This window comes from Panthera pardus, unplaced genomic scaffold (assembly GCF_024362965.1).
Source record: "Panthera pardus isolate Hobbes unplaced genomic scaffold, ASM2436296v1 HiC_scaffold_13, whole genome shotgun sequence".
Taxonomy (NCBI): Eukaryota; Metazoa; Chordata; class Mammalia; order Carnivora; family Felidae; genus Panthera; species Panthera pardus.
Genome location: NW_026526688.1, coordinates 7,033,794 through 7,104,058, shown reverse-complemented (window position 1 = coordinate 7,104,058; position 70,265 = coordinate 7,033,794). Strand labels below are relative to the sequence as shown.

The window sequence follows — 70,265 nt, the reverse complement described above, 5'->3', positions numbered from 1 at the left end:
TGGAAGAAAAAAGCCTCCACTTCTCCCAGAGACAGGCCAAAACACAGCTCCTCCAGCACGAGGCAGTCGCTCCAGCCCCTTCTTCCACCCCGTTTCCTCACTCGGAAAGTGGAGGGGCACCCGGGCGGCTCAGTCGGTTAAGACTCTTGGTTTCGGCTCAGGTCGTGATCTCGCGGTTCATGAGTTCGAGCCCCACGTCAGGGCAGATAGCACAGAACCTGCTTGGGATTCTCGATTCCCCTTCTCTCTCTGCCCCCTCCCCTGCTCACGCTATCTGTCAAAAATAAATAAACATTAAGGGGGCGCCTGGGGGGCTCAGTCGGTTAAGTGTCCGACTTCAACTCAGGTCATGATCTCACGATCCGTAAGTTCAAGCTCCACGTCAGGCTCTGTGCTGACAGCTCAGAGCCTGGAGCCTGCTTCAGCTTCTGTGTCTCCCTCTCTCTCTGCCCCTCCCCCACTCATGCTGTCTCTCTCTCTCTCTCTCTCTCTCTCTCAAATAAATAAACGTTAAAAAAATAAGAAAATGGAAATTTAACAGTATGTCTGTGCAGCATGGGAACGAAAACAGATTTGAAAGCCCTTTGAATGTTGCAGTGGGTTACACAAGGCAAGTCGACCCACCCAGCTTTCTAGTTGCTTGAAAACCCTCCCAGACCCAGCCACCTCCGGGAGACACGGGCCCTTCCTGTGCCCGCCATGGCTTGTTGCAGCGGTGGAGGCTGTGGAAGGTACTGGAAGGGCTCACAAGGCTCCTTCCTCAGGAGTCAGAGGGGAGGCTTGCAGGGTCACGGGAAAGGCTGTGCAAATGTATAGGTGAATCGTAAAGTGAGGACAGCCACGGAAACCCTCCATAATCATGTCAAGTAACAAAAGCAATTCACTGAATAAGGTGTAGCATGATCACACTGGTGTGAGGAAAAGAACAAAAAGGAAATCTGCGTGTGTGTGCACACATAAGTCAGTGTAGAGAAAAAAGCCAAGAGCCTAAAAAAGAAAATTACCGAATGTTCTTTATCTCTGGGAAAGAGAAGGAAGCTTGGAAGGGCAGGTAGTGAATAAATCTTGCCATTATGTATTCTGTACACTTTTATTGTTTGCTTATTTTATAAGCACAGCAGCATGGATTATTATAAAATTTTTAATGTTTAAAAAAAAACAAAAACCTTTTATGGGCTGGGTTCAGCTATGTTTAACCACGTATTAACATTAGCAAATCCTACGATCACACACAAACGAAAACAATGTAGACGTAGTATTTGCATTTGATATATCAGCACATTTGTTGTGCACTGAGGATAGATAACAACTACCCAAAGCCAAGAATGAGGGCAGACGGCTTCCTGAAAGTCACTCCAGTTCCAGTGCCCTGACCTTCTGAGCCCAGTGCTTGGAACCCCAAAATGGGGGCTCTCGATGGCCTGAGATACAATGAATCCAACCAACCTCAACTCGAGAGAGCCCGGTGGGGGCCACCCCCTGGGCAGATAATAGAAATCCAAACTCCATTCAGGTTAAGTCTCCACCTTCAAGGAAGGTGAGGGGGCAAGATACCTACACAAAGAATAGAAGCAGTAAGACCCACTGGCCCGGAGTGCCGGGCACTGTTCTAATTCTGTAAGATCATGTATTTCTTACCACAATCTGAGGCAGTAGGTGTTGTTATTGTCACCAGTTTACAAATGGGGAAACTGAGGCATAGAAGGTAAGTTGCCCGAAGGCCCCCCCTCCCCAGTTCCTTTGGGAGGGCAGTAGGAGTTTGGACTCCTGAGTCTACGGGCGCACTATGCCGTGCTGTACTGGTGGGTCCAGGATGGAGGCAGGAGGCATGACCAGAACATGAGTGTGATTCACAGACTCTCCAGAAGAAGGTGACCCATTCCGGATTACAGACTCCTAGCAGAGCAGAGGTAAAGGACTTTAGAAATCAAATGACCCAAACTCACCTTTGTTAAAGAACTTTTTATAGTATTTATTTCTAAGAGACAGGGGCGGCGGGGGGCGGGGGGGGGAGGGGGGGAGACACAGAATCTGAAGCAGGCTCCAATGCTCCAAGCTGTCAGCACAGAGCCGGATATGGGGCTCGAACTCACCAACCGCGAGATTGTGACCTGAGCTGAAGTTGGACGCCCAACCGACTGAGCCACCGAGGCGCCCCCAAACTCACCTCTTAATAAGCAGGACACCAAAGCCCAGGAAGAGACTCAGTGTGATCCTGGTTGGGCCCTGGCTGGGGAACCCAGCTTGGTTTTCTGGAAAGCAGTAAGGGCCCAGCAGCACCCGCCTGTGGAGACAACAGAGTTTGCCATGACTGGATGGCCTGGCTTGGAGCCGGGGGTCAATGCTGTACTGAGGCACAGGGACCCACATCCCACGTTCAGCACCGAGCCTGGCCTTTCACAGCCTACCGAACTGGGAAGCAGCTTTGTGTGGGGGCAGGCTGGGGTACTGGGGGGTAGTGCACCCCCAATTTGTCCTGCTAAGACAACTGCTCTGTCACCACTCTGAAACACTGCACTCTCGACACTGTTAGAACGTAAAACCTGCTTTGGTTCTGAACACTTAGCAAGGAAGGTGGATCGTGAAGTCCACAGATGCAGGTGGAACAGATGTGCAGAGACACGGTGCAAGGACACCTGCCTCCTGTGGGTGCTGGTGCCCAGCTCAGAGGGGCTCGCCCTGACGCCAGCCTGGGCGGCGTGAGGTCCGTGAGCAGAGGCCACACTCTGCCTCCACGTCGCCAACCTGGCGGGGACCCCAGGAGCCACGTATCCTGCACAAAGACCACTCCTTCTCGTCCTCGGATTCTTTCTTCTTGCCCCACTGTTCCTGGGCACCTCTTCCCCACTTGCCATGTCCTGATCTGCGTAGTTCTTGACCGTCTCTCCCTATCCTTGGGAATCATTGGACCAGAAGACTCAGCAGCCATTCGACCCAGGAACTGTGACGTCCCAGGGAAGTCAGCTTAACGTGGTTGAACCTGTTTGCTCATCTAGAAAATGGGGACTTGGGTATAATGCACCTACTGTACTCATTTCACGGGGCTGACGTGATCATCACACAAGTGTGGGGTCAGCCGAGCATTACAAGCTTTACACACTGTGCGAACGTACCGGGCCAGGATGACCGATGGCGGGTAGGAGGCATCCAGAACAAACAAGTGGTTACCTAATGGGATATTTTTCCCAAGCTAGAGTCGGTGGAACACCTCATTCACTGTGGTAACACTCCACCCCGCATGAGGTCTCACGCGAGGCCCTAACGATCAGTTGCCAGGTGGATGCGTGCAAGAGCAAACCCGGAACCAGTTAAGGATGGATGCATTTCCAACCGCCAAGTGGCCACTGAGCTTTTATTATGTGCCAACTGTTGTCACGGGCTTAGTTTCTGTGAAACTCATAGGCTAACTGTTCTAATACGAAGGGGATAAACAACTTTAATTCAAGGCAGAGAAAGAACAGTACTGTGGGGGAGGCCCCACGTGCAAAAAACAGCTTCAAAAGGAGGAAGGTGTTACAGCTATTGGGAGGTCGAGAAAGGTTCACAAGCCTCGAAGGATGCACAGAATTTTAGCCCATGTCATTAGGAAGGGTCTCCCAGACCCAAGGGAAGCAGGGTGGGGAGGGGAGCAGCGACACGACAGCGTAGACATGGATGGGAGTGCAGGGGAGAAATGAAAGATACTTCAGGGAAGCCTGCTTCAGTCCAAAGAATGGATGTCTCCAAATATCTGCTAAGGATTGTAGACTTTCTCTTAGGACAGGAAAGAGGATATGAGGTTCTTCCAGGCATTGACCTGCTCAACTGGCTCCTTTTGCAGGAGGAGCAGTTAATTATGGCTTAAATTCACGATTCCTTGGGGCCCCTGGGTGGCTCAGTTGGTTAAGTGTCCAACTCTTTGTTTCGGCTCAGGTCACGTTCTCACAGTTCATGGGTTCGAGTCCCATACTGGGCTCTGTGCTGACAGTGCAGAGCCTGGTTGGGATTCTCTCTCTCCCTCTCTCTCAGCCCCTCCCATGCTCATCCTCTCTCTCTCTTCCTCTCTCTCTCAAAATAAATAAACTTAAAATAAATTCATGATTCCTTGCCCAAACCTAACTTACTGCTGCCTGTTATAGATGCTGTGTCTTCCACTCAAACAGGTCGTTGGCCCCTGAAACCTATGCATCAGCATCTATTTGACGGGATTAACCAGGACCGTACATATGTTTTGGGAATTAACAGTGACAATAGCTATGTGAGTCCTTGGCTTGGAGACGCATCTTTTTTGTCCAAGGGATCACAGCAACCTTCCTTCTCTGGTAGCGACTTCTTCGCAATACAAACACACCTGCAGTGAGGAAATGCATTCCAGAATTATCTAACTGGAGAAGATGACATCTGACAGACCAGGAACTCCAGAGGTGGGAAGCAGTGGCTTGCCAAGCCACACGGCCAGTCTCCCACAGACCCGAGACCAGAGTCAGGGTCTCCTCCCTCCTGCCACTGGCTCCCAAAAACTGAACACCAGACGGGGACTAAAAGTACTTGAGGTATTTGTCTGCAGCAGAAGAGGCTGGCCCCCCATGTTAATCCTCAGTCTCCCATCCCCTAAAAGTCCAGAGCACAAGTGTTGAGGATATTGGCCAACTCCTCAAGATTCCTGTTGTTCCTGTTGTTGGCTTGCAGGGAGAGCAGGGAGTCAGGCACAAGGTCAAGGAACTTACCTTGTGCCAACAGGACTTTGCCTCAACTCTGTTGACAGCTATATCCCTTCAACCTACCACACCTGAATGCACAGCCGGGGTGAGTTGTCGCATGGCTTTTGAGCATTGTGCAGATTTGGAAATAAAGACTCAGAGAACTCGAACAATTAGACCAAGGACACGTAGCCGGTAACCGCCCCTTAGCTCAGTTTCCTGTTTCTCCATCAGCCCTTGCCTGACGTATGTACCACGCTCCTTGTACATCGTCTTTACCAGCGTTAACTAGTTACTCCTGGGTTGCTGGAATCAACGGACACTCTTTCCGTCTTACCAAACACCTTCTTCCTGAAGGCGCTTCTTCCCTTGGCTTTCATGATACCACACTCCTCTGGTTTTGTCCTCTCTGAATGTTCTCTCTCATTGTTTTTGGCTGGCTGATCCAACTCTACTAGACCATAAACATGGAAATCTCTCACGGATTTTTTTTTTTTTTTGACCCCTCTGCTTTCTCTCTGCACCCTTGCTCTGGGGAATTATGTGCACACCTTGGACCTCAATTATCAGTTCAGGGCTGATGACTTCTCCATCTGAGTGGCCAGCTTATACCTGAACTCTGGACTTAGAAATCCCTGCTTGGATGGCACCCATGCCTCTCAAACTCCACTTATTCAGAGCTTAAGTCTTCATCTGCATTTCATCCTTGCACATGGCAGCCCCATCCACCTGGGATAATATCTGCCTGACTCTCTCTCTCCCTTGGGCCCCACACCCAAACAAACTTTTTGATTTCTCCTCTTAAGTAGCTCTTAAGCCTTCCGTTTCTTACCATCCTCACCACCACCTAATCCTCTTATGCTGGATTCATACAACCAGTATGAGTAGGAGACCTCAGACCCAGCCTGGAGCCTCTCCTAGGGAAGATGCTTATTGTTAATATTGGTTAAATATGTAAATCAAATAATCTGTCTAGTCTACTCAAGCCCGCTTTTTCTATGAAAAGGGAACTGTTCATCCCCTCAAGGTCTACTTCGTAAGGTTCCCATAAAAATGGAAATGAGATTAGGGGTTCCTCAACTTAAAAAATGCCACTAAATGTAAGATTCACATTTCTTTACCTACTTTTGAGTGGAAGGCGGGAGACCACATTCATTGTTATCATTATTATTTAGTACCCTTTACTATTCCATAGAAATTTTATATCAACATAATTATTATTAACTCAAATAACTATATTAACTATAACTTCAAGATGCTAAAATGAAAAGGTGTACATCGACAAATCTAAGAAATCCATTAAGATGTGTGACAACACAGAGCAAATAGCATTGCATGATTGGTGGTTATTGGGGGGAGCAGATTAAAAAGACAGATTCTAGACTTACTGTTGGCAATTCTAATTCAGGGGCTGTTTTGTAAATAAAGATGCTCCAGTTATTCAGAAGGGTGTCCAGTTTGGAACTGGTCACTAAAAAACCCCATAAAATCCACCCTGTTCTTTTACTAGAGAGGAAACTAAGGATTGTAGATAGCCTATAATTTGTCCCAGGTCACACACGATCGGTCAGTCGTACCTAAGCTCTGACTCAGGATTGGCCTCCTACCTCTTTATCCCCCAGGGCTTCCTACCAGACCATACTGCCTCCTTCTGGCTCCAGCTCAGGCTTTCCCAGATCCTGATGACTGACAGTTCCAGACTCCTGCATCATTATCTATTCTCAAGAAGGAAAGTCTGTGTACAAATCACCCATGGGAAGAGCTGGCTACAGCCGGAGATGGTCTAGGGGATTTCTGTTGGGGACTGACAGTTGCACACACAAAACTGGTCTTACTTCCTTTAGGGTCTAGTAACTCTTTTGCTTCACACACCAAAACAAACTCCCCTTGAGTTTCCGGTATGCCTCCAATTGCCTCCATTTTCAAACAAGGCTAACGCTAAAAATCAGCCCGGCAGGCATTCAGCGACAGGTGGGTGTGGTTGGCTTTACTGTGAAACAGAGGCAAGTCCCCATAAACCGAGGATCTCTCCGTGTGCTCAGATTCGGAGATTCCGGAAACAAAGACCACCTGCAAAGGCGAACAGAGACTAGCTGGACCCTCTGGGCAGCACCAGCCACCCTAACCAGGCCAGAGGGGCCAGATCCCGGTGTCCAGACACAGACATACGAGCGAAACCACCAATGGTCCCCATTTCACCAAAGTCTTAGGGTTCTGAACACACGCCTCCACTCGGCACTTAGTTTCTGCATGTGTGAAACATCGGATTGTGTTGAGCTGGATTCATTCGGTCCCTCCTTTCCTCATTCCCCGAAACCCTGTTTCACACAGAAGCTCATTCCCCAGGCCTGACACAGAGAGTGGATATATCTGGGTTGTTCCGGCTGAAGTGGTCACAAGGTCCAGAGTGCAGGTCTTGGTTTCCGGGAGAGCCCTGAAGTCTCCATGGAACACGTGAACTCTGCGGAGGCGATGCTCTCGTTCCTTCCCCCTCAGCTGTCATGGGGCTGCGATCCTCGCTGGCAGTACGTGGCGGTTCTGGGCATAACTGTGAAAAGCTGGCATCCACGCAGGGCTCTGCCTTCAGTCCCATGCCCGAGCACAGGCTTACAGCAGCCTGAGGGGAAGCAACTGGCCGTGACCATAAATGTTACCTTCATGAAGTGTGTTTACATTCTAGTGAGGGGCACTGCCCAACCTTCAGTTCTGACAGACAAGGTAACCCGTTCGGGGAGGGTTACTGGCAGCTGGGGGGCAGGTCAAGGACATTCCTTCGGAGGCTTGCCCTACTAAGTATGGGAAGAGAGAGTGTGAGTGGAGAGAAGAGAGGAAGGTCCTTAGTTAGAGATTTTCCTAGACTGTAGCACTAGTATTGATTTTATTTCTTCAGAGAGCACTGAAACTTCACTCAGCCTTACAAAGGAGACTCTGACACCCGCCATGGCATGGGTGAACCCCGAGGAGTTATAAACACCGTGTGATTGCCCTCACATGTAGTACAGAGTGGTCTGACTCATAGAGACAGAACGTGGAATGGAGGTTTCCGGAGGCTGGGGTGGGGAGAAGGGGAAGTGAGTGTTTAACGGGCACAGAGTTCCACTTTGGAAAGATGGATAGTTCTGGGTACGGATGGTGGTGGTGGTTGCACAACAGTCCGAATACACTTAATGTGCTGTGCATTCAAAAATGGTTAATTATTTGTACCTTACCACAACTTTCAGAAGTAAGTATTTTTTCAAAAGTATTCCACTGTAGGGGCGCCTGGCGGGGCGGGGGGGGGGGGGGCTCACTTGGTTGGGCATCCGACTCTTGATCTCAGCGTAGGTCATGATCTCACGGTTGCTGGGTTTGAGCACTGCATCAGGCTCCGTGCTGACAGTGTGGAGCCTGCTTGGGATTCTCTCCCTCCCTCTTTCCCTGTCCTCCCCCTGCTCATGTTCTCTCTCTCTCTCTCAAAAATAAATTTTTTTAAAAAAAGTATTCCACTATCGATGGAACACAGATATATTATAAATGCATTATAAAAATGAAGTTGATCCAATGATATTGAAAAACGTCCCAGTGAAAATTGGAAATAAAGCAAGCCGCAAAGCAGTATCACAGCATGGGGCCTTTAAAAATACACGTGTGTCGGGGCGCCTGGGTGGCGCAGTCGGTTAAGCGTCCGACTTCAGCCAGGTCACGATCTCGCGGTCTGTGAGTTCGAGCCCCGCGTCAGGCTCTGGGCTGATGGCTCGGAGCCTGGAGCCTGTTTCCAATTCTGTGTGTCTCCCTCTCTCTCTGCCCCTCCCCCGTTCATGCTCTGTCTCTCTCTGTCCCAAAAATAAATAAAAAAAAAAACGTTGAAAAAAAAAAAAAATTAAATAAAAAAAAAAAAAATACACGTGTGTCTGACAACGTGCGTGAATAGATGGTGCAGAGGAAAATGTCACAGACTGAGAGAAACCACACTGATGGCGAGCCATTCCAACATCTGTGGGAAGTAGAATTCAAGGTGACTTTCATTTTCTGCTGATAAGCATCAGTATTGTTTTAGCTTTTCACAGCACGTATATTGTTTGTGGAAAGGAAGCCAACAGCAGGGAAGACGGCTGTGCAAGCACCCCCCACGCGGTCCACTCCGCCTGGGTTCAATCCTGGGCCCGTCCCTCATGAACTGTCGATTATTCTGTGCCAGTCTGGGTGTCTCATCCAGGGAAATGGGGACAGCCATGTGCTCGTAACACAAAGAGCAGAAGCCAGAGCTGTGCTTAGGGTACTGCAGAATCGGACATCCGGCCAGATTTCCCTCGAAATGCCATTCTGAATTCTAGAGCATCTATCAATGCTCCCCTTCAAATGAGAGAGTGGCTGCTTAAATTGCACGTATTTTAAATAAGATTCTTCATAACAAATTTCAGTTAGTACCATAGGTAGTATATTTATTCTAAAGAACTTAAGGAAAACTGCTAAATGGAAAAAAAAAAAAAAGAAAGAAAAAGCAAGAGCTGTCTGAAATATCACTTACCGAACATCGTCAGTTACTGAACACCCCCTCCCCCGCCCTAATCTGTCCATTACTTTCTCACCTTGACTGTAGGAAAGGCACAGGAGCCTCTGGTGTTTTGACTGCTTGTTCTTCCTACCTAACAGAGGGGCAGCTAAATGCCACATCCACATCCACCTAGAGGCTCAGAATTGACATCTGGTCTAACTCGGGGGCTGATTCAACTCCCTTCGTGGCCTCTCGTGGCTCTGCAGACTAGACACTTGCTCGGGTGTGAAAGACCCCACCTGTACGTGGCCTCGGGGGGTTGCTCAGTCAGGCTCTCTCCTTCTTCTTCCCCCACCCCGTACTCAGGAGCAGCCCCCACATACTCAGCCGAGACCCGACCTCGGAGGAGCGCTGAGCTGGGCCTGAATCAGTTCAACCCCACGATGAAAGGCCAAGTCTCATCTGATCTTGGCAGGTGAGCCCCAAGGCAGGTGCTACCCAGCACCGCCCCTCCCCACCTGCCTCCCTCACCTCTGCACCCCGGTCTCAGGCCCCCAAGGTGTGACCAGCACCTGACACAAAGAGTCCTGCCTCTGGACAGCGGCCAGCAAGGTGGCCTAGGAGACGTGTCCTAGAGATCAGCGGCCAAGGACGTGACCTCGGCAGACCACGGTCAAGGTCTGGTCCATGTGAGAGGGCCAGGGAAAGGGCTAGAAAGTGTGCCCGCTGCTTCTGGGACGCACACAGCCACAAAGCAGGATGTAGCATACATTATCTGAATAATCACAGAGAATAAATATGCACAGAATGAATACAGGCAGGGTTGGCTCACGGCCTGGCCCTTCAAGCCTCCTTCCCCTCCCCACAGGTAAATACCATTAACGCTGGAGCTTTTTTTTTTTAGGTCCTGGGCTTTTTGCTTTGCATTTACATATGTGAGTGTGTGTGTGCACGCATGCACGTGCACACACACGCACACACACACATAGATTTTTCTTTCTTCCCCACAGAAAGGTCCTTAAATCTGAGGCTCCTCCTTGAAAATAACCTGACTCATGCTTCTCTGTCCTAAAATGCGTTACGATTACCATTCTCTAGAAAGCAAGAGCAATGGAGAGGGTGCCCTCCAGAAGAGGCCTGAGGCTGTCAACCTGAGGCCTTGAGTTTGTTTTGGGGACAGAGTAGAATGGAAAGGGACTGCCATTAGGATGCAGAGAGGGAACCTGATACAGGTGCCAGGAGGAAGCAAGCTGGGGGTGGGGACGGAAGGAATGGGGCCCTGGAGGAAATGAAGGTTAACCAAACAGCCAAGGCTGGACGCTTAAAACAGCAAACATTCACCTGTCCTAGTTCTGGAGGCAGGACGTCCGAGATCAAGGTGCAGGCAGGTTTGGATGATCCCTTTCTTCTCTGTGCTCACCTGGCGCTGAGAGAAGAGAGAGGTCTCCCTCTTCCCCTTCTCATAAGACCACCGGTCCCAGGGGATCAGGCCCCACCCTCATGACTTTATTAACCCTCATCACCTCCTTAAAGGCCCCTCTCCAAATAAAGCCACATTGGAGTTAGGGCCTCGGCGTAGGAATTTGGCAAGGACACAATTCAGTCCTTAGCAACACTACTATGTTCATTCATTTCTTCCAAACAGTGACTGGGTATCTATGGCAGATAGCGGAGCCCCCCGGGAGGAGAGGTAATGGGGTTTCCACTCAGTCCCTCCCCCAGATTTCAGTGAGTTGGGTGGGGGTAGTGACAAGTCTGTAAAGTACATCACGGGGAAGGAGGTGTGAGGGAGCAGCTCAGAGGCCCCCAGCCATGTTTAGAGCCAAGAGCAGAAGTCAGGGAGGGCTTCTCGGAGGAGGTGACGGGGAACATGAACACAGCTCACTGACGGGAGCCCCCAGAGAGCTGGGCACGATCTTCGCCCCTCCAGTGCTCAGCGCATAGTTATGTAATAAATACTGTTGAAATGCAACCAAGTGTATCTTTGATGAGGAATGATCCAGACATCCACATAAAGTGTGTGGATCAGCCCGGTGCCTGTGAGCTGTCAGTAAATGTAGCTGTTCTTACACTCCTTGCACCCTGTATGCGGCAATGTGAGTTCACCACCATCCCTCTGCCAGTGGAAACACCACAAACACCAGTGCACCTGACCGCTAGGAGCCCTGTTCCAATCTCTCTAGCTCATGACTGGGGAAATGCAAGTCAAGACAGAGTGTCCCGGCTGGCAGGTGCCAGGCCCACCTGGCTCTAAACACAGAGAACAGATGGGAGAGACACACGAAGGGCCGGACCTCACCAGGAAAGGTGGCCTTGCCCCCGGCCTGGAGCTTCCTGACGGCCACGGGAAAAGGGAAACAGGAAGGCAGAGACTCACTGCAAACACAGACACCTGCATCTCACCTGCACACACTCCGACATACCCCCAGCCAAACAGAGCCAGGGAGCCAGGTTCTCTCCCCATTTTGTCCTCTGGGACCCCTCATCCTTTCAAATAGATGGACCGCTCCAATTTCCTGCCTCTTCTTTCTTCTTCTTCTTCCTCTTTTTCTCCTTCTTCTTCTTCTTCTTCTGCTGCTGCATCTTTTTAGCACGGGCCAGGGGCTGTGCGGCTGCTCTCCCATTTCCAACGCCCTCTCCCCTGACCTGAGGCTCTCTGGTGGTGGTGCCTTCTCATCGTGGCTACTTGGGACCCTGCTGCTGGGGGCTTCCCGCCGAACGGCGAACACCGTAAACACAAAAAAGGACCGAAAACATTGAAAGCCAGTGTTGACACAGGGCCAAGGGTAAAAGAACAGAGCTTCAACCCTCAGGTGCCAGAAATAAAGTAGAAACTGAGCCAGGGGTGAAGGAAAATTGCTTCCGTGGGAAGCAGACAGATAACGGATGCAGATTGGACCCCGGGGGCTGGAGGAATGTCAGTGCCCACATCAGGCAGGACGGACGTTGTAGATACCTACCTGGCTGCAGCCCCCTAGAACAAGTCTGGGTCTTGCTCTCATAGCCTCGCCAGATGGCAAACCCAGTGGATGCCCTGTGATGCTTTTTTCTCCTACGAAGTTTGCTGCATTAGGCGGCCCCCTCCCTCCTCTGAAAAGGATCCCTCCCCTGACCTCCACCCCCTCTCTCATGGTTTTCTTTCACACTCCCTTAAATGTCAGTCTTCTCCGGGATTTGCTAAAAGCCTTCTTTCCCTACAGGTTTCATTCACTACCACGGCCACCTTTACATTTCCATGCAAATCACCTGCCTTCCAAAACCCCATACCCGCCTCTTTGCCACAAGGCACCACAGCCTAGTCACCTCCGTGAATGCCTGGGAAATTGCTCCCTTGAACCCCTGGGTGAGGGAGCCGGGGTATGAACACCCCGGCTCCCACATCCCCTAGCCTGGGAACCCCGGGCCTTGTCCTCCCAAGACCGCCTACACAATCCAGCTCCGAGCATCCCCTGTGGCCTCAATATCACACATTTTAGAGGCTGTCCTGCCTCCTCCACATCATTTCTCCCCCACCTAATATTCTTGACATTTCCCAGTCACTACGTTTGCTCATGCCTCCTGGAAAACCTCACACTCCAACATTTATTCAACCACCCTTTCCCCGAAGCAGCTGCACCTCCTGCACCTCCTGCTTACTCCATCTCGGGATATGATGTCACCTGTTATCTAAGTTTCTGTCCGTTCCTCTTCACGACCTCAGCGAAGACCTCAATTCCGCCACCAGCCTCTCGTCTTCCCAAGTCCAGTCCTGCCCTCCTCCACCCATCTCCCACACTTCCCTCAGGCTGTTTCTAGAATGCCAGCTCCTCCACTCATTTCCAGAGATTCAAATCTTCCAAAGCCTCCCTCTCGCTAAGGAGAAACCCCAAACTGTTCAGTGTTACATTTAAAAACCGAAATACGCGTCCGCACACCTCGAGCGCTGTCCTGGCCCATCCCACGCCTGAAACGCATCCCCAGCGGAGTACCTCTCCGGGGTTGTCACACCATCTGTCTGCTCCCCTGCCTTCCCAGCTGGGCTTATGCAGCAAGCCTCCACAAAACCTGTTCCTCCCTGTGCCCCAACCCCCTGGACATCGCCTGGTGCATCATGGGAACTGGATTCGTGCACCTGACTCAGCCAATGAAAGAATCAATAAACTTGAGTGTAACGAACACTTACATATGTTTTTATTCACTCAACACCTTGGCCCGTCTGAGTGTTTAGGGAGCTCTAACTTCAGAGCTTAATAGGAGGCAAAAACGCCCCTCGGCAGGTGCTGAGTGTGTGACGATCTTGCTTTCCCAGACTCCCTTGCAGCTGGCCCCGTGAGCGAGGCTCTCCCACCCGGACCCGGGGCAGCTGGGACACTGGGACCAAGGGTGGGGCTCAGGATGAGAAGGGCAGGGAAGGGGGCTCCTGCTGCCAAACCCTCATCTGCCTGTCCTTCCATTTCTGTGTGCCTCTTTGTTTCTCTCTTCTCTTTTTGTCTCTGTCTCTTTCTTACCTTTGTATTTAGCTCTTTATGTTAACTCTCTGTCATGGTTTCTCCCTTCCTTTTCTCTCTCTTAATTTCTCTGTCTCCCTCAGTCTCTGTCTCTGACAGTCGGTGCGTGCATGTATCTCTCTGTCCTTCTCTCTGGCAGGGCTGCCGTGGAAGTATCTGGAAGGCGGTGCTTAGGTACAGACTGTGCTCTGCGGTGGCAGCCACAGTGAAGGCCAGTTCCTGGTGTCTCATGCACAGCGGCCACAGCACAGGGCCCTCATTGACCGGTTGTGCAGCACAGTCTGGACAGTGTTCTGGAAGCTGAGCTGTAGGCTCGTTCTCCAGGACCCCCCATCGACGATCCTGTGACATACCCAATATCCTCTTAAGAAACTCCTCTCTTATTTAGGGGTGCCTGGGTGGCTCAGTGGGTTGAGCATCTGACTTCGGCTCAGGTCATGATCTCACAGTTTGTGACTTCGAGCCCCGCTTTGGGTTCTGTCTCCCACTCTCTCTCTCTCTGCCCTTCCCCTCTCCCTCAAAAATAAACAAACATTAAAAAAAGAAGAAACTCGTCTCTTCCTTAAACAGCCAAAGCTGATTGTGTTGCCCAGATAAGAACATTGACCAAGAGGAAAAGCTTTGACCATTAGGAAAGCTGCTTATAGAATTATGAAAACTCCTAATAAATAAAACATGTAAAAAAATCTTTACAATTGATGAGAACTCGAGAGAGCCTTCGATATTTGCTGACACAACACCCCCAGTGTGACAGCTGAAAGACTGGGTTTCCAATCCTCGCAGCTCAGGAAGACTCGGCCCAGTCTGGAAACCAGGCCTTCTGACCCCAAGCTGCCACACCACTTCCTCGGAAGCCGTGGGCGAGGACTTCCGGGCAACATATGTCCAGTTGGAAAAAGGAAAGGCTGGACTTGATAAGACGCTCCACATCGTCTGTCATCAGGGAAATGCCAATCAAAACAAGGACACCCCACTGCACACCTGTGAGAACGGCCAGAATCTGGAAGCACTGAGAACACCAAATGCTGGGGGCGACGTGGAGAAACACGCACTCTCGCTCACTGCCGGTGGGGATGCAAACTCTGCAGCCCCTTTGGAAGACAGTTTGGCAATTTCTCACACATTAAACATGCTCTTACCATGTGACCCGGCAACTGCACTCCTTGATATGCGCACAAAGGATTTGAGGACTTATCCCCACACGAAAACCTGACCCAGATGTTTACAGCAGTTTTGTGCCGAACTGCCAAAGCTTGGAAGCCATCAAGGTGTCCTCCAGTAAGTGAACGGATAAGGAAACCGTGGTTCATCCAGACAATGGGATATTATTCAGCGCCGAAAAGACATGCTCTATGAAGCCATGAGAAGACACGGAGGAACCTTAAATGCCTATCACAAGTGAAAGAGGCCAATCGGAAAAGACTACAGACTGTTTCCACCTCCGTGACATTCTGGAAAAGGCAAAACTATGGAGACAGTAAAGAGATCAGTGGTTGCCAGTGGGGAGAGGGGGGAGGGAGGGATGCATAGATGGGGCACAGAGGACATTTAGGGCAGAGAGACTGCTCTGCATGACACTGTTGTGGTGAATACATGTGTCCAAGCCCACAGAATGTATGACACCCACAGTGAACGTTAATGCTATGGACCTGAGGCGATAATGATTTGTAGATTTAAGCTCATCAATTGTAACATATGTTCCCTCTGGTGGAGGATGCTGATGGGGGGAGGTTGTGGGGAGCGGTCAGAGGGTATACGGGAAATCTCTGTGCCTTCTCCTAAATTTGGCTGTATACCTACATCTGCTCTAAAAAAAAATAAAGTCTTGATAAAAATATACTGTTTCAGTGATAGAAGAGGCCCATAGATTACAAAAGATTTGAGAGACACAAGGGGAGGGGAGGGGAGGGGAGGGGAGGGGAGGGGAGGGGAGGGGAGGGGAGGGAGAAGGAAGGGAGACTGACATTGGTTACTTAAGGAGAACGCTCACAGCAGAAGCAGAGAATGGAGAAAGCAGCCTTGGCCTGTGGGAAAGTCCACCCCTGTAGGCTAAATGAAAAGCAACCAGCTCAGCTTTGATCAGGGAAGAGGGTGATGTCTGGGGCCGTCTGACAGGGAACACAGCTCAGCTACATACACTCGCCCCGGCTGGTGGCTTAGTGTCCCCTGAGGCCGCTTGTTCGGGCCCTGGGAGCCGCTCCAGCGGGGCCGCTAGCCTGAGCTGCCTTCTCCGGGAACCCCATCAGCATTGTCCAGCCTCAAAACCAAACAGAGCTGGCCGGAGGAGCCAACCCCAGGTTTCCAGGCTGAAGGCTGAATCCGGTCGCAGCCAGATGGAGAAAAGCGGGTCCACGTGACTCGCAGCCTACTCGGGGCAAGTGGCACCAGGGGTTATTTATTAGAATTTCACTCTGTGGATTGCGACATCACCCTTCAGATCGCCCATGTGATTGTGCAACCCTCTGCCCTATAAATACAGACACTCCCGCCTCTGTAAGCCTCTGTCAGCTCGGCCTCTGAGGAACCTCCTTGGCCAGGCATCCGGGCCCAACCCGCCGGCCGCCATGAAGGCTCTCTGCTTCCTGCTGCTGGCGCTGTGCCTCCTCTCCCGCCTGGCCCCAGGTGAGCTTTGGGACACCCTCGCCCTGGGCCAGGAAGCAGGGGCTGACTTCGGAGGACAGCTGCCCTTGTGTCCCAGGGGATGGAGGGACGGAAAAGCATCCCCAAGGTTGAGCGGCCAGCTTGGGCAGGTGGCAACGGGCAGGCCTGTTGAGCCTGGGGCTAGGGGCCACCCCTGGGAGTGACAGACTCAGGTCTCCCCCAGTGACTGTGGCTTGGGGGCGGGGGGCTCTTTGCTGTCGGTGCTTGGCAGGGATGTGGGGCTGGCCTCGGGGAGCTGCAGCATCTCCCAGCCCCGTGTTTGCCTTGGACATCTAGGAAGTCTGCCGTGTGGAAGGGGACCACCCACTCCACCAGCAACATGGCTCCCTGCACTGAGGGGCCAGCTCCCTATCCAGCTGAGGGAGGGGCAGGCTGCCACCCCGGCTCACCCCGGTCACTGGGTAGGGCCTCCCAGATGTCATGGCCAGAAGATACCAGTTCCTCCGGGTCAAAACAGCAGTGCACCTGCTGTAAGAGGAGGCAGTGCAGCCAACTGGGGGACATGTTTTATCCTGGCCCCCCCACTCCCTCACTGAGTGGCTTTGAGCAACCCATGCATGCTGGGCCTCAGTTTCCCCATCTGCAAAATGAGTGGGCCACTGCAGGTGGCCCTTAGAGCACCAGAGCTCCGGAATTCTCTCAAAGATCAGATTGTGCTTCTCTGCAGGGCATCACATAGACGTGGCTTCTCCAAACGTGACTCAGTCCCCCATCTGAAAACTGGGTCCAAGATATTCTAAGGCAGACTTTGAGTGTTTCCAGCCGGGATCTATCGGAGGGGTGGGGAAATCAACCGAATGAGTTGCCACCACATTTTTTCAAAAGAACAGAAAATACTAGTGCACGCCACACAGCGCACATCCGTGCCGTTTCGCCGTCCTCTTACTCCCGCGGGTGTGTGAGTGTGTGTGTTTGTTCTCGGTGGCCGTGCAAAATCGCTTACTGTGGTTCAGTGCCAACTCAGAAAAGTTGGAAAGCCACTAGGTTAACCCGAAGAGTTATCAATCAGTCCGTCACCTCTAAATACGATTTAAGCATGTCATTCAAAGCACAGAATATAAAAGTGTTTCCAAGGATGTGCAGGGACGACCGGACCTAGCAGTTAGACAAATGGTGGCGAACAGGATTGAACACTTGGCGTCTGCAGGATTCACTCAGACTCTCCCCGGGGGATCTACCCCGTGCTGCCCTCCCGACGGCACGTAAATCCCGTCTGCACAGCCCTGCCAGGAAATGGATTCTCAGTATGGGGACGGGACTAAGTTTACTGTCTGAAGGTTGCTCAGTGGAGCTCCTGGAACGTGCTGCTCGGGTCCCAGCCTCACACAGTGACTCACCCTGAGCCCTCACGTGGGATCGGTTCACTCCCATTTCTGGGAAAGCCGGTAGGTTCATCTAGTCACACAGGGGGAAACCGAGGCCCACGTGCCCCGAGGCGAATGACAGTTGTGGAGTCACTGCAGGAAACCATGACTTGACAGTCTCTTTTAGCAGTTTTTAATCTCTATCAGAAAAAAAAAAAAAATCATTTCTTCCTCTTATCTTCTACAAATCTTACGTCTTATTCCTGGGAACACAGAATGATGTCAAAATGTCAAGGCAACTCGGGTCCCTGATCAGCTGGACAAGAACCCAGCCAAGGGGTACAGAAATCAGGGGAGTCTGAGGCTGTCTGCTCACCGATTCAGTGACTATTTAGTTAACAGCTACTGTGTGCCAGCATTGTCCCGGAAAACACAGCCCTCGATGTCATGGCCTTACATCGTAGAAGCAGAGCATGACAAGAAACCCAATTTTATAATTAATTGTCTCATTACCATTGTGTTGTGAAATGCCATTAAGTACAGGGTGGTAACAGAACACGTCACAGTGGGAGCTGACCTGGTCTTGAGGGGCCAGGCAGGCTTTCTTGAGGAAGCAGAGATGGGAAGGAAAGATGGAGGTCACTTTGGTGTTCACGGTATTTAAAAAAAAAAAAAAAATATATATATATATATATATATTTTTTAATATATATATATATTTTAATATATATATATATTTTTTAATATATATATATATATATAAATTCCTTCTAGACATTAAAAACCCAGGATGTGTTGCATAAAATTCAGATTTTTATCTTCTCTTAAAAACACACAAAAAATGAGGGGCGCCTGAGTGGCTCAGTCAGTTAAGCATCCGACTTCGACTCGGGTCATGGTCTCATGGTTCGTGAGTTCAAGCCCCGAGTGGGGTTCTGAGCTGACAGTGCAGAGCCTGCTTGGGATTCTCTCTCTCTCTGCCCTTCCCCACTCATGCTTGCTCTCTCTCTCTCTCTATAAATATGTATATAAATAAACTTTAAAAACACACACACAGAATGAGGCCACATTCCCACATAGCACCAGGGAGCTGCAGCCGTGGTGGCTGCTGTCCCAGATGGACACTTGTGTCCACATCACCACAGACCCTACTACTCCCTATCGCCTCCCCTCAGACCACTGCACCGACATCTAGCATCTGCCTGGCTGCGGTGCGTGTCCGGGTCCGCAGTCCTGAGGGAAATACACTGGTAAAAGGTGAAAGGGCAGGTGGGACTAAGGACAAGCTGGACAGAAAGGAAATCAGGTGGGAAGGCCCACAGAGGAAGAGAAACAGAAACCCCAAAGCTGTCTTTTAACTTAGTGCTTCGCCCAGGCCCCTGTGGGGAAGAAAGAATCATTATCCTCGTTTTGTGGATAAATGGCTTGGCCAGACTCACACAGGGCTGGTGACAGGCCGAGGGAGGACTACAACCCAGGCCATCGGCACTGCCCGCCCTCGGGGCCCAGGGTGTCAGCACAGAGAGGAGTCACAGGGACAAGAGGCTCTGGGGCCTCATTGAGTGAAGCCTTCCATGGCAGGAAACCACGTGGGTGTGGACGAGCCCCAGAGACTTCTAAGCCGAGACAGTGAAGGAATCAGAAATGGCTTCTTCAGAGGCTGTGTTCACAGCGTGGATGCTGGTCAGGGGACAGCCGCACAGACACAGAGGTGCAGACAGGACCTTCTCTCCTAGCTGCGCCTTTGTCCCAGGTGGTCAGCCCATTACTATAGCAACACTAACCAAGCCCCCTGACAGAGGCACGGGCCACTCCTCGATACCCCTCCTTCCTGTCCCTTTGAGACACGGCTGGCACTCCCGGAGGTCTGGGCCTCGGTTTTCACCATCTTTAAAATGATGGTTTAGGCAAAATGACTCCCAGCTCCCTCATTCCGTGACCCTCGGTCTCTGCCCTGCCTTGCCCACACCTGAGCATCGCACTCTGTGATCCCCACCCCAACCTGCTTGCCCGAATTCCTTCCACCTGTCTGACCTCTGGTGACAGCCACCAGGAATGTGCGTGCTATGGCCTCTGGGTCCTATCCGGAAAAACACGCTCCCCAGTGCCTCAGACATAAGGGCCCTGCGGCCTCCAAACCAGGCTTTGCAGAAGCCACCTGGTCAGTGCCGCACGGGAAACTGAGCTGTCCTCACAGAATGTCACACGTGGCTCTTCACAGCTGGAAAAAAGCAGTTCTACGAATATCATCTCACCACATGTCCCGGCCAGAAAATAGCAAGTATTTGACTTCAGTTGTGGCTCCAAACCCCATACTCTTTCCACAGGCTTCCCAAAGACCTCTGGATGCATCACCAGGCACAAGGATCGATATCTATTCAAAGTTTTTTTTTTTTTATTTTAACGTTTTATTTATTTTTGAGACACAGAGAGACAGAGCATGAGCAGGGGAGGGGCAGAGAGAGAGGGAGACACAGAATCTGAAACAGGCTCCAGGCTCTGAGCTGCCAGCACAGAGCCCGACGCGGGGCTCGAACTCACGAGCTGCGAGATCATGACCTGAGCCGAAGTCGGACGCTCAAGTGACTGAGCCACCCAGGCGCCCCACAAGGATCGATCTTAAGAATAATCTAGACAGAGGGCTCGTGGGTGGCTCAGTTGGTTGAGCATCCAACGCTTGATTTCAGCTCAGGTCATGATCCCAGAGTCTTGAGATCGAGCCCCATGCTGGGTTCTGTGCTGAACATGGAACTCGTGTAAGATTCTGTCTCTCTCTCTCTCCCCCTCCCCCCCGCCTCTCCCCCTCTCCCTCTCTCTCCCTCTGCCTCTCTCCCCTGCTCACATCGTCTCTGTCTAAAATGAAAAAAATAAAAAATTAAAAAAAAGAATAATCTAGACAGGAATTGAGTTCAAACTTCTCACGCACTTATAAGAGGCTTTGCTGATTTCCAAAGTGTGAGTTGGCGAGCAGGGAGGTCATGAGCTACTTGTCTGAAGAAGACAGTCTCTGGTCTGCAGTTACGCTCCAGTTCAGTCTGGAGTTTTGTTACTTGTTTTGCAGGAGTGGCTTGTGTATTTGATTTTGTCCCCAGATACCTTGCGAGTGAAGTCTGACCCTTTCTAGCCCCCACCGACGGCCTGAACAGCACCAGACTCCTACGCCGACAAGCAGCCTCTCTTTCAGTGCCCCGCCTGCTCGTGGGCAGGCCTCCCCCTGACACGACCCCCACCCGACCACCTTGTCCTGACCAGGGAAGGCCCAAAGCTGACTTGCTGAGGCCCAGAGGGCTCCCATCAGCCGATCTCCCAGTCTCGCTCACTCCCCACCACCGCGTCCCTGTACGCCTCCCCGTAGGCACGGAGCTCTGCCGTCGGTGTTGCGAAAATCCAGACTGCATTCTTTGGCTCCGTGTATCTGTACGTATGTTTGCTCCTCACGCAGCTGAAGCTGATCGGTCACGTAGGTGGTGTTCTGGCTCCTGACTTTCTGCAAGCCTGGCCTTTTCCTGCACATTCCGCAGTGCGGTGCCGGCCCGAGACGGGGGCGCGGATCCTGGCGCACGGCGAACGTGGGCCTCGTCTTTTCTGAAACGCTTATCATGTTGGCGATTTGCTCTCGCCTCCGCCTGGTGGTTCTTTAGCCCAAGAACTGTATAGTTATTTATTCAACAGTTTTGCCTTCCAACAGTGTTCCAAAGCCTCACCTGCGGCTCTAATTAACACAAAGGCAACCTTCGTGCCCTTGCTTCAGAGCAGAAGGGCACAGAGCGAGCTCTGTTCTCAGCAGCCTGACAGCCACACTCCCATGCTCGGATCCTCTCCCCTCTCTGTCTCCCATTCCCTGAAAGGCTTTTCGGGAAATGTTATTTTCGTGGCTCTTCTATGTAAGGTCTAAAGATCCCCTTCTGCATTTATCTCCTTTATGATCCATCCCGCCTGCTCTCCCTTGAACCATCAGCCTGTCACCTGCGCAGGTTATATTGCCTGTCGGCAGCGTGGAAAGTTGGGGTTCCTGCTTGATGCAGATTTATTTTCTGATGACCCTCAAACTTCAACCTCTCGGGTGCTCGCTGCCCCGACCGTTTCTTCCTCCCTCTTGTTTTCTTCCGTGCCTGACCCATGCGTGGGCACATATTTCCTAGTTAGTCTCCTGCCTGTTATTACCCCCTGACTAGTTGCCGTTGCGTTTAGGTGGGATTAGGGACAATCCAGCTGTAACTGGCTTAAACGTGTGCACATCTGAACGAGTCCCCATTTCTGCCTCAAGCACAGAAGCCGGCACAAACCCGCTTTCTCTCCTTCTCACCCCTCATTCTTACCTGGAAGGGGGTTGTCCCTCTTCCACATTCCTCTGGTTCCGGGCGCTCCGGCGGGCTCACGGGGTGTGCTGGGTTGCATTCCTCAGGCCGCTCCGTGAGGACCCAGGTGGGAATGAGCACCAAGTTCAGGGAAGAGTTGGTGCCCTTGGGGAAGGGGAGAAGAGCAGGCTGAGTTATCTGCGGAGCTCACGGGCAGGGAAGGGGACCAGCGCAGGGACAGGAGAGGGCACTGGCGGCTGCATGTGGAGCAGGACGTGAGCAGCTCTGGGAATATGCAGACACCTCTTCAGAAGCAGCTCTTCCTTTTTTCCCTGCCAAATAGGACATGCATCCAGAGAAGTGCAAAAGCATGAAGTACAACCTAATGAACTATTATACACAAGCAGCCTGTACCCAGGGTTTTAGTCAAGAAGTGGGACTTGGCCGGTGCCCAAGAAATACCCCTCCAGCCTTCCGGGTCACCCACCCTTTGCGCCTTCCCCCAACGGTTATCATTGCTTGACTTTTATGGCAATGACTTCCTTTATTTCTTACACTTTTACCTTGTCAACACTCGTGCTGAATAATACAGCTTGGGTGGTGCCTGCCTTTCAATTGGCGAGATGCCAAGAGATAGGGGACATTGTGTGTCATAGGATATGCACAGGGGCGCCCGGGGCGGTTCAGTTGGTTAAGCATCTGCCTCTTGATTTCGGCTCAGGTTATAATCTCATGGTCCGTGGGATCGAACCCCACGTTGGGCTCTGTGCTGAGAGCAAGGAGCCTGCTTGGAATTCTCCCTCTCCCTCTCTCTTTGCCTCTCCCCTGCTTGCACCCATGCACACACACTCTCTCTCTCTCTCTCTCTCTCAAAATAAATTAAAAAAGAAAAAGCATCTTCCAAAAAAACAGGATGTGCGCATATTCGATGTGATAGATGCCACACTGCTCTCCAGGGAATGCCAGTTCCCACTGCTCCGTATCCATGCCAACAATCATTTTTAAATTATAACAGTCTGCTGACTGTAGTCGAAGCTCGGAGTTTTAATTTGCATTTTCCCAATAAATAACAAGTTGACCACTTTTGTATACAGTTACAGCCATGTGGATATCTTTTGTGATATGTGAAACTATGTGTCTATGTTTCCTATAGATTACCTGTCCTTTCTTAGCGATTTGTAGCAGTTCTTTGTATATTCTGCATGGGAGCCCTTTGTCGGCTGTAAGCATTACAAATCTCTACTGCTCTCTTGTGCTTTGATTTGTCTCCTAATGGAAACTTTCCTTACATAGAAGTTTATATCATTATCACAATGTGGCTAAATGTGTCATATCTTGTCCTTTATGGTTAATGCTTTTCGTATCTTTTTTAAAAATTTTTACTTATTTTTGACAGAGAGAGAGAGACACAGCATGAGCAGGGGAGGGGCAGAGAGAGAGGGAGACAGAATCTAAAGCAGGCTCCAGGCTCTGAGCTGTCAGCACAGAGCCCGACGCGGGGCTCAAATCCACAGACTGCGAGATCATGACCTGAGCTGAAGTCAGACGCTCAACCGACTGAGCCACCCAGATGCCCCAACGCTTTTCGTATCTTAAGAAATCTTTCTTGGGGCTCCTGGGTGGCTCAGTCAGTTCAGCACCTGACTCTTGATTTCGGCTCAGGTCACGAACCCAGGGTCGTGGGATTGAGCCCTGCGTTGGCTCAGTGCTGAGTGTGGAGCCTCCTTGTGATTCTCTCTCTCTCCCTTTCTCTCTGCCCTTCCCCTGCTCATGCTCACTCTCTCTCAAAATAAAAAATTTAAAAAGGAAAAAAATAAGTCTTTCTTTACCCCCAAAACATGAAGAAAGTCTACAACATTGTTTTCTGAAGGCTCATTATTTTTCCTTTTTCATTTAGACTTCTAATCCATCTGTCAGTGGTTTTTATCTTTTTAATATTCTGATTTTTTTTTTTTTAGAGAGAGAGAGAGAGAGAGAGAGAGAGAAAGCATGCGTGTGCATGTGTGCACAAGTTGGGGGGGGGGGGGCAGAAGGAGGGAGAGAGAATCCCAAGCAGGCTCCACACCCGGCTCAGAGCCCACGGGGCTCCCTGTCTCACTACTGTGAGATCAGGACCTGAGCTGAAATCAAGAGTCAGATACTTAACCAAGTGAGCCACCCAAGTGCTCCCATCTGGCAATTGTTTTAATGTGTGAGTTAAGGGCAAAGTTGTGTGTTTTGTTTTTTGTTTTTTTCAGTATGAATATCCAATTGTCCTGGAACCACCTCTAAGGAGACCATGTCCCCGCACTGTTCTCCTGAGCCACTGTTGGTCTACGTCAATCCTCCGTATATGCATGGGTCCCTCTCTATGCCCTGCATTCTGTTCCATTTGTGTTTGTCCTTGTGTTACCACCACACAGTCTAATTACAGTGGGTCTATAATTAGTCTTGAAATCCAGTAAAGCAAGTCCTCCTACCTTCTCCAAGAGTGATTTGGCTATTCTTGGTCCCTCTGAATTTCCACATGAATTTGAGTAAGTTTGTCAAGTTTCACTGAAAGAATCTCTTGGGATTTTCATGATATTGAGTTAAATCTACTGATTAGGGGCACTTGGGTGGTTCAGTCGGTTAAACATCTGACTTCGGCTCAGTCTTGATCTCGCAGCTTGCGAGTTTCAGCCCTGCGTCGGGCTCTGTGCTGACAGCTCAGAGCCTAGAGCCTGCTTCAGATTCTATGTCTCCCTCTCTCTCTGTCCCTCCCCTGCTAGTGCTCTGTCTCTGTCTCTCAAAGTAGTAAATAAACATTTAAAAAAATCTGCAGATTAATTTGGGGGAATTAACCTGTGAAAAATAATCTTCCAGTGCTTAAACATAGAATTTCCACTTCTTCTGTTCTTCTTTAACTTATCAAAAAAATATTGCATTTTTTTAATATTATATTTTTTATATACAGAAGTACTGCATTTTCTTAGATTTACAACTACGCACCTGATATTTCAATATGGTGATTTATTTTAATTTCATTTAATTTGTTGGTTGCTAATACACAGAAGTAAAGTTGATTTTTTTTTTTGTATGTATTGATATCATATAAAGCAAACTAGTTACACTTGTTAATTCCTTTTGGACTATCTACCTATAATCAGAATGCCTGCAAATGGTGACAATTTTATTTTTTTCCCAACCTTTATACCATTTGTTTTTGTTTTCTCTTCTGTTAGTCCCCTGGCGAGTACCTCAAGTACAACAACATTCAATGCAACTGACGACAGTGACTATGCTGGCCTTGTTGGCCATCTCACATGAAAAGTTTTCAATGTTTGACCGTTAAGAGTACTGCTTGTTGTAGACTTCTGTAGATACTCTTAATGAGATTCGGGAAGTTCCCCACAGGGTTATCTGTTAAAAATTTTTATCATAAATCAATGTTGAATTTTTCCAACGCTTTCTGCATCTGTTGGGGTGATTATATGATTTTCTCCTTTAATTGTTAATAGGCATTGACTGATCTTCAAATGTTAAATGAAAGCTTGAATTTGTGAAATAAACTGAGCCTGGTTTTATCCTGTTTGCTGATACTTTACAGAGGATCTTTGCCTCTCTACTGATCAGGGAGATTGAACCATAGTTTTCCTTTCCTTTCCCTGAATTTCTGACCTTTATAGACTGTGGCATTAAGATCACGTTGACATCACATCAGGAATGGCAAATGTTCTCTTTTGTGATTCTGAAAAACAGTGCGTCATGTAGATGTTATTCTTATTTGTTGTTTGGTAGAATTTGCTAATGAAGCCATAGCTATCATTCATAGCTTTGATAGCTATGAAACTATTCATATTTTCTAATTCCCATTTATTTCAGTAAGTTATATTTTTCTCAGAACCTTTCTATCTCAAGAAAAAAAGACTTTTCTATTTCAACTCAATTTTCAAGTTTGTTCAAACTAGTATTCCATTTTTCTATATGAACAGAAAAATATTTCTGATTTTTCTATTTCAACTAAATATTCAAGTTGTAAGGGTCATACTACTTTTAGTTTTTTATGTTAATAGAATATGTTGTCCTGGCTTTCCTTCCTGTCTGCTCCCAATCTTGACAAGGTAATTCTTTCCTGTTAGCTCTAAAATTTGAAAACCAATGGTCCAGTAATGCTCATTCTTTACTGAACATTACATTCACCTAAGGCATTATTTCTTCTTTTCATGCCAGTACATAAACTCCATCCCGGGACAATTAAGTCAATATTTTTAAGTATATCTCAGCTGATTTCATGGGTATGCAGCATGGAGAACCACTGGTTTATGCTACAATTTCTCAACCGTAGTGCTATCGACATTTTGGGCCTGAAAATTCTCTGTCACGAGGGCTGCTCTGTGCATTGCACGTATCTGGCAGCAGTTCTGGCCTCCACCCACTAGATACCTAAACATCCGCCCTGCATCCCCCACAGGTGTGACAACCAGCAATGTCCCCAAACATTGCCAAATATCCAGTCACCAGACAACCATGATTCCAGATCAGATGAGGCAGCTGTAACAGGGATATGGATTAAATAAGAGGACAATTTCAACCGGTATGAAAACTATCTTTCCAATAAGCAGAGACACATGACATCAGAATGGACTGTTCCCCAGAGTCATGATGGCCTGTTGTGTTAGGTCGAGTGGTGGCTGTAATAAAATAGCACAGTGTGGGCTCCTTTAAGAGAGGTAATGAATTCCCTCACAGCTCTGGAGGCTAGAAGTTCAAGTTCAAGGTGTCAGCAGGTTTGGTGAAACCTCTCTCCTTGGCTCACAGATGGCCGCCTACTCTTGTGTCCTCACAAGGCCTTTTCTCTTTGAGTATATATCCCTTTATATATCCAAACGTCCTCTTCCTACAAGGACACCTGCCATATTGGATTAGAACTACTTTTATGACCTCATCTAACATTAATTACCTGTCCAAAGGCCCTACCTCCAAATACAGTCACATTCTGAGGCACTGGGTGGTTAGGACATCAACATACTCATTCTGGTGGCGGGGATACAATTCAATTCACAACACCTATCAACGAAGGCATGCAAAACAATGGCCTGATAGTCACTTATCCGGGATATCTTAGGGCAGCTTTGTTCTCTATTAGATAGAATATGAGACTAGTCTAGAGACCTTGTGATTACGAGATTCTGGGATACTGGGAAGAAGGCAGAATAGATTCCAACTGGGCAAAACAGGGAAAGCATTATAGCACAGCTGTACTTCCAATGCTAAGGTGAGCCAACCCGCTACCCCAGGCCCAGGGAGGAGAGAAGGCAGCCATCCGGGCTCTGCACATGGGCACCTGCCATGGAAGGACCACAGACTTGGTGACAGGAAAGACGGTGGAGCAGGGAATCGGTTCGGAGAGAATGGTATAACTAGGCAGCATGGGAATGGGGGCACATACAGGAATGCTCATGGGGTTAGAAGTGAGTTTCAGCGTTCCTGAAACATGAGGCGTGTATTTGGGCAACAGTATGACGTGGTAGAATACTTTATGTGGGGACTAACTTGAATCCCTTGCACACCTCAAAGCTCTCAAGGAAACCCTACTCAGAACCCTACTGCTCATCATCAGCTGGCACAGACCTCAGACGGAGGACGCTCTGCAGGCGTCTTATTTCCTGGGCAGCCCCGGAGACACACGGAGTGCAAAGTTCTTGGAAGAGAGAACCCGTGGAAGTGCTTTGCAAAGAGTTGCTTTACCTAATGTTCTGAAGTCACTGTGGCCACAAGCCATGAGTCTCAAGTGTTTTTCTCTCCCTTCTTACAGGTGCTGCCTTTCTCACGGGTCTCGGCCAGCGGTCTGACCACTACATATGTGCCAGGAAAGGAGGAACCTGTAACTTTTCTCCATGCCCACTTTTTACCAGGATCGATGGCACCTGCTATGGTGGAAAGGCCAAGTGCTGCATGCGCTGACTCTGGCCTGGGAGCGATGGACAAAGCGTGTGGAAGTCAAGTGAAGTCTTTGTAACCGCTGTTTTAATAAAAGACTTTTTTTTTTTTTTTTAAAGCATCCCTCCTTCAGACCAAAATGAATCTTGTGTCTCCTTCTGGAAGAGGTTGAGAAAGTAAGGGGGTTAGGAGAGCGGAGCTGGGCCAGGCCACGGAGCCTGCCCAGTACAAGGATGGGAGATGCTGACCACAGCATTTTATCACCAAACCAACAGGCGGGCAATGAGACCCAGGACACATGAGGAGGAAATGCTGCAGAGGAAAGCTTCCCTGATCCTAGAAGCAACTCAACGTCATCCCAAACTCAACGTCTTAGCAGCCTGGTCAGGGGAACGGCCCATGTGCAGAGCCCGGATGGCTGCCTTCTCTCCTCCCTGGGCCCGGGGCAGCGGATTGGTTCACCTTAGCACTGGAGACCCTCTGTCATGAGGACAAAGCTCCTCCCGTAACTTCCACTCTCGTGCCCAGACTCCCGCTCCACAACCACACCACCTGGCCACACACTGCCACCAAGAGCATCTCTTACGGCCACAACGTCTCATCTCACTCCCTCGGCCTGTAGACACCTGTTGGTGAGGGAGATGGGTCGCTCTCCCTTTTTCCCAATAAATTTTTTACCACTCTTGACAACGCACGTGGTGCTGTGGTCTCCTTATCTGACGACAATCTCATTCTCCACGTCAATACGTTATAAGCACAAATGAAAATCAAACTTTGTAAAAACATTATGAAACCAGCGGCAGGTTTCGGCAGAACAGCCCTTGTTTGTGAGGGAAAGGCGGAGGGAGGGGAGGCTCACCGGTGTTGTGGACATTAGCCTCCTCTGGGCCTTCTCTGTGACACACAAGCAATACATGGTCAAGGACCCCAGGACATCTGGGCCTCTCCCTTTCATGAAAAGCTAATAATCCAGAGGCGTTCCATTTTGAAAAGAAACCTCAGGCCTGCTGTCAGCTTCCCTCTTCCAGATACGGAAGCCCCCTTCCCGCCCCCCCCCCCCCAGCAGCATTTCTCTGGGTGTTAAATCAAAGATGGATTCCCGGAGGAGCCTTCCCACTTAGGGCAGCCGATGTTTGGGTTTCCCAAGACCCAGGTCCTCAGGAGGAAAAAAAAGCCCACATGCTGGGTTTACCTCACATTCTTTGGTTTACAAGGTTGTGGTAATTTTGCCTGCCCTGCCAAGAGCTCTTCAAGTGACCAAAAGCACATGCTTGGGGATCCCCAGCCACAGACAGGGAGGGGACGGTCCTGGGCAAGAGGATGCCACCGTCCCCAGAAACCAGAAAAACTAACAGGATTCCTGCAGCCCATCCATCCCTAAGACATGTGGTCCCAGGGCTTCCATAACTATGTGGGTAGCAGTCCTGACTACACATTTAAAAAATATATTCATTTATTTATTTTGAGAGCACGAGTAGGGGAGGGCAGAGACAGAGGAAGAGACAGAGAATCCCAAGCAGGCTCCATTCGGTTAGCACAGAGCCTGCTGCGGGGCTCGAACTCACGAACCATGAGATCATGACCTGAGCTGAAAGCAGAAGTCAGATGCTTAACCCACTGAGCCACCCGGGCGCCCCATGACTGCACATTTTAAGAGACTGATGCTGACGACATTCTCATCTGCTCTCTGCACCCCTCCACTCCGCGCTTCCCCCCTCCATCCAAAGGTCCTCTGAGCACATGCACTCACCTGCCCCCGTGTGCCCAGGACATTTGCAGGCTTGGAGCTTACAGAGCGGCCAGAACCCTCTAGACCCGGCGCTCCTGCGATGAGGCCCTTGCTGCTTCTAACTCCCCTACCTTAGCGGGACCACAAAAGCTTCCCGCCTCTCCCTCCGTCTCCCCCCACAAATGATGCACACTCCTCGCCCTTCTCACCACTACACCCACCGGTGCAGCACCCCCCTCTGATAAGACTCAAATGCAAACAATATCGGCTGAGCCATCCTTGAAGGAAGATGGTTCTAGAGTTAAGGGGCTGTGTACAGTTGTCTACAATCCATTTTACTTCTGAACGGTTGCAAGGACCAATTTCTGGCCCCTAGGATGGCATTTGCGTCGATGAAAAGGAAGCATTGATTTGAATGAGCTCAACAACAGTCCCAGGCCCCGCTTTATTACCGTGGCTGTCCTTAAGGGATTACTGAGTCATGGTCCTTTATAGCCGGTCAACATGCTGACTCCAAGTGGGGCATGTCCACTGAACTAGATTGGTTTTGCACAGTTACCCTTCTAAGGAATCTCTCCCACCTCCTAATTACTTTTGCCCTTCAGGGTGCCGTGGTAGATAGAAACCTAGCTTACGCTCAGTGCGTCTGCTCACGAGACCATGGTGACAACGCAGAGGGCATTGTGACTTGCATGTCAACGTGAAATAGTTGGGGAGGGCCTTTACCAACTCTGCAGTGTGTCAGCAAAGCTGGAAATGCAACCCATATCCTGGGAAAAGGGTGCAACGTATCACTAGGGCATCTTGTCAACCAGCCCGGACGCACACGGGAGCTGTCAGCATCTACCTTGGTCACAGAGGTATTTCAGAGAAAGGGGGGATGTCACCTACCATCTAAAACACACCCTAGCTTTGCTTCAGCTTTTTGAAAAAATGTTTATTTGCTTATTTTCGAGACACTGAGAGAGAGGGAGACAGAGAATCGCAAGCAGGCTCTGCACTGTTAGGGCAGAGCCCACACGGGGCTCGATCCCATGAACCGTGAGATCATGACCTGAGGCGAAATCAAGAGTGGGACGCTTCACCGACTGAGCCACCCAAGCGCCCCTGCTTCAGCGTTTGATAGTAAAATCATATGGTCTCATACAGAAGGCAATGTGGCTTTCTGTGATTTCTGTGGCTCATGGGCCCATAAGGCACGTCACCGAATGCAGCAGAGAGAGGTGTCATGGAATTAGAATGAACCAAAGAAGCATTCTCGCTTCGACGGGCACGAATACATGTTAGCCATTCATGATTTCGTCATAGGTTTCCCTGAAAGGGGTCTCCTGCAATAGTCCAGTACTCCAAGCTTTTCTCTGATAAAAATGAATGAACAGGAAACAACAGGAACTCTTCAAGCACATGGGGGTCTTCAGAGTAAAGACGTCTGTATCAATCCGGGTTCTTCAGAGAAACAGAACCAACAGGATGTGTGTATAAATATGGAGTGAGATTTACTTCAAGGAATTGGCTCGCACAATTGTGGACCCTTGGTAAGCCCCAAATCTAATGGGGCCAGCCAACAGGCTGGAGATGTAGAAAAGAGTTTCAGTTCAAGTCCAAAGGCTGTCAGCTGGCAGAGGTCCTTCTTTCTTGGGGTAGGTCAGTCTGGTTTAGGAAGGCCTTCACCTGATTGGATGAGGCCTACCCACAATAAGGAAGGCAATCTGCTATACTCAAAGTCCACTGATTTAAATGTTATATACGTTATTTTCTGCCTATTATGTTTTGATATTTATAAAAAATGAAAAACAAAACAAACAGAAAAACCTTCCTGGTGGGGAAGACTGCCCCTCCCAGGGCTAGCTGACTCTTAGAGCAAAGCCCCAGCCAGGAGCATCCTGCCATGTGTAAAATAACCCATCCAGAGCCACACTCCTCTGTCTGGCCCATGCACCCAAGGAGGCAACATTCTTCCGCCTCTGTCGTCCTAGGGGAAGGTCCCAGGCTACTGGAGTCTACCCCTCCGGCCTGAAGCCTTCCGAAATCATTCAAACAAGCCAGTCCCAAATGGTGACTGCTTTGCCTTACCCTCTGAAACTCCAGTGAAAGCAGGGGCCTAACCCCTCCCCGCCCTTCTGTATTCTGCCTCCTGGCCATGTAGGCGTCTCCACCGGCCCCTGCACGGTGCGCTGTGCCTCCATCTCTAGGACCTGCGAATGTCATAAACCTTGTGTCCTGGAGCCTCTTCTCAGTCTCCCTGTGACTGCACCTGACTGATCGTCTCGGGGAAGACGACCAAACACTTAGTGTCAAGAATGGCACGTCCAGTCACAGCCCAGAGGGTACTCAGGAGGTGCCCCACAACAGCCTGGCTGGCTGACTGGCCGCCCCCACTGGGCTCTGCCCTCCATGAAGGCTCAGTGGCTGCTGGTGTTCCGTGAGCTGCTCTGCTCTGCGCTGCCTCTTTGGGGCACTGACAAGGCTTCTGGCCTGAAATCAGGCATCTCCTCCTGGAATTCTGGCCCTGCTTCCAGCCAGTCCTGGCTCAGCGGGAGGGGGAGAGGTCCGTCTGCCCTCCCCCACGAGGCTCGCACCACAGGCTACCACTATCACAGAGGCTCCCCCGGAGGGAGGGGCTCCCCTGCCGGCTCCCTGGGGGTCAGGTGCTGTGGGCTGATCTGTAGGCGGATGAGGGCCGGGTGCCCGTGACATTGCTCAAGCGGATGAGCACCGCGTTCACGTTCATCCTCCTTGTGTTCTTCCCAGCCAGTGAGGGGTGTTCCTTCAAGGGAAGCCCCCCCACCTGCAGGGCCCCAGGAGGGTCGACGCTGCTGCAGCCCCTTCTCGCCTACATGTCCTGTTGCTGCTGCACTTTGTATCCCGATCCCACGGGCCATCACGGGTCCCTTGGGACTGTGGCTCAGCATTTAACAAAAAAGGGAAAGGAGAAGGAATATTTCGTTCCACGCCCCCTAGAATACCTGCAGAGTCTTCCTGGCTGAGGAAATTTGCCCCCAGGGTTGATACAAGGATTCAATGAGAGAGCTGTGCATAACGCCGACTCAGCGCGACAGAAATCTCGTTTCCTCTTGTCTTGCTCTTGGAGGTGCAGCTTCGAGGAGGGAGACACGTCACGTCGTCTCATCCAGGGGTCAGTGGTGAGGAGCCTGGCTGGCCATCTGCACGTGGCCCTCCGTCACCTCGTCCGTCTGGGTCACTATCGAGCTGGTTTTTCTGCTTGTGTGGGTTCAAGCGCCTCCATCCGTGACAAGGAGTCTGAGTCAGGGCTGAATCAGAATATCTGAGCAGGAAGAGAGAATGTTCCCGCAGGGGGAGACTCAGAAGATCACAGCTAGAGCCATCGGAGTTGAAAGTGAAAAAGGCCTCGCAAGCCATTCGTGGTGGGGAATGGGAAGGAGACGATGGTCTGGGCCCCTCTCCACTCCCTCCTGGAACCCTTATTCTTCCTCTTTTAAGATCGTGCCCAACATGCTAATTAAAGCATTAAATGCTTATGCAAATTCACCCAGCAAACTATCACTGGTTTGACTGAAACATCTCAACGTATCAGGTCACAAACCAAAAGCTGCTAATGGTGTCTCAGTCCCATTCCATCACGTTTGGGAAACTTCCAGTTATTAAAGAATGTCCTCTGGTTATTAAGGCGTAGGCTCATCTATTTTCAAACTTCAGTTTCACACCCTGTTGGACGTTCCTTCCCCGGAACAGGCTACACCTGAGGAGTGGGGTGTGTGAGGGCTGGGAAGGGGGTCCTACCTGGGCCCCTTTCTTCCTCATACTTGGTCCCCTGAATGGGGGTGGGGTGCATTACGTTTGCTCTTCCAGAAGAACACACTTGATTATCAGCCGGGTTTCTGGTCCACTTCCCGACACCGGCTGCTTCCCCTGTGCTACAGGTGTCTGGCTTCCCCCTTCTGCTGGGCTGCACTTGCTGGTTCTCCAGCGGACCCCAAGGAGCTTCCCCTACCCTGCCCCCACCCCGCCCCCCCCCCCCCCCCCCCCCCGGCATGGGGCTCAGGCTCCAACTCTCCCCATCAGCCCCCATCTTTGCTATCTTGTCACCCAGTAAGTGGCCTGCTAGAGAAAGGCAACCGGGTGACCTAAGTCCAGCCATTTCCAGTGTCCCTGCCAGAAACGCCCGGATCCTTGAACGTAAATGGCAGGTATGAGGAGCGCCCCGCCAGCACAGCACCACGCGCTCCCTCCCTCGTCTGTCTCCCGTGTCCTCTCCACGCCCCCGTGGCAGGGGCACCCTCTTCAGGCATAACTCCGTGACGCCGCAGCTGCGGACGCTGCACCTGCGGACGCCGCTGCCTCACCTGCCGAAAGGGAGCAGCACACGGTGGAGGTCTGCGCCCCCTCCCCCCCCCCCCCCGCCCCCGGGGATGGGGGAGGGTGAGACAGCGCAGCTCCGCAAAGGCTCACCCCGGGACGTCCCAAAGAGAGCAAGAAACGTTTTAAGCATTTCCTTAAAACACGGTGGCCGGTGGCGATGCAGGGAAAGGAGAAACCGAGGGCAAGAGTGATTGCGTAAGACGCAGTTGGGACTCACCTTCCCTTTTCTCTCCGCTCGCCAGTGAACAGCCCTGCCGCCACCTGGCCAAGAAAGAAGCAGAAGCCAAACACTCAGCGCGGCTGGACATCCCCGCGCCTCCCGGACCGCCTCCAGCGGCTGCTCTTTGGCGGCTTCCCCAAAGCCCCATCGGAACCCTCCTGCGTGACCACACAGAGGAAACCGCCTCATTCGCAATTCTTTCTTCCACCACATTTTTAAGGCAGGAAGCTATAGGTCTCCAGCTCTGCCCATGAACTCACCGTGCAATTCTGAGGGCGGACCCCCATCTCACCAGAGGAAGCGGAAACCTGCAGGCTCTCCTTCTGCAAGGGACCCAGGGGCCCGGATGAGGCCTTTGGCCTCTTGGGCGCCATCTAGCGGCACTCAGTGTAACGGCGGCTACCCCTCCAACAGCATCGTCCGGGCGCTGGGATTTTCTCAATGCCTCAAAGCCAAAGCTCTGAATAACAGACTCTCCATGATCTAATTTCCAAAACCAATTCGCTGAATGCGATTTCCCCTAATTACATGTTTTGGCATAACTTTAAATTGTCTCGAACAATTCATCAGAGTCCTTTCGCCACAAGGCAAAGGAGGATAAGAGTGGGAATAAGGGCAGTCGGAAAAAGACAAAAGTCATATGACTTCACTCATATGAGGACTTTAAGAGACAAAACAGATGAACATAAGGGAAGGGAAACAAAAATAATATAAAAACAGGGAGGGGGACAAAACAGAAGAGACTTAGAAATATGGAGAACAAACTGACGGTTAATGGGAGGGGTTGTGGGGGGGGGGATGGGCTAAATGGGTAAGGGGCACTAAGGAATCTGCTCCTGAAATCATTGTTACACTATATGCTGACTAATTTGGATGTAAATTTTAAAAAATAAAAAATAAAATTAAAAAAAAAAGAGTGGGACTAAGGGGTCAAGGACTAGGATGGGGGTGGGGTGACAGGTCAGGGACTAGGATGGGGGTAGGGTGACAGGTCAGGGATCAGGACTGGGGACACAGCATGGTAGATTAGACACTAGCAGGAGCACAAGAACAGAAGCGGGAGCACATGCAGAGCAGAGGCAGACGAGACACACAGCACTGGAGTCCGGAACTCCGTTAAGGAGAGGATCACAAACTGACCTAGGAAACAGACACGTGAGTGTCTGAATGAACCATGAAGCAGAGACTGGGGGGAAACTATAGCAACAAAACTACTATGGTGAAGACACACAGTACACCTAAAAGTTTCACAGGTGAGACTGAATGACTGGGAAGAGGAGGAGCCTTCAAGGTAACAGGTGAATTCAGGCATGATGTCTTCCATACAGATCTAAACACCTCTTGAGGAACGGGGACCCAACCAGATCCTGGAGATCCCTGTACATCAAAAATCCCAGGTGACTGTACTGATCACCATGGGCTGCAACAGCAAACGTCTGCACATCTCAGTGTCTTAGCAGAGCCAGAGGTCTGTGTGCACCTGGCTATGTGGCCTCTTCTCCGGGCGGCAGGCTGGCTCCACGCATCTCTCATCCAAGACGCACGCGTCCCGGTCGGTGGCCGCCGCTGGCACGCTCTCCTCATGGAAGCGGAGTGCCGAGGGGCTGAGCTGAGACATGACGCAGTCACTTCGTCCCCGTTGGCATCCGTTGGCATCCGGTCAGGCCCTGAGTCAGCAGACGGGATTGTAAACTGCACCGATTGAGAGGCATTGCAGAGCATGGCTAAGAGACGGCATGTTAGAGCATGTATTAGCCATGATTTTCATCTTCTTTACCCAGATGCTTTGACGCTGGGGCCTTGCTCACCCTGTAGGGACCCCCCTCCCAGAGCTGGCCATTTCCTAGGGACGGCAAACAATTGCCCGTGGACTTTTCTAGTGCAAACCACCCAGTCCAGATCCCACACCCCAACCACCTCCTCCATCAGGCTCTCACACCCCAGGCCACTCTCCACCTGCCCTATGACCCCAGGGCAGGGGCCAGACAAGGAGGAGCGACCCCAAGCCCAGGAGCCCGCCGGTTGTTCAGACTCTCCAGTCCTAAACCTGTGTCCCTTGCCTCACCCGCTCCTTCCCGTGGAAACCCCAATAAAGACCCATGCCCACAGTCCCCTGTGCCTTCTGCCCGCTGACTGGCCCTGCTCCCCACCCCAGATGTCCCCGAGCGGTGTACCCTTCCTCTTGGGATCAGTGAGCAACAAACTATCTTTTCAATGGCAACAGTCTCCTGATCTGTTGGCCTCATTGCATCTCAAATTTTCTATCAATTCACTGTATTTTGAGGCAAGGAACAACCTCATCTACCAGAGCATCTGTTGAATCAGGCTGTCCTCAGGCCCATGTCTGGGAGTACAGACAGCATTAAACTCCCCTCAATGATTCAGGGTGAGGCACGGACCTCAAAAACGGATCCGTGGCCAACACGACACCCGGAGAAGCCAAGCGAAACCCTGGCTTTTTTTTCCTCCCGGATGTTAGTTAATGTTAGTTTGTTATTAACACGCCCAGTGGAAACTGCACCTACGAATTCCACCACTTTGTTTGCTGGCTCTTACAAAGTAGTAGACCACGGCGATTTGTTTAGACCCCAAAAACAGACACCAGTGATGGAATCGCCCGTTTATGGGTTCCTCGAGGGCAGTGGCCAAGCCATGCACTCTTCCCTCACTTTCCCTAGGTCCCGCAAACCTCACTGCACGGTATAAGAGACTGCACCTGCTTCCCCTGGGGGACACGGCCTGGTGTGTGAGAACAGAGGGGCACGGCCATTGCTCCCAACACACGCCATGCCCTGCAGACCTGCAGATCCCAGAGGGGGTGTTTCCAAATTCAGCCACAGCAAAGCACACCCGTGAGCTTGGGCCCGGCCTCTGTGACCTCTCACACCTTTCTCTGCTCATAGCGGCAATTTGTGACCTAAAATTCGAGAAGACAGGATCAAAGAAGAGAGAGCACACCCCCGCCCCCTCAGTCCTTCATTTAGGACACAGGTGGCTTTTCTCCATGCTCATGCTCTGTTCTACGTGTCACACACTTACCAAGAGTTGTGGATTCCTCTACTTACAGGGAGACCGTGTGTATGCACAACTCTGTGATGTGGAGAAAGGTGGAAACCATGCACATTTCTCAGCATTTACTCTCTCCCACTGGGTTTGAGGTGTTTCATGTCCTCTCCTGCTGTGACCATATAATCAGATTTTCTACAAATCTGCAATCCAGACTGTCCCATCTGTGGATCCTAGGAAGAGATCCCTAAGAGCAAGGCAGATGGGGTTAGTTTCTTATGCATAGTTAGCTCAATGCAGCAACCAACCTAGGAGCTGTCTTAATGCCATTAGAGTTTGAACACAGTGTCTATCGAATCCACACTGGGTATTTTAACAAAGAGAATTTAATGTGGGGAACTGGCTAAATGAACTGGGAGAAATGGAAAAGCCAAAAAGGCACAGCAGCTCCCACCCCAAGGACTGGGAGAAGAGAGAGAGCTCGGGGCTCTCAGAAACTATAAGGAGCCCCACACGGCCAACACTGCCACTCTGGTGCCTCGTACGGTGCCATGTGCTGGTGTTGGGGATGCTGCACCTTCCACTTCTTCATGGAGAAAGTAGCAAAGTCATATGGCAGAAAGGTGGGCACCTGAACATGGAAGGAATCTGTGGTTGTCTTTTCCAGTCTAACACAAAAGGGTCAGATACAGGGTAGGGCATTTACACATTAGCAATACACAATCCTCCAGTTTCTGAGATTTCTGCACGACCCCATGCCCACTCACCATCTGTCATCCCATCACTATCATTTGGGGTGGGAACTGCTATTTTCTGACTGAAGGCTAGCCTCCAGGGACAATAAACCTTTTCTCCATGATGTTTTCCACTTTTCCTTTCAACCCCCCTCCCCCCAAGCTTCAAGGAAGGACACATTAACTGTGGCTCTTATTCAAACTGCTGCTGTCCCAGGAGACATACCCTCCTTCAAACTTCTAAGTCATTGAATTCTTTTTGTAATGTACAAAATATAGGATACATGTATATCCCTCAAATAATACCTGGGAATTAAGGAAAAAAAAAATTTTTTTCTAAACATGAAATGAAGAAAGTATGGAATACCAGAATGATCTCTCCCCAACCATAAACACTCTCTACTCCCAACACTAATTTCTGTACCTGATTTCAATTTTATATTCCTCTTCTAGTAGAGGACAGTCCTGCTTCCAACGTGTACAAATAGCAACATACTGCCTTTTCAGGAAAACCAGAAAAAGGAGGATCTGGGAACTGGAGGTGAATAAAAGGAGAGGCTGTAGTAGACAAAAGGGACTTTTGTCAGTGAGGTTTTGGGGAAAATGAAGCTGAAGGAATGAAAACCCAGGCTATAGAATTGCCCCCTTGTATCGGCTTCGAGGGAAGACAGTTCAAGAGGTTTACAGGAGGTTGTGATCTCCGGTACTGCAGCTGAGTCTCTGAAGCGGGGAGACACCTAGAGGGCAGAATTTGCAGTTGTGATGAGAAAACCAGACACGCACTGACAAGTGAATGGAAGCGGCTGAGAGGACCGGGAGCCTCTTAGGACAAACAAGCATGATCTTCACTGAAACAAATCATTTCATGACAATCAGTGGAGCTGTAGGGAAGAACCCAAGATGTCTTTGTGGCTTTAGTTTGGCAAATAAGTATCACAATAGGTAATCACTGTAGGTCTCCTTGCTTTGTAGATTCACTGGGTGGTCCAGCTCCATGCTTCCCCTTCAAGATGGTAAGTTCTTCCACTGTGGCTTTTCCTACTACAGGGCTTTTGTAGGGAAGGGGGCAGTAGTCCATCTAATCAAACCGGTGTGATCAGTACAGCAAGATCCTACGGAAGTGGCAAACGTGTCCTTGACTCAAGAATGGTGGCTGGAAAACTCCCCCCAGAATAAAAACAAGGAATGGTTTGGCTAATTGCCTGCTTTGGGCGTTAAAGACCCCAAATTCATCATCACCACCAGCATGCCTGAATACCACTTCTTCCACAAATTACACTGTAAACAGCACACGGATATAGGTGGACTGACGTAGCCGGAGACGAGGTTTTCGGATACGCAGCTTTCCCTCCTGCGCATTGCAATCTTGGTTAAACCTCAAGCCCATCTGGAAAAAGTGTGAGGGCAGAGATGAATTTGAGGGCGAGACGCAGAGGAAGATGCCAGTTAACATACCCTGTGAAATTTCAAAAAGACCAATTAACGCCTCCAATCCAACGCCATCCACACAAACGCACTCTGACTAGTGGTTAACCGGGCTGTCCTTCAGCGGCCCCCGGAGGCCGTGACCAGTTTAACCGTCTCGTGACCAGCCTACCTGCAGTCACATCGACCACGAAGTACCCTCCAGGGCCCCTTACCAAGTCTGGGCAACGGCAGAGAAACGCTGCTGCCCCTATGAGAGGCCTGATCTGATTTGTGCTTGCCCACCCAGGCACCGGAAAACTCAGTACCGCCGCGCCTGGCTAGCAGCCAGGGAGGAACCGGCACGGACCCCGAGCCCCTCCCGCCCCCCGCCGTCGGTTCTGGGGCCGGAAGCCTCCCCGGCTCGGGGGGCGGGCAGGGGAAGGGGCGGGGGCCAGGAGGCGGCTCGGGCGACACGGAGGATGCACGCGGGGGCCTTGGGGCTCTCGGCCCTGCTGCAGGCGGCCGAGGAGAGCGCGCGTGAGTGCCCACCCGGCGCACCCCTCCTGCCCCCCGACCCTTCCGGACTCCCGCGCCACCCCTGCCGCGGCGGGCAGCCCACCCCGGGCCCGCGCTCAGCTCTGCGAGCAGGTGGCACCCCGCCCCCACCCCACCCCCGTCACCGTCCTAGGTGGGACCCCGCGTATGCACGCCCCCCCCCCCCCGGAGCCTGGGCACGTGCATTCCGCCCTTCCCTCCGCAAAAGCCCTTCTGAACTCAGCGGGGGCTGCGGCGCGAGCTGTGCCATGCGCGGGCCCGATCGCGCCCCACTCTCCCGGGCCCGGGCCGGCCTGGGGGTCTCGGCGGAGGGGGAGGCATCCACGTGGCCCCGGGGGACAGGGGATCCGCCGCGGGGTGCAGGACCGGGCCAGACGCGGCCTCCTGGGAGCAGCCGGTCCCGCCACGCAAGATGGCAACACCGTTTAGCGCCTTTGCAGTTTGAACTTGTAACTCTTTCGGCGCCGCGGAGGAGGCCCCGCCCACTTCCGCCAGGCTCCGGGCAGAGGCTTCGGCCGGGAGGCGTGGGGTTTAATGGGGCCCCGGCCTCCAGACCCCAGGAGCCCCGCGCCCTTCGCAGCACGCACGCGTTTGGTGACCCCGGCCCGCTCCGGCTCTCGGCCTTCCCCTTGGGAGCGAGTTGTTGCCTCCGGGTTGGCGGGGTCTCAGCTTGAACCGCTGTCCCTGTGGGTCCCTCTGTGGCGTCCCCGCTGCGCTGTTTCAAAGGCGCCTTGGCCACGCACCCGGGAGGAGCCCTAGTGAGGGCTGCTGCAAATGTCCCGGGTCCAGCGCCGCGACAAGCAGGCCTCAGACACAGGACCCCCATGTCAGTACCCACCCTCGGTGGTCCCGCAGACCTTGGTCCCTCCTTCCCTTCCAGCCAGGAACAAACTAGGGCCACAGCGTTTCTGGACCTAGGCAGGGCAGTGACTTCTCCTGAGACCCAGAGACTTTGTGCCGGAGACCCTGTTTGCCTCGGTAGGACGAGGGGTTGGGGAGCAGGAAACCCAGGGTGGTCGCAACTCCCAGACAGAGCCTGGGGGGGGGGGGGGGACAGGGAATAGCCGCTCTGCCCCCTCGGTCCAGACCTGCAGGGTCCTGTCTGGACCTCGGGCAATTCCACTACAGTTCACAGCATTATGTGCCCATAAATCCATCTTAAACTTTAATATTGGAAAACGCAAGCAATGATCATATAAAATGATTATAGTGAATTAGTGCATCTACTAGCCCTGGAAGCTTCAAGCACCACCACCGCCCCCCCAACTTCATTGACTGACACTGCAGATCCCAACCTAGATTTGTCTAACTCTCCTCTGTTACTCTACCCTAGCATCCTCAAATATTAAAAAAAAATCCCCAAAGAGGAGGATTCGCATTTAAAAAAAAAAATTTTTTTTAATGTTTATTTTTGAAGGAGAGAGAGAGAGCATGAATGGAAGAGGGGCAGAGAGCAAGGAAGACACAGAATCCCAAGCAGACTCCAGGCTCTGAGCTGTCAAGAGCCCCAGGTGTGGCTTGAACTCATGAGCAGTGAGATCATGACTGAGTCAAAGATGCTTAACGACTGAGCCACCCAGGTGCCCTGAGGATTAGCACTTTTTAATGCACATAGTAGGGGCAAGTATTTGGTGTGTGCTGTCCTATGCAACCCAACAGCCCCTCTGTATGACCATGTGTCTGATCTCTTGGGTCCGCTGGAACTTCCTGGTGCCCTCACTCCACCTCACGCCTGTCCGGAACTCTGGCAGGCTCTGCCGGCTCCTGGGCTGGGCCGAGTGGAGAGCCCTTTGAGTTTTGGGGATGCAGGGTTGGCTGTCATTCGTTCTTCCTCCAGGCTTCCATTCACCCTCGTCTTTCCTCTTTCGTCTGCAGGCCTCTGCTCCGTGGTTTACTACTTCATCACGGGACAGCCCCTCTGGGGGTGGCTGGCCCTTTCTGTGCTGCTGCCTGGCTTCTTGGTCCAGGGCCTGAGCTATCTGTGGTTCCGAGCAGATGGACATCAAGGTCATTGCTTGTTGGTCATGCTACACCTCCTTCAGCTCGGCGTGTGGAAGCGGTAAGAACAGGCAGCCTCCTTTCACCTCTGGAGCCTGATTTCATACATGCAGCAGGAGCGGACATTTTCTGTCCTTAGGGTCGTAAAAGTTCAGGGCTGGGAAAATGCTCAAGGCCACCGCTTTGAATCCTTGCTCTGATACGGGCATCCCCTCTTCCAGCTGGCCCTTCCTTGAGCATCTCTATCATCAGAGGGCTCCTTCCAGAAGCAGCTATGACTCTTTGAAAGCTTTTTCTTTGGTTTGGCTGAATTCTGTCTTGCTCTTGTTTCCATTTGTTGGTCAAGGCTTTGGAGCCGTAGAAAGTGACTGGCTTCAGGAAGCTGCATTTAAGCCCCTACTACCTTAGGTGAGGAAGGTGATGTAGATTTAACCACAGACTAGGCAGTAGGACTGGCCTTGTTACATTTGCATCAAGGCTTCATTTCAGGATGAAGCCATTTGGGAGCTAGTTTTTTGTTTTTGTTTTTCCCACACAAAAAAGCAGCCTCAAAGGACCTAGTTAGTGCCCAATAGCCTTACCTGTGGTTCACCTCTGCAGGTAAGATACTGTTTTCCCTGGGAGTACCTCGATACCTGGAGGGTCAGGAGAGATCTGGCAGGGAGTTTAGGTAAATGGCAAATTTCAGCTCTTAGCCACCTCATAATCCCATAGCTGCCAGGAATTTTTTTAAAAACGGGAGATGGGGGGCGCCTGGGTGGCTCAGTCGGTTAAGCGTCTGACTTCAGCTCAGGTCACGATCTCGCGGTCCGTGAATTCGAGCCCCACTTCGGGCTCTGGGCTGATGGCTCAGAGCCTAGAGCCTGCTTCCGATTCTGTGTCTCCCTCTCTCTCTGCCCCTCCCCCATTCATGCTCTGTCTCTCTCTGTCTCAAAAAAAATAAATGTTAAAAAAAAAAAAAAACGGGAGATGGGGCTCCTGGGTGGTTCAGAAGGTTAAGCACCTGACTCTTGATCTCAGCTCGGGTTATGATCTCATGGTTCGTGGGTTCAAGCCCAGCATCGGGCTCTATGCTGACAGCATGGATTCTGTCTTTCCCTCTCTCTGCCCCTTCCTCTCTCTCCTTCTCTCTCTCAAAATAAATAAACTTTTTTAAAAAGAGAGAAAAGTTCGGGGATCATACCAGTGAAGCCATGCAGCTCAAGTGTTCATTAAGTTATAGACGCCAAGGATTGGAAGGGTATTCAGGAAGTCAGTGCGAGTTTGAGATCTTGGGCTGTGCTTCTGGAGGCTGTGGGTGGTTTATGCCTTCAGCCTTCCCCCAAGGGTTTCTCTGGAGGAGCTGAAATAAGTTTTCTGATTTCTCTGCTGAGTCTGAAGAGGGAATGATTCCTCATATGGAATCAGTCTCAGAAAGGAATGACTCCTTTCCACCCAGTGCAGAATCTCAAATAGGACGTAGCGGGTGCTTCTAGTAAGGACATTAAGCAACTGCCCCAAATTTCACTGGGCCACTCACAGCTGGAGCCCTCTGTCTCTGAAGGCACCAAAAGCACATTTGCGGCCACAGCAGTTTTGCCCAAAGCTGGGCCTTTGTGTTCAAGGCCTTTGTTCTGGGCACCATCCACCATAGTGGGTATTTTCAGTGCCTTCCCTCAACCCAGCCTGGTAGGAAGCCCATTAAGGGCTGCGGTGCCCTGTAGGTCCTCACATATGTGACCTTGAGGTTAGATAACCGAACATTTGATAATTCAAAAGGAGAGTTCAGTGAATGCCAGTCACTTGAGAGAAGCTTCCAGAATAATTGCCCGATAAATCTGCTTTCTGAGGCTGTGTGGGGACCCTTGGGCCCATCTGATCCAGTGCTTTCTTCAGGGATGGGGCTGGGTCAGGCCCACAACACTCTGCTGGTGTCACCTGTGATTCCGGATTCTTTTCTCCCCCATGCTCCCTCAACATTTCGTAAGTGGTGCTAAGAGTTTCTGGTACACACTAGTGTTTTTAAATACTAAAATGGATAATGGAAGAGAGTCATGAAAGTGAGACCTCAGGAGAGACAACTTGTCATCTGTATCTCTTTTTATTTTAAAAAAGTAAGTTTAAAGGGGATTTTTAAAAACCCACATAATTTACAAGGACAAAATAAAAAGACATGAGAAAAGCCAGGAAGAGGAACGATAATGCTAGAAAACAGGACGAGCGAAAATGGACAGTTGTTCACGGTGAGCCACAAATTTGACTCCCTGTCTTATAAACAACCCATGCAAGCAGAAGCTATGAGGGTTGCCGTGTTTCCGAGATCCAAACACAAACAGAAATCCACCTCCATAGAAGAAAGCTTTGAAAGTAGAAGTAGAAAGCAGCCATTCTGCATCTCATCCTGGATGGGCCAGTTGGGTTTCCAGAGAGAAAGCTGGGTGAGATGGGGTCCTTATTCTAAGTCTACCCTAAATTTTGCAAGACTGTCTTAAAGCCTGCCAAGAAGCCTTTCAAGAAAAAGTGCAGTTTTCTGAAGCACCTGTAGGGGGAGCCAAAACAATTGCATTTGGCACAATCCTGACTGGCCTTTAAGAATGGATCACACTTTAAGTGACTTTATAACCTAATGCAGAAGAATCTGCTAAGAACAGGAAAACTAAGAAAACACAAACCTCTTGAAGCAAAGTAGCTTATGAAAAATACAAGAGCTTAAAACATATATGTATTTTTTTTATTCCAAATGATATATACTATATTGATGGGAAGTCTGATTCTATTCAAGTGACCTGACATTTGTGACCCTTTGTTTAAACAAAATCAGCCACTTTTCTCCATTTAGCTTTTACATTTTCACTATAATGATACATGTTGCGGACATCTTTTTTAAAAAATGTTTAAGCCTGTGAATCCATTTGGAACCTCAGCATGAAACAATGGAGGACTGTGTAACTCATCCCAACCTTAGGACCTGTCCTGGCTTAGAAATTTTTCTTTAGCGGAAGCTACAAGTTCTTAAAAGGGAAGTTGAGGTGAATTTTAAGGTTACATATATTTAAAAGTATGTAAAATACAGCCATGCTCAACCTCCCTCGTCATCAGGGAAATGGGAATCAAAACCGCCATGAGGCACCGCATCACACCTGTCACGATGGCTAAAATTAACACAAGAAACAACACGTGTCAGCGAGGATGTGGAGAAAGGAGAACCCTTTTGCGCTGCTGGTGGGAACGCAGACCAGTGCGGCCACTCTGGAGAACAGGATGGATTTTCCTCAACAAGTTCAACAGGATTACCGTGTGATCCAGCAATTGTACTTCTGGGTATTTCCCTAGGAAATTGAACTCCAAGGAGTTGAAAGCAAGGTCTGGAAAAGATATTTGCATGCCCGTGTTCATAGCAACATTATTCGCAATTGCTAAAACAGGAAGGACCACCAAGCAAAGCAAGTCAGCAGATGAATGGATGAGCGGAATGTGGTTTACACACCTGATGGAGTATTATTTAGTCCCTAAAAAGAAGGAAATTCTTCAGTGCTACAACATGGATGGGTCTTGAGGACTTTATGCTAAGTAAAATCAGGCAGTCCCCAAAGGGTAAATAGTGTGTAATCTACTTATATGAGGCATGTAGAGTAGTCAATCTCATAGAGACGGAAAGTCGAATGGTGTTGCCAGGGGCCGGGGGAGAGGAGGGCATGGGGAGGTTAGCGTTTAATGGGTGCAGAGTGTCCGTTTTACAAGATAAAAAGGTTCTGAGGGTGGATGGTGGTGATGGTTGCTCAGCATTATGAATTACTACAAATTATTAATGATCTATAATTATAGTGTTAAATTCTATTACTTTAATCATTTAAAAAAACTTTTTAATGTTTATTTATTTTTGAGAGAGAGAGAATGAAAGCAGGGGAGGGGCAGAGAGAGTGGGGGAGACAGAGGATCCAAAGTGGTCTCTGTGCTGACAGGAGAGAGCCAGATGCGGGGCTTGAACTCGCGAACCGTGAGATCATGACCTGAGCCAAAGTCAGACACTTAACCGACTGAGCCACCCAGGTGCCTCATATATTAATTATTAATACCACTGAACTGTACAGTTAAAATGGTTAAGATGGCAAGTTTTATGTGTATTTTACCCCAATTTAAAAACAGATTTAAAAGAAATATAGCCATAGCCATGACCTCAAGCTGCTCGCTATCTCAGGTTTAACATCGCCAAAAAGTGTGAAAGTGGAGAGAAGTGTGCGTACTCTTCGAGCTTGTAGGCCTGTGACAGACTATTCTGGATGAGGTGGATATGTACGACTTTCTACTTAAGCTGTTAGTGAGGACAGAGCACAGCTTGCTGGGAAACTTCATTCCCAAGGCCTGCGTTAGCTGAACTACTACTGTCTTTCCAAAGGTCAGTTTAAAGCGTTTGTTCCTGACACAACTAGAAATCTCACACCATCACCAACACAGCTCGACCCGCCCAGTATACATTTGTTCACACTCGGTGACGTGTGTGATGAAAGGGTCTAGACACCCATGATTGAGATGGGGTCTCTGAGGCCTGGCTGGGGACACAACCGAAAGCCGGGAACTCAGAAGAACAGAGAGAAGGTGTTCGCAGCCCTGGGGGACAGCCTGGGGGAGGCTCCCGCGGTAGCAGTGGCTGTCGGCCGGTTGGGCACCAGCCACGGATCGTCACCGGGAACTCCTTAAAAACCCAGTCGTCCATCTGTGCCTGGACCCACATCACAGCACAACAGACTGTCTGTGATTCTCCAAACGCACCTGTTTAACCAGAAAATCTGAGCCTGGAGCCCAGCAACTGTACTGAAACAGGCCTCCAGGTGACTAGAGCTCAAGTTTGAGAACCGGGTGCTGGCGAGGGAGCCCTAGTGTCAGGGCCGAGGAGGTGGCCGACCCAATCCGCCTGGACGCGGAGGCCCGGCCCACCCAGAGACAGCTTCCAAGGCACATGGAGAAGCAGAAGGGCTCGCTCAGATGCTGTGCTTGGTCAACTAGCACTTTGCCATAATGTGAGCACAGGCAAGAATTTTCTAGATGGGAGACCGATTGGGCTGGGTCCCGCAGGGACTTGTCACTAGGGAAGGAATTTGGGTTCTACCCTCCAGGCGTCTGAGACCCATTGGAAAGGTGTAAGCAAAGGACACACATGGTCAAATGAGGCACTTAGGGAGATGGTTGTGGGGACAGTAAAGGCAAAGGGACATGCTGGGGAGAGACCAAAGGCTGGCAGGCTGCGGGAAATCCGGGCAAGAGCGAGGGGGACCCAGATGGAGGCATCAACCCCAGGGACGGAATGTGACGGGAGCTACTGCCCAGTCCTCTTCCTGCCCACGGCCGCCCCCACCTGGCCTCAGCTCTGACCCTGGGCATCCCCGACGGCTTTCCAGTGATCTCAGTCTGACTTCCAGACTCTGTGATGGCATCCAGATCCCCGTTCAGAACACCAGGTGGACTGCATTCCCCCTGGCTGCTCTTTATTTCTTAGAAACGAAACCCAAAACCTCAGCTAGACCCGAAGAGGCTCCTGCTGGCCAGCCCCTGCCTCACTGCTCCCGTCATGCAGCCGCCCTTTCAGGGGCCCTCTTCGGCCCACCAGCCCACAAACGCTCTCTTCGACCCCGCTCCCCGGCTGCTTGCCCAAGGTGCGTGCACCGCTCCTTTCCTGAGAGCCCTCTCTGACCACGTCCCCGGTCCCTGGACTGGTTCCAACACGATCCGCCATTCACACTGCTCATTTCCACATGATTTTCTTCTGGCTTAAACATTCCAGGTGCACGTGGTTTCTTTCCCCGGCTGAGCCTTGGGCTTCTAGAGAACATCTTTCCTTTCCTTTTGTGCCTCCTGTTAGCTCCAGCAGGTGGTGAAAGCCCAATGAAAATGCTCCTTGAACTAGTGAAGGCTTCGGGGACAGATGATTCAGGACTGAAAGGGAAGCTATAATCCCCTGATGTTTACAGTTGTGGCTTTCTTTGTTGTTGTTTTTCTTACCATTGTGTTCCTGTCAGAGGTCACAGCTTCAAAGGCGCAGTAAGAAATCAGTCTGATCCAGGATTCCCAATCGTGAAAAAGGAAAACTTTTCCTTAAGCATCTCTCCTGGGCCCTCAGGACCGTGAATAAGGCTGTTTCAAAGAGGACCCCCATCGGCCCTGACCGTGGACATGTTGGCCAGAGATGACAGGGAGGCTTGTGGCCTGCAGCCAGCGCCCCAGGGAGCTCCTTGGAGAGGAGCTTTTCAGGTGATGTGAAGGTGTGTCATGCTCTGAGCTAGGAGCAGGTAAATTGAAATGACTTCCGGTTTTTCTTAACTCGGACAAGACAGGCTCGCGTCCCTCTAGAGTTGGTGGACACCTGCTACAGTCAGGTGTAGTGATCTCCCTTGTTCCTGCTCATGAAGGAGGGACACTCGTGCACGGGGAGACCCTTGTGTGGAAGCCCAAAGTCCACGGTGCCCGGTGGTAAAGGATGGCGATCCATATCAGCTTGCAGACAGCTTTCCTAACAGGGCAGTATCGGCAGAGGTTTCTGGGATGGGTTTATGGAAAACAGGAACGGGAGCATTTCCTAATTTCTTTTGTGTTGGTTGCTTTTCGTGCACCGTAGGAAGGTCGGCCAGGCTGGGGGAGCCAGTGTGTCCCCAGGGCCTGTGACCGTGGAGTCTTGCGGACCGCTGGGGACTGGCCTCCCCTTCCTGCTGTCCTCTGGGCCAGGCCCGACTCCTTGGACCAGGCAGTTGGCGGTCGGAGGTCTCCAGACCCGCAGCGTCCTGTTAGCTTTGTGCACTTGATGTTGGCCGCTGTGCGGTCCTTTCGAAAGCCTGCCCTCCTCGCTTCCTGCTTCTATCCTCCCAGCCTGGCCTGCTTTATCCTTCTCGTGCAGGCCTCTCAGTGGGAACGGTCCCCAGGGTTCTGTCCTTGGGCCACTGCTGTCTGTGTGCCTCTGTGTGCCGTGTCCCCGTCCTCAGATGCCTCCCGTCTGAGGACGGCATATCCTCCCGGCCCGTCAGGCGTCCTCCCGGCCCGTCAGGCGTCCCCCCGGAAACTCTGGCTTGTTTCTGTCTGGAGCACGCCGTGCGGCAGCTCCCTTGTCCGTCACCAGGTCCCCGGCCACCCCCCAGATCTCCTCCATCTGCTCCCTGCTTCCCACCCCCCGTTCTCTGTTCTCACTCAAGCCTGCAGCTGTTATTGCTGGGACTAGTAGACGAGCCGTCTTCCTGATCTTTCTTTCTGCAGCTCACACGACACCTATACACGTACAAGGGCCTGGAAGGGTGGCTTACAAGAGACACCTGTTTCTCAGTCCCGAAGGTTGCAAACCCAAGATCATGTTGTCCGCACATTTGGCTCGTGGTGAGGGCTGGCTTCCTGGCTCGCGGTCGTCTTGCTGTGTGTGCTCACGTGGCCTGGCCCCGGTGCATGTGAGCAGAGGCTCAGAGAGTGGTTGCTGTTCCTCTTCTCGTGAGGGCACTCCTCCCATCATGGAGGCCACCTCAGCGCCTCGTCGAAAACTAATTACCTCCTGGAGGCCCCGCCTCCTAAAACCATCACACTGGGGACTAGAACTTCAGCCTAGGGATTCTGGAAGGACACAGACATTCAGTCCATCACATACACACAGGAACACGGTCAGCCATACCCCAAACACCACACACACAGGTCTGCCAAGTCCTTTTTCCAGGGCAAAATCCAAACCCCATCACCTGAAATTCAGGGCCTGAGCTACCTTGCAGGGCCACCAGAGCCCCACCTTCCCGTCACCTTCCAGGCGTCTCTCTTGCCCAGTCCCCAGCGAAGCACCCCTCCCCCCCCACCGTCCTTCCTTATTCAGCTCTGTGCCTGTCTCAGTTTCAGAGGCGCACAAAGTTCCACGTTCTGTGAGGACGAGGATGAGAGTTCTCTCATTTCTTTACGCTCTAAAGCAAGGACAGCATGGTGTCTTGCAATATGCATTTGTTGGGTGAATTAATTCCCATCCCAGCAGGTCCTGGGGTGGAAGACGCAGGCCGGGGTTAGCTCCACGCCTCGCAGGGCTCTGAGCAGTCCCCAGCCAGCCTGTCGGGTCCAGGCTCCCGTCATGCCACCCCCGCCCTCCCGGCCACCCGTGAAGAGCAATCGCCCACTGTGGCACCTGAGTGAGACCTGCCCACTTCAGCGTGGTGTTCTCTAGAATGCCGCATGGGAGGGGCGCCTCCGTGGCTCAGTCGGTCAAGAGTCCGACTCAGGATTTTGGCTGAGGTCATCATGTCATGGTTTGTGAGTTCAAGCCCCGCGTCGGGCTCTGTTCTGACGGTGCGGAACCTGCTTGGATTCTGTCTCCCTCTCTCCCTGCCCCTCCCCTGCTCATGCTCACTCGCTGTCTCTCAAAAAAATATACACATGTATTAAAACAAAATTTAGGATGCTGTATATGATAGGCCAGAAAAGGGGGTGAGGCATCCTGTTAAAGCTGTCACAGTCTGACTCTGCACCCCGAGCCGTTGCTCATCCTTAGGCACTGGGACGCCGCGTCCACTGCTCTACAGAAGGAGCAGGAAGCCTCCAGCCGAGGCCAGCTGCTGCTGCAGGAGGCCGACCTGTCCGCCCTCCGCCTCCTGGAAGCCCTTCTGCAGACCGGGCCCCACCTGCTCCTCCAGACGCATGTTTTCCTCGCCTCGGACTTCACAGATGTTGTGCCAGGTGAGACACGTCCAACCCCGAGCGCAGACCCCCCGACTTCCCCAGGGGAGTTACAATGGATGCCTTACTTAGAAAAAACTTTCAACCCAAGATCGGCCCCTGCTTGGGAGGATTAGGGCCGCCCATGCTCCCTGGCATGAGATGGCAGCTAAAACAGGTGTCTGTTTGAGATTGGCTTCCTTCGTGGGGTCAGTCCACAAGGCAGAAATTGCGCAGAGTCACATGACCCACACGTGCCTTGGGAAGCGACCACACGCTGCTCCTCAGGGGCATCAGTGCCTCAGCGTCTCCCGTGTCCTCAGGCCCTGGCCTAGCTTGACACAGCCAGAGGCCTAACCGTCCAAGAACAAGTCTGGCCCACGAAACGTCACCAGTGTCACCAGTCAACGTTTCCTGTGGCGTCGGCTCTCTCTCTCTCTCTTTTTCTCCTGGTCACTTCTTGATTCTCTGCCAGCCGCCTCCTCCTCCTCCCTCTTTGCCGAGCGCCCACATTTGTGTGTGCTTACACGAAGTACCTAAAACTCAAACTCAAGACTGTGCCGTCCTTCCGTCCATCTTTATCGTGGGGCCTGGCACGATTTGTGTTCTGGCTTTATTTCTCTGACTAACCCTCCACATGAAGGAACACTGGCTCCAAGAAAACACTCCCCACACGTGTTGCGCACGCCTGTCACGCTGCCAAAAGCTGGGACCAGAGAGAGTTTGCCCAGCAAAGTACGTTTGGGATGGAGCTCCCTGCTCAGGAATTCTCCTACAGCTGCTTCGTTACCAACAGAGCTCAGACGGAGGGCTGCAAGGATCAGTGGCCCGGGCTCTTTTCTTAAAGGGCTTAGAAAGGAAGGGCCCCGCTCGCTTGCCAGGAAAGAGCACGCACTGGGCTGTGCAGAGGAACCAGAGGAACCGCCTCCCGCGCGTCCTCATTTCTTCCTGGGCGTGTGTGCTCGTGTCTGTGCAGAGTTGTCGCGCTCCCCGCCCATCCGGGTGCTGGGTTCGGGATGCCCCGTGAGCAGCCGGGCTGTATGGGGATGTGAGACGGCCCACAAATACTGTTGTTGTCCGCTTGCCTTCCAGGCGTGAGCGCCCTGTGCTCCTGGTCCGCGCTGTCCTGGGCCCTGGTGTGCTATGCCTGCTTCATGGGCTTCGTGAAGCCGGGCCACGTCTTCACACCGTGGGCCGCCCTGCTCTGCCAGCAGCTCTGGAGGATGGGCATGGTGGGAGCCCGTGTCCTGAGTCTGGTTCTCTTCTTCGGAGTGCACCGCGTCTGGGTTTTAGTGTTTGGAGGTAAGCAGGGCGAGTGCTGTGGCTGGCTGTTGCTGTGTGTAACAGACCACCCCAGAACATAATGCCTTTTGGTTTTTTAAATTTTTTTTGGATGCATTTTATTTTATCCCCCACCATTTATTTATTTATTTTTATTTATTTATTTTTTAATTTAAATCCAAGTTAGTTAACACGTAGTGTAATAATGATTTCAGGAATAGAATTTCGTGATTCATCACTGACATATAAAGAACTTAATGCCTTAAAGTAACCATTCACGACCATCATCCCTGGTTCTGGGGGACCCCGCTGGGCACCTGGGGGGTTCTTGCTCACGGGGGGGGGCCTCAGGTGGGTGCTGTAGGATTCATAAGGAGGCTCCACTGGGCTGGCCGCACAGACGGTGGTCTTGCTCCCACGGTGGGTGCCCGCATGCCCTTTCTCTCCAGCAGAGCGGCCTGGGCTGTGGACAGGGTGGTGGGGGTTCCAAGAGAAAGCAGTGGGAAGCTGCCGGTCCCCCTAAGACCGGCCGAGCGCTGGATCAGCACGGCTTCTGCCGTATTCTGCCCGTCAAAGTAGTCATGGCCAGCCTAGAGTCAAGAGCACGGAGGAGTAGACTCCACCCCCTGTGAGGGTACGGGGAGGGGGCTGCATATGGCGCTTCTCTCTGGAGACACGCTCCCGTGGCTTAGATAGCCCAGCCCTCAGCCCGGCCAGCTCCAGACCACAGCTGCAGCCGCTGTGAGAGCTCCTCGAAAGACCATGTCCTGTATCACGCCTGAGATCTTTTCTGTAGAAAAACAGGAGGGAGGCGTAGGGTCCCGCTTGTCCCGACCTAACACAAAAATGTACAGTGCCCAGCTTCTGACAGCCCTCCGTTTCTTCTGAATGCTGATTTTGGACATCTTCTCTGTTTCAAATAGGGCATCTCCACTGAGCCCACCTGTCACCCCCCGCCCTCAGTCTAGGTACGTGGATGTGAGAGTGACAATGGGGTCTGCCTGACCCTGCCGGAGCCCTGCGGGGGTCTCGGTGTCCCCACCAAGCAGAGGTATCTCTTCTGGCCATCAGGCAATGCACTCTGTAAGAAGGAACAGTGTACTCATGTTTTAAGAGAACAGGAGACACTGACAGATATTTACACTGAAGCCTGGAACAAACATTAACACCTGTTGGCAGGAAGGAGAAATTTTTGAAAGAAATTGTGCTGCTAAAGAGAGATGAGCTTTTTTATTCATTTTTTTTAAAACAAATTTAGCTCAAACTTCAGTAAGATATTATTCATCTTAAAATAGGGGAATAAAAATTATAGCTGGACCACATACAGATCTTTCCTTTGGATGCAGATGTTTTCAGCTCTTGAACTAGTAATTTAAACAATAGTGAGCCAGGGGTGCCTGGGTAGCTCATCAGTTGGTTAAGCAGCCAACTATGGCTCAGGCCATGATCTCACAGTTCCTGAGTTCAAGCCCCCATCAGGTGAGCATGAGACCCGCTTCTGTCTCTCTCTCCCTCTCTCTCTGCCTCTCGCTAACTTGCACCCTCTCTCAAAAAAAAAAAAAAATAGTGAGCCATGAGGTTCATAACAGCCTCCTTAGGCACCTCCTGGAACTGGAAGAGTCAGTACATAGTGTTTGGGAAGTGTCCTTGAAGGTAGCCTTTTGTGTGCTTGTCCCCAAATTAGTTCAACTACCTTTTATGAGGATCAGATGAGATACTGTGGGCAAAGAGAAAAGCTGCTGGTTTTCTGTGCCCTGTGAATCTCTCCTGGGTTTTGATCTCTCCTCTGGGATGCTGAGTCAGGTGTGGTCAGGACAGAGAGGACGGCTCTGAGCCCCGGGTCTCCATGTCCGTGCCCCTCCCCCTCCCCAGGTCCCCTCCGGGACCCTGACTTCCATGGCCTGCCTCCCTCCAGGTGCCCACTGGCTGGTGATGACCTTCTGGCTTGTGGCACAGCAGAGTGACATCATCGACAGCACCTGCCATTGGAGACTATTCAACCTGCTCGTGGGGGCCGCGTACATCCTCTGCTACCTCAACTTCTGGGACAGCCCTTCCAGAAACCGGATGGCCATGTTCTATACGGCAAGTGGGGCAATGATGGCTTTCTTTACTGCTAATGTTACAAATTTCATATGTATAGAGTGCACGCGGGTATAAGTGTGTGCATGTAGGCATGTGTGTACTTGTGCATGCATATCTATTGAAGGAGGAATAGCTTGATCTTAGGAAAAATTCTAAAAGGAATCACTGTCGTGACAGTGACAGGCTCTATAAATCGCAATCCGACCTCCAGTTTTTCCTACATGGTTAATGTAGTAAGAACTGTGTTTTTTGGACACTGTCTACATCTGATAACTATAATCACAGCTCACCTATGTCAATGTCATATACACAGTGTCCTAGTAGCTCTGTCATTACTGAGTTCCAGGCGTGTCCTTAGGACAGTGGGAAAACCACGAAGGTGAGAGAATGCCTGTCATTGGGCCGCTTCTAGCCCAGTAGGGAGGATGGGCTCCATTCCCAAATAACTGAACGACGAGGCAGAACGTGGGTAAATCCTGGAAGACCAGCGGTCTGAACTCACGAGTATGGTGGGGATCACTTCCTGTCGGATGAGCAGAGGCGCCCTTTCTAGAAGGTGGAAGTTTAGCTGCATTGCAAAGAGCAACGGAGAGAAAATGCGGCCAGCACCTCAGAGCACCGGTTTTGGAATCAGGCACTTTCTGTGGGACCGTGGTTCGCCATTTACTGTCACCAACCCACTTGGCCAAGGATTGAAACGCCCTGAGTCTGTTTTTCCATCGCACATTAGGAGCAAGGTCTCTCAGCGTGGCTGTGATAATTTTATAAGATCCACCCACTTCTCAGGGCCTCCAGTGAAGATGAAACACATAACCTGGCACCGAATAACCAACACGTCGTGGCCATTATTGATGATAGAAAGGGAAAGAGACTTTCAGGGGAGCAGACCCTCTAGGACGGAGCTGTGAGCAGATGGAAGGTGTCCAGGAGACAGCGGTGGTGTGGTCACCTCCTGCTTTTAGGGGAGCCCCGAACGGCTTATCAGCCCTGCAGGCTACGGGGTCCACAGACGGTGAGGATGCGTGGTGCTGGACAAGTTATAGAGCCGCTCCAGGCCTCGACCTCCCCGTCTGAGAACCAGGAATAACGGTACCCATGTCGCTGTGCGGGAAGAGGGCGGGTGTGCAGAGCAGCCCATGCCCCTGCGGGTGTGGCTGATAAGCTGGAAACATCCAGAGAGAGGTCACTTCCGTGGCTGTGTCACAGTCACACCTTTGCCAGCCTAGCCCCTGGAGTCTGAGAGGCTGCTACGTAAGGAAGGGAAAGGAAAACTCGGTCCTTCCCAGCCCACTTACTTACTCTGTCACTGGGCCCGCGGGCAAGGGCAATTAAGCGGGAAAGACAGAAGGTGGACAGTCCTGAGGTGCACATGTATTTATCGTCCAGCCCTCTTGCTCTGCCTCACAGACCTCTGCAGGCTTATCACAGCTAGGGACTCCACCCACGGAGGTGACCAGGCACGTCCAGGGCCACAGGCTGGCCAGCGAGGTTGCCCAGGCTGCGCCCTGATCCCTGGGCGTCTGGTCCCAGCCTCCTGCCAACACCCCTCAAATGTCAGGCCTGCCATCTGCCCTTTCTTGGACCGCCTTCCCCAACAGGCGCCTTCCTGGGAAAGAGACACGGGTCCTGACCCCCACAGAATGTCACTCCTTTGGGGTAAAGTGCAGTGTCGGCAAACAGAATGTTAATGCTGCCTCCTCGTCTGTTGTTGTTATTCCAAAAGCCAAAACAGTACAGAGTACTTGGAAGTCCACTTGCTAAGGGGGGTGGGCCTGGGGGCTTGGGGTAGCTCTGGTTTTCAATGGCTAATGGCTTTGCTTAAATCATGGAAAGCTGTCTCCAAGGTCAAAGCAGGAACTTCTACAATTCTTCTCTCATTGATTTGCTCAACAAGAGTACGAAGCATTTGTCATCTTGTAGGTTCTGTGCCACGATGTGTTCCTGTCCCCCTGTGACCTCCTGTTCTCATCTTCCAACCCTGGGAATCGTAACAGAATCCTTAGGAATAGCTAACGGTTCGGGCAGGATCATCCTGCACCAGCCGCTGTTCTAAGCTCATTAACTGTCTTTATTTCTCACAACGCCGCATGAACCGAAACCCATTTTACAGATGCAGAAACTGAGGCATAGAATGGCCAGGCATCTAGTCAGACAGAGGCAGGATTCAAATCCAGCTGGTCTGCTGCTACAAGGCCAGCTGTGGCCGGGCAGGACAGCCAGGAGCGTTTGAGCTGGAAAGGCCTCGGGCCTCTGTGCGACCCCTTCTCAGCCTGGGCGATTGTCACAGGCGTTCAGGGAGCCTCTTCGAGGTCGATTCCCAGGTGCCTTGTCAGCGATTCCAGCCAACAGGTGTGAGCGGGGCCCTGGAATCAGCGTTTGAGAAGCCGCATCACGTGGTGCTGATGTTCGGTGACATCGAGAACCATTTACCTTAACTTCTCCCTCACAAGGTGGAAGCCGGCCCCTGGGTGACATGTGACGGGGAAGCCAGGTTTGCCCTGGTTCACGTGTCATCGATTCGCTCACCTGAGCCTGCACACGCGGCTTCCTCCGTGCGCCAGAAATGGATTCAGATGCCGGGGTGTGCAAAAGTCGACTCTCAGCGGCCAGAGACACAGACCCGTGAATGCAACCACGGGGGCCAGAGAAATGACGTTACCAGACCCCCTCAGGAGCACAGAGGCTGAGAGAGGAATGCCAGAGAAGGCTGTACAAGAGGTGACCTTCGAGCCGGGTCTCGGGAGATGAACGTGGCCTGAAGAAAAGGCAACAAGGGCTCAGGAGCATTTGAGGCAAATGCGACAGAAGCAAAATAAAGAGTGTCAGGGACATACGTGTGGTGGTGTGGAAGATACTAGTTAATGCAGCGAGGGGCGCCTGGGGGGCTCCGTCGGTTAAGCGTCCGACTCTGGCTCAGGTCATGATCTCACTGTTGTGAGTTCGAGCCCCGCGTCGGGCTCTGTGGGGACAGCTCGGAGCCTGGAGCCTGCTTTGGATTCTGTGTCTCCCTCTCTCTCTGCGCCTCCCCTGCTCGTGCTCTCTCTCTCTCTCCAAAATAAATCAACATTCTTAAAAATTAAAAAGTAAATAAAGGCAACGAAAATAGAGCTAATGAAGCCCACTGCAACAGGGAAGAGGGTCCAGCATGAACCCACCTCAGTCCGTTTGTGGGGAAGTGACTGCGCATTTTAAAGGGAAGATGGGGACACGGAGGGGCCGTTTGAGCAGGGTCAGGGGAAAGGAAATTTATCAAAAGTGGGAGAGAGGTGGTTAACGGGACTGTGACATCTGGTTTTCTGGTTGGCATTTATCTGGCGGAGGCGCCCACTTGTCGTATCTGGATGACTGAAAGCTGTAGTTCATGCAAGTTAGAGCGAGCCCCGCCCCGCCCCCACGCCCCCAGGGGGCCTGGAGGGTGATCTTGAAATGTTCAAGGCTCAAAGAAACCGTCCTTCTGGATTGCAGACGATTTACACCTCAGAGATGCAAAGGATTTGTATGCCAAAGCTTGCTTGCTTGCTTTTTTTTTTAATTTATTTTGAGAGAGACAGAGACAGCCTGAGCAGGGGAGGGGCAGAGAAAGAGAGAGAGAGAGAGAGAGAGAGAGAGAGAGAGAGAGAGAGAATCCCAAGCAGGCTCCACACTGTCAGATCAGAGCCTGAGGTGGGGCTTGAACTCACAAAACAGTGGGATCATGATGACCGGAGCCGAAAACAAGAGCCAGACGCTCAACCAACTGAGCCACCCAGGCACCCCTGCACTTACAAGCTTTATAAAGCAACAGGTCCAAGGGGGGGTTCAGGGGCTACCGGCCTTTCACCAGATTTCAGCTGGAACGAAGAGGAAGTCTTCCAAGCAGCATTGCTTCCTTGGGCAGAAACGGGACTACGGCCAAGGTCCTCACCCTCGGGACACAGCCTTGAGGGGCTAGGAACTGTGTTAGTGTTCGTTCAGGTCTCTCAACGTGTGTGTTGGGGGGGGGCGGGGGGAGGGGAGCAGTGATGGACAGAAGCATTTGTTCTACGTGTCTGCAACTTTCATCGGCCCAGCTTGAGGCCTGGCCAAGGAGAGGGCTTAGAGATGCGGATCTGCGTCAGGTTTTGTCAAGGAGAGAGTCTATGTGAGCAGAATGGCATCGTATCAGTCAGGGTTCTCCAGAGAAACAGAACCCGGAGGACACGCAGAGACACATAGGAGGAGATTTATCATGGGGATTGGCGTACGCAATTTTGGAGGCTGAGATAGGACACGGTATGCCTTCTAGAAGCCGGAGAACCAGGAAAACGTTGTGTAATTCAGTCTGAGTCCAGAGGACCGAGCACTGGGAGCTCCCACGTCCCAGGACAGGAGGTCAGCTCAAGAAGATGGAGGGTTTACTCTTCCTCCACTTTGTCTTCTATTGGGACCCCCCCCCCCCCCAGATTGCATGGGGCCCACCTGCACTGCTGAGGGTCCTAGTCTTTACTCAATGTACTTATTCAAACGCTAACCTCTTCTGGAAACGCCCTCACGGACACACTCCGGAATACTGTTTTACCGTCCGGGCATCCAGACAGCATCCAGGCAGGCTGGCCCATCACATCTGCCATTACAATGGTCATTGTGGGAACCGCATGTTGGAGGGTTACTCTGGAAAGGAAACTTCGGGATGCGCTATAAACAGAATCGCCCACACTGTCAGGGAATGGGGTCTCGATGGCCCTGGGTTGAGATGGGGCTGTCTCGAGGTGTGTTGGGGGAGATGACAAGGTCTGCTCTGTAGGTGAAACAGATCGCCCGGCAGCAGTGTGGAGGAGTGATTGTGGACAGGGAACAAAGGACCCGGACAGGAAACCATAGGACCCAGATAGGTAGTGACAGGATCACAACTACGAAGGTGGCAGTGAGGATAGGCAAAACGGCAATGAATTTGAGACAGACATAAGAATTTGGCTCCACAGACCAGATAGCTGATGAGACGTGGTTAATGTAAGGAGCAGAGAGAGACAGACCCCACGGTCTGTGGACTGGGCTGGTGGGTAATGTCATTTAATGCTGCAATATGCCTGCTGGACCTTTGAAACACTGCTGCCCAGAGCCTAAAGGCCTGGGGAGAGTGGGCATTCTTAGGATTGTTAAGTAGCTCTTAATAACATTTTTAGTTCTTTCCATATTTGACTTTCCTGGAGTTAAAATGGGGCCCATGAATGAGCATGGCAAAGATTCCTAAGACTTTTGGGCCTACCAGTATTAGAATTTCTTAATTTCTTAATGCCTCCTGTATAGTATGGGAATGTATCATCTTCTAATTATGTCCAGTTTGTTTACTTATTTTAAGAAATATATTTTAATATATAAAAACTGGTAACCAAAGTTAAGAAGCCAGCCTGGATGGGGGGGTACAAAGAGCCTTCTGCAAGAGCGGCCGCCATTTTGGACCGCGGAGGAAGGCTTTCCTTGCTGTTCCCTTGGGCCACAGGCCAAATTTACCTCTAAAGAGGCAAATAATTGAACAAACAATACTAACATTCTTATCAAAGTTTGTGACCTAGCGTACTGGAATTCGATGGCACTATGAGCTCTGCAGATACTTTTATTTATTGCGCGATAAAACTCAGACACACATGCACTCAGCGTGAGAACATGAAATGTATAAAACTGGGAATAAAAGTCTCCTCCCTCAGCCCACCTGACTCAGCGGAGGGAGCCACCGTGGCCACGTGGGCTATGCCCTCACCTTGCACGTGCACTTACGATTCTGCAGACATTTTAATGAGCTGCATTGAAAACAGGGAGAATTCCCCCTTTGCCAGAGAAGCTCTCTCAGACCTTGACCCTGCTTCTGTTGGGAGGGGGTGGCCCAGTCAGCCGTGGGGACCCCAGTGGACATTGAGGACAGAGGCTTCAACACTGAAGGACACTGCTGCAGAGTTTAGGGTGAGCGTCCCCGAGGCCACGTGCACCTGACTTTCGGTGCTGACTCTACCTTTCGATCCCACAGATTATGCTGCTGGAGAACATCATCCTTTTGCTGTTGGCCACTGACTTTCTCCAGGGGGCCTCCCGGACCAGCCTGTGGACCATAGCTGGCGTCTTGTCTGGATTTCTGATTGGTAAGGCCCCACGTTGCCCTCTCGTTCCCTCCCACCCCGCCCCCAACTTTTTTCTTTACCATAAACTGACTCCAAGGGCAGGAAGTGATGCTCAGGAGCATGAGGTGGAGACCAAGGAGTGGAGCTCACTGTGCCTCCGGTTGTGCCCCCACCAGGGCCCCAGACACTGAATGCGGCTTCATCCGGAACCCGAGAAAATCCGGACCCACACTGTAGACTTCTATCAAAAATGACTCGTGGGCGGGGCCTCCTCCCCGGGCTTCTGGCTGAGGTCCAGCACGTGACTGCCCTCTCCTTTCCACCTCAGCATCCCAGCATCGGGGAGCAGAGCAGGGATCCCCAACATGATGCCCCGTGCTGTATGCCAACAGGAACCCTAGGACGTGGGTGCTGAGTTACCCTCAATTCAGAGCTGAGCAGCGTGGCACAGAGGAAGTTAAATAATGTGCCGTAAGGTCAGACGCGGTGTAGGTGGCGGAGCTGGGACTCACACCCTACTCCCATCTGGCGTCTACACGGTGCCTGGCAGTTTCAGATCATCAGCTTGGTTTTGTGAATGAGTGTATGACTCAGAGCACTCCGTGCCTGCCGCGTTAACCTGGCTTCACAGATGGCCGTGAGCTGGAAAGGGAGTTCCTGTCTGCTCTTGGGAAGTGAAAATAAAGGAGGGAGGGAGGAAAGGTGTTTTCATTCTCAGCGTGGTGACCCAGGGCACAGTGACTGGGGAGCTGGGGACAAGGGTCAGCCCCGGGGCTCAGACGGAGACACCTGCCGATCCTTCTCCCCCTCTTTCCGGAGCTGCCCGAACCCCTGACTCCCAAGTGGCCCCGGAAGGCGTCCTCAGTGGGAAGATGGTGAGTGAGCTCTAGTCAAAGGCACACAGGCTTTATAAACCGTTTTTTTTTTTTTTTAATGTATGTTTATTTATTTATTTATTTTTGAGAGAGAGAGTGTGAGCAGGGGAGGGACAGAAAGCAAGGGAGACACAGATCAAGCAGGCTCCAGGCTCTGAGCTCTCAGCACAGAGCCCGACGCGGGGCTCGAACTCACAAACTGTGAGATCATGACCTGAGGCGAAGTCAGACCCTCAACCGACTGAGCCAGCCAAAGGCACACAGGCTTTAAAGCTGGTAGCGCTGGCTCACATCTTGAGCGCCCTTGACCAACATTTATTGAGCTCCTACTGTATGCCAGCCTGGGGCCGCAACCCAGAACCCTGTGCATGACATGGCCTGGCCGGAAGGCTACCCATGAAACGTGTGTACTTTGGACTTGGCTGATGAGGGGACTTACTTCCCCTTTCTGACCTTGGGTGGCTCATCATAAAAGAAGGGTGACCTCTCCCCCACCAGCATCGTGAGAACTCAGAATAGCGGGTAGAAATGGGTTCAGGGGTGCCCACGGCAGAGCCAACAGTCACCCCACGGGAATGCTGTCTCCGTTCCCCCGCAGGAGGCCCGCTTTGTTACCCCCCCACGCCTCATCCCCCAGAAGTCCTCGGGGAGAATCCACGGGACCACGTGTCAGCCCCACCTCCACCCCCAGCTCCATCACCCTGCCGTCTGCCAGCCCCTCCGGGGCTTTGACCCCCCGCTCCGGCTTCAGACTTCTTGCTGTTTATAATGAGTGCCCTGAAACCAGGCGCTTGATCTAGTACAACAGGAAACTGGAAATAACGTGGGAGGCTACTGGAATGCTCTGCTAAAGAAATTATTGCCGTCGTCAACACTTCTGATCAAAATAAATCGCACTGACAACAGTGTGATTAAGATGTTTATGCACAGAGGAAGTGTTGCTGCTGCTCATGGAAATTCCTTGATACGGGCTCCTTGATGGCTGTGGTCAGCCTTTCCTTGGGGCTTGTTTTTGAGGTTATCCTGACCACCCCCTCCTCGAGCGTTGGAGTCTGTCAGCCGGCGTGTGGATGGTTTTGCCTTCTGAGTATTTGTTCCAGTCACTTGAAAGTGAAATGAGCATTTCTACGAGACACCTCACACGCAGCACAAACACACATAACACACTCGCGTGCCCCCCCCCACCCCCCCATCTAGGGTGCCTCGAGAAAGAAGTCATAGAATCAATAGGTTATTGACTTGGCTATTAGGATTTTCAGCTTAGGAATATTTGCAGCTTACGGAAGCCGGAGCCTACTTAAATGCCCCCAAAATATCCAGATCTGATCCTCCATCAAGAGATCACGTTTGAGATCCCAATTATATTCCTCTGTCCAGAATTCCAGACTCTGGAATTCTCAAGCCGTGGGGAGGATACAGGACTTCAAAGAACATGACCTTATGTTCCTCTTTTTCTTCTTTTCTAGGCAGTATCTCGCTGGTAACTTATTACAGCCTGCTACACCCTAAGTCCACAGACATCTGGCAGGGCTTTGTGACAGAGGTCCGTGGCACTGCAGTGGTTGATAGAGCAGAGAGAGAATCTTCTCCCCGGGCCTCGGCCGCAGCTGGAGAGAGGCCAGGGAACCCAGGGGACAGTTGTGAGTTAACACATCTGGGTAGGGCCCCTAGCCCACAGTGGGGACCCCCAGAGGCTGGGCTGGAAAGCCAGATCGTTCAGGAAGATTCCTTCCTCGGTCACCATCACTGGCTGTTGGTGAAACTTGCCCTCAAAACAGGAAGTGTGTCTAAGATCAACGCAGCCTTCAGAAAAGACGGTCCTGGCTTCTTCGGTCCCCCTGAGTGGGGGCTGAGCCAACACCACAACCATCAGACGACGCCCAGGTTTTCCCAGAAGGAGCTCGCATCGTCACCCCACGACCCCCTCTCCTCAGACAAGGGCTGTGAGCCTCAAGTTGTCTGGAAAGCAGAGGCCAACCTGCTGGACACCTCAAGCTACGTCTCTTTGGCCAGCGACAATCCAGACGAAGCTCCTGGCCGGCGGTGGTCAGCTGCACCCAGGGAGGGCAGCCCCAGGGAAGGAGCCGAGGCGGTTTCTCCGCTGCAGGGCAGGGGTGCAGGTGACCAGACAGGAGGGGCAGGACAGGAGAGCGCCACCCTGTACTTTAGTGCCACGGCCGAGGGGGCCACATCCCCACAGCGGGAAGCCGGGCAGGCGACTTTGCAGACACCCCTGTCTGGGAGGAGTTCGGAGCCCTCCCCTCGGCCGGCCACTCGGCCCTTCCCTGCCACCATGGCCAGCATTAGCCCGATCCTGGGCCCGGGCCGCACCGGCAGCTTCCGCCCCAGCACAGGCTTGCCCGGCAGAGCCCTGGGCGGCTCAGAGCATGGGGGACAGCAGGAGCCCATGGGGGACCCGAATCTTCCCACCATTGCGGGGACACGGATGGCATTACCAGAGGTGAGCCTGAGGCCCGCAGACGAGCCTTGCCTCACATCCACCCCCAAGTGTGAGCCTGCCCACGGGGACTGCGGCGGGAGGGCCCGGCCGAGGACCATGCCAAGTTTCTCCATGTGACCGCAGTCCCGGCGGGCAGGGCGACAGGCGGCCGAGTCACGCTGGTCCCTGGGCTTTGAGATTTGAGACCGGAGAATCCCAGTTCTACCTCTGCTCTCCGTGTTTCCCCCAGACCTGTTTGCACAACTGAAGCATGAACGAGCTGGACCAGATTATTGGCGAGCTCCCCCACAAACACCATGTACACACGTGTGCACAGAACACACTTTCCTGTCACGCTGTGGGAGCGGGGCAAGGGCCTTCCCGTCAAAATTGCCCGCTTCCTTTTACCAACGATATGATCCCGATTTTTAAATTTAATTTAACCTTAGTTTTGTTGCTGTGGCTTCCACGAAAGTCAAAGGTAAAGAAAGCCCAGGGTTCCGTTTCATTGTGAGTTCTCGTTACAGTTTGCCTCTGCTGACACGAGGGGATGATCAGTCCCTTAAAAATGTATTCTCCCTGTATCACTTTACGGACCTCCATGATAAGATAATGCAAGCCCTTTCTGGAAGCAGATGAGAAAGCTGTGCTTCTCATCATCAACATAGCGGAAGAATGCAAATGTCATCCTGAGATTCCTTTGGCAGAAAAAAAAAATGCTACGTTTGTTGCTGACCCTGCAGACCCCCGCCCCGCACGCTGGCCAGCCAGCAGCCTGGACCTCACACTCCATTTCCTCTACCCCCACACTTTGCTCCCTCCTCCGTTCCACGGGGGACACTACCTGTGGTCTGGACTCGCCGGGCGAGAAGTGCGGCCACTGTCCATTTCCTTCTCTATTTCTTTCTCTTCTTCCCCTAAACTGGGCTCTTTGTAGACAGACATTCACATCATTTCTGCAAGCCTTCCTTCAGAGCTGGTGTAAAAAGTGCAGGCATAGGGGCCCCTGGGGGACTCAGTCGGTTAAGCGTCCGACTCTTGCTTTCGGCTCAGGTCGTGATCTCACGGTTTGTGGGACGGAGCCCCAAGTCGGGCTCTGCACTGACAGCACAGAGCCTGCTTGGGATTCTCTCTGTCCCTCTCTCTCTGCCCCTCCCCGCTTTCTCTCTCTCTCTCTCAAAATAAAATAAACATTAAAAAAACAAGTTTAAAAATTAAAAATAAATTTTTAAGTGCATTCATAAGCCACCGAAGCAGAAGGCGGTCCCCACATGTTTGCATGTGGTCCTTTCTACCTTCACAAACACCTCTGGGTTCAGGGACAGTATTCAAGCCCCAAAGAGGAAGTGTGGTGAGCTGTCGGACCATCAGTGACCCTGTTGCTGACTGCGTATTCCAGTGGGACGTAGCAGACGGTGGCTCAGATCTCCTGGTACAACAGGTAACGACAAGGGACCTCAGGCCACCGCCCGGCGGGAGTGTGTCCAAGAAACACCACAGCTGGACAGTAGCTCCGACCGCGCAGACAGGTGGTGCTGAGGACCATTGCAATGGGGGAAAGAGAGAAGTCTACGACTGGGCTCAGCTCCAGATGCAGCACAGGTAAGTGGGAACCGAGAGTCCAGGAGCAGGGGAGAGGTCAGTGGACGGAAATGTACTGAGGAAGCCCGAGAGGTAAGGGAAGGTTCTGACTCACGCAGCCGAACAGGCCTCCTACTGGAGGCAGGCCGGGCCGTCAGGCTCCGCCTGGGGGTGGCAGGGTCTGCGGAATCTGACCATCTACATACAGAAGGTGGTCAGACATGGAGCATTTGGAGGATTCTTGCTAAAACCGGACACAGCAGAGAGAAACACGTAGGCCGGCCTAGGTGAAAGGCTGACGGGAGGCTGAGTAGGGTTTGGTCAAGGACGGTGTGCGTTGCAGCATCGGCAACTCTGCCCAGGACGATAAAAGGCGCTTTCCGAGCCAGGACGCTGGCCTCCCCCTCCCGTGCCAAGGTCTCGCCGAGGACCGGGTGCCCACGCTACCTTGGAGAGGCAGTTACGAGGCACAGGGGTCTGCTTCACTGCACTTCTTGTCTTTGTGTTCGGCACAAGTGTGACACTTTCAGAGGGAAGGGCCCAAGCCCTTCAGGTCAAGAGCGTCAGGGGCCACCTGGAATTGAACCAGCTGGGCTCACGACCCCTCGCATCGAGGGGGAGTGCACCCTATGGGGGCGGCTCAGTAAGAGGTGGGAGAAGGGGCTCAGGGGACGGGGGCTTTTGTCTCCCGCCACCGTCCGCACGTGGCCTCGTCTGAGGCTAATCTTGTACAAGATCGTTGGTTTCCAGCAGAACACGTGGCCTGGCCGTGGGCGCCAGACGGGCTCCCGGATGTCAGAGGCTGACCTTTTCTCACTGGAATATTAGTAGTAGCTTAACAGCTGCTTGCTAAGCTAAGCATTATATACTGGATCTGTTCTACCCACACCACTGCCTCTGTAAACGGCCATCATCCAGAACATCAAAACTCGTGTGTGTCCCTCCCATAATATTTGCTACAAGAGCATTTATGTCTGCAGTTGCACCCGCCCGGCTGGTTTTCTGGATTTCTTCCTTCTTATCGCATGAAACCACACTGGATGCGACAAACCACATAGGATCCATAAACACCACGGACCGGACAAACACTACCTTCACTGCTGTTTCTAAAAAGCAGGGAAAGCCCGAGCCATCCAGGACCTGCTGGAAACTGGGGTGGACTCCCACGTTTCTACAGTGATTGTCAGCTGCTTGCAGTAGACTCTCTAATTCACCTGTTGGCCCTGGCGAGGCCCGGCGGGATGAGTGGTTCCCAGCAAGCACTCGTAAACACCTGTGAAGGGGAATTGAATTTCTAGGTTTTTCCGGGATGACTAAGGGTTTTACTTCTCATAAACATAGCCTCTGAGTAGCCATTTTGGTTTTGCTTTTCTATTATTGTACTTTTAAAGTAGCTTTTATACCCAGCGTGGTCCTCGAACTCACGACCCCGAGCTCAAGGCCTACATGCTCTACCGACTGAGCCAGCCAGGTGCCCACTGAATAGCCACTTTGGACGTGGGTGTTTGTAAAACCGTTGCCCACCCCCTGCCTTGTTAGCAGAAGACCCAGACCTTCTCAAAAACTGATGGCCTCTCTTATGCTCGCGTGGGGTAATGGGGAGTCCAGCAACGGGACTGTTTGCAGTGATGTGGGCTAGAGTTCCAGAAACTGAGGAGGAATGGGGGAGCAGCCCGGCTTGCTGCTTCTGCCCCCGAGGGGACACCCAGGTGAGCACTCCAGCTTCAGCCAGTCTGTCTGGTCCGCACCGTGGGCTCTGTGCCGTGGTGACTGGGAGGAAGGGAGTGCCTGGGCCTGGCTCTCCTACCCCCACTGCCTTGGTCAGACCTGTGCTGAGGACGGGGACCCAATGCTGCCTACAGAAGTTGAATTTTTGTCGCTCCCGTAGTCACAAGCTACGGCCGTTGTAAATACGTCTCCTCTCCGTGTCTTCCTCACCCTCATACAAGAGGAGAAGAAAACAGTTATTTCTGTCTACCTAGTTGCTTAGATTCTGGGCTGAAGGTTACTATCTCTCTGTGATCTTTGCTGGCATAAAGTTAATTCTCTGAAGGTACTTCTATTACAAAGGAGAAAAAAATTGGGGCACCTGGGTGGCTGAGTCTGGTAAGCGATAATAAACTTAAAAACAAAAAAAAGAAAAAAGTTGTAACAGATGTTAACTAGACTCACAGTGATCATTTTGTAATATACGCAAACATCAAATCATTATGATGTACACCTGAAACTAATGTACGTCAGCTATACCTCAACTTAAAAGGAAAAGGCATAAAAATAAGAGTGAAAGTCTTACGTCTCCTGCGCTCCTATGAGATCAGAAGGGAGCCTAGAACCAAGAAAATTCCTGGATATGTCACAGCTGCTTTGTAACTTGCACGGAACTGCACCACTGGAGTAGAATCAGATGTGATGAGATTAGGTGAAGTTCCTTCTTTCAAAGCAGGGCCAAAGGAACAGCTCGGTGGCCAGAGACCACAAACACTTTTCACTCGGGGGTCTGAGGTCATCCACGGGGTTCTGCTTCAGGCTGCCGGTCAAAGTGACACGTGCTCCGCATCCCAGGGGACAGGAGGGGTGGACGTGCAAAATTTCCAGAGAAGCTGGTGGACACGTGCCATGGGCCAGCCCGCCCACGCTCTGTGGCCTCAACAAGTCACGTGGCCATGACCTACTTCCGTGGGGCAGGGGTACCACGAAAGTCCATCGCTGCCGCAGGCCGCTGCCCTCCCCTCACTGGCACCCTGTCCCTCCGTCCCAGGGCCCTGACGTCAGGGCTGCGGGCTTTACCACAGCAGGAAGGGTTAGTGCGCATCTAACAAGGCTCTGAACTTACAAATACAGAAACATTATCACATCCCGAAGCCTCAGCGTTTATGACTGCAGACGGAGGGCTGATGTCATGTCTTGACGTACCTTTCTCTAAGTCAAGAGAGAGGTTTGATGCTTCCTTTCAACTACAGACTCGTCAGTGGGGTTCCTTGACCAATGGTTCTGGCTCTTGCGTTGGCCACTTTTGCCTTAGTTTTGATTCTGTATTCCTTCCTTTTGACCCCAGACAGCTGACCAGTTCCTTTTTGTTGTTGTTGTTTTAAATGCTTATTTATTTATTTCTGAGACAGAGATCATGAGCAAGGGAGGGGCAGAGAGAGAGAGGAAATCCCATCCCAAGCAGCCTCCATACTGTCAGCACAGAGCCCAATGCGAGGCTAGAACTCACGAACTGTAAGATCATGACCTGAGCGGAAATCAAGTCAGACACTTAACTGATTGAGCCCCCCCAGGAGCCCCGCTTACCAGTTCCTAATAGCGGTTTTCACGGCCCTTGGAAAGGCAACCAGAGCCACCTGAGAGAAGATCCAGAAAGGGAGGCCCTTGGGTAGGGGCTCAGATAGGGAACCCCAGCTCCCCAGATGGGCCTCCCAGTTCCTTCTCTCCTGTGTCCTTTTCCTCTTCCAACAGAGAGAAGTGTTTGCAGGCCCATCTAGAGCCTGTGGACAGGGTTGCAGTAGGGGCACCCTGGGCAGCAGCCTCCTGGGGGGCCTAAACACCCGTGAAATCCCTCGCTCTGCTTATGCCTCCAGAAGACCAGAGGATAGGTTCACCTCTGAAACTGTGAGCCAGAACAGCAGTTTGCTTGGTTTTTTATGTGACATTCTGCCACGCCAGCCATGACATTTCTACATTCCTTTTGAGCTGTTTCCTGAACACATTCTCAAGCTAAATGCTGATTATACTGAGGCATTTTAAGCATCAAGAAAGGATTTTCCTTGAAACCTCAGTCTGGCTGCTCTCTTTAAAATAGGCTATTACTTTTCTTTCCTCCTGAATTTAATTAAAGTTTTCATACCATTTAGGATGACCAAGTATCCTGGTTCCCCTAGGGCCGGAGGGATTTTATTTAGGGCTAACACCAAATTGTCCCAGGCCAGTGGGGATGGCTGGTCACCCTAATACCTGTCAGCCCTGTTCACTTTTTGTACTTTATTATAACCACAAATTCAGAGAGGAGAGAAAATACTCCCTGGTTAAAAATCTAGGAAATTGTCTAGGTTTCCTGACGTAAGTTTCTATACCCACTAAAACTCTATCCCCTGCCCTCATCAGTCTTGCAAAAATCAATCTAATGCCCCCCCACACTTGCCAATCATGACTGCCACAGTCAATATAATCACTAGCTTCAAGCTATAGCAATGTCAGCTATATCAATGTTAGAGATCCTGCTGTAAGTCAAAGCTATAATCCAGATTTTAAGTTAACATCCCTCAGGGAGGAAATCTCCCATGGAAAAATACCATGGAAAAATCCGTGACTTTGACCACACAGATACATTCATTACGGCAAGACCATAATCACAACTTTGCCCGTCAGGGTTTCCATTATCAACAGGGTCTGAATCTTGGTGGAGCACAATTCTTTCCAGCTGGAGTAAACCATGGACAGGTTTTCAGCCCATTGGGGATTTTTTTGATTTGTTTACAAATTGGCAAGGCTGGGGGTGGTGGTGCAGGGAAAGAGCAAGAGGATGAGGCTGGGAATGGAATACACACTATGGACTTTTGTTCTTAGTGTATTCTTTAAACTGAAACTAAGAAAACACAAAAACCAGCCAACCGAGGTCAGTTAAGGATGTCATTTAGACCTGATACTTTTGGCTTTAAAGGCAACACTTTGTCTTTAACTTTAAAAGATGGAGTGTTTGATAAAAGAACAGAGATTTTTTTTTTTTTTTTCTTGTACCTGAAGCTTAATCAACCACAGATATGAGCTTTGGCTCTCTCTGCCTTGAGGGAAGCCACGTGACGGGGAGACCTTGTGGGAGATTCCATCCGGGTTCTCTCTGGATTCTTTTCCTAGCCCATTCTCTGACTGTTTGTAAACCACTCGATCTCCCTGAGCCTCAGGTTCCTGTTCTGTAAGGGTGCTGTAAGTTGGCCTGGCTCGGTTATAGGATTCTTACTCACACCCACCAAGGCAAGGGTGAAGCGTCTTGCCCAAGTGACCGTAGCCTTCTGTTCTTTTCCATTCCTCATGCTGATGGCCTCTGGAAAGCCACAGTCCGAGAGGCATCCTGTGCAGCCAGGGGTCCACTGTTTCCTGAGACCACGGACGATGGAGGCACCTTCACCCCCTGTTCTGAATATTGACTCATCCCAAAGCAAATGTGTCCTGGATCCTGAAGAAGAGTGAAGCTTGTTTTCTCTAAAAAGTTTCACAGTAATTACTCCAAAGCCATAAAATTGTTTGGGGTCAACTTCCTATGGTCTTCTGACCTTGTTTGACGTGAGAGGCAAAAATCTCATCTGTGGTTGAAGAGTGGAGCAGAGAGACCCTTCTCAGGCCCTGTGGGTTCACAGGGTGACAACATGGCCCTGGTGAAATGACTAGGGCACGAAATGGGAATCCCCCAAAGTGTCAGATCGCTGCGTTCCCTCTCATCACCAGAACTTCTGGGAATCGTGAAGGGAACCAATTCTAGTCGTTGATCGTGCATCTGTTTG

General features: G+C 51.5%; 2 protein-coding genes across 4 annotated transcripts; both read left to right on the top strand.

Moving 5' to 3' along the window:
• Window positions 1-16,121: 16,121 nt before the first annotated feature.
• DEFB1 (defensin beta 1) lies at window positions 16,122-28,492 on the top strand. Its single transcript, XM_019439170.2, has 2 exons — window positions 16,122-16,262; window positions 27,680-28,492. Exons 1-2 carry the CDS (start codon window positions 16,205-16,207, stop codon window positions 27,826-27,828), a joined length of 207 nt encoding a protein of 68 aa, XP_019294715.1. The 5' UTR covers window positions 16,122-16,204; the 3' UTR covers window positions 27,829-28,492.
• Window positions 28,493-39,479: 10,987 nt separating this feature from the next.
• XKR5 (XK related 5) lies at window positions 39,480-66,122 on the top strand. 3 transcript variants are annotated; one of them, XM_053900779.1, is made up of 8 exons: window positions 39,706-39,778; window positions 41,214-41,307; window positions 41,672-41,855; window positions 50,271-50,455; window positions 51,527-51,736; window positions 53,631-53,800; window positions 59,781-59,892; window positions 62,213-66,122. In XM_053900779.1, exons 2-8 carry the CDS (start codon window positions 41,232-41,234, stop codon window positions 63,322-63,324), a joined length of 2,049 nt encoding a protein of 682 aa, XP_053756754.1. In that variant the 5' UTR covers window positions 39,706-39,778; window positions 41,214-41,231; the 3' UTR covers window positions 63,325-66,122. The 3 variants fall into 3 exon arrangements, with proteins under 3 accessions (XP_053756755.1, XP_053756754.1, XP_019294720.2); XM_053900780.1 differs by lacking the exon at window positions 41,214-41,307 and having other exon boundaries at window positions 39,480-39,778; XM_019439175.2 differs by lacking the exons at window positions 39,706-39,778; window positions 41,214-41,307 and adding an exon at window positions 40,317-40,622.
• Window positions 66,123-70,265: the final 4,143 nt, after the last annotated feature.

What these genes read in the sequence shown, in the direction of transcription:
- DEFB1 (XM_019439170.2), top strand. Translation starts at nt 16,205, where the DNA reads ATGAAGGCTCTCTGCTTCCTGCTGCTGGCGCTGTGCCTCCTCTCCCGC. An exon ending in CCTCTCCCGCCTGGCCCCAG is followed by an intron (nt 16,263 to 27,679) that starts GTGAGCTTTGGG and finishes CCCTTCTTACAG; the next exon opens with GTGCTGCCTTTCTCACGGGT.
- XKR5 (XM_053900779.1), top strand. Translation starts at nt 41,232, where the DNA reads ATGGAAGAGGGGCAGAGAGCAAGGAAGACACAGAATCCCAAGCAGACT. An exon ending in CTTCACAGATGTTGTGCCAG is followed by an intron (nt 50,456 to 51,526) that starts GTGAGACACGTC and finishes CTTGCCTTCCAG; the next exon opens with GCGTGAGCGCCCTGTGCTCC. An exon ending in CTGGGTTTTAGTGTTTGGAG is followed by an intron (nt 51,737 to 53,630) that starts GTAAGCAGGGCG and finishes GCCTCCCTCCAG; the next exon opens with GTGCCCACTGGCTGGTGATG.